Genomic DNA, 72,089 nt, shown 5'->3' on the forward strand with positions numbered 1-72,089 from the left:
AAGAGAGTAACTGCTGTCATGCTTGCTTGATTAGAAAATGTAAATCCTTCAAATTCACTGATGTTTCTGAGATGTGGGAAAAGCTGGGAAAATAATTAAGTAATAAATAAATAAATAAGCAAAAAACATGTCAAATGGCTGTTCTCTCTGGGGTTTGGTTAATTTATGTCATCCCATATTCACCTCACTATAGAGGAATGTCCCTTGGGGAATGCTGCAGCCCTGGTCCCATGGGATGTCAGCTCCTGAGTAGGTGTACCAAGGACCTACAATCTACAAATCCAACAGGGTACAATGAACTGTGGTTCAAGTTTCTTTGTAAACAGTATCTAAAGGATGGGACGTCTCTGTCTATAATTATTAAGTCTAAGAAAAGTTATTCCAGTCTTCCAGAACCAACTGGGATGTAAACCTACTAAAAATTCTGGCTCCAGCAAGCACTGGATGAATTTCAGCTTAGGTACCTATGCTCTTTGATAGACCTGCATGTCAGGGCCAGTGAAAAACACATATTGTGTGGAAAGGAGAAGAGGAGGTAGGTGTAACACAGTCATAAACAGGCCTTCATTGTGGTGGCCATAGTGCTTCCCAAAGAGTGGCTGTGGGCACCATGGGCAGTAAGCAATTGCCCAAAGTAGAGCTGGTCTAAAGTGCTGGAGACAAAAGCCCTGTATGGCAAGTGCTAGGTGGCTGTAGTTATTTCTATTTGAAGGTAGACCTCTAATCAAATGTTCACTAAAGAAACAGCTACATTTACTGCGCTGCTCCCTGCATAACTTGGTCATGGAAAATATTTACAGTTTTAAATCTAATAACAGATTTTCCCGTCAATTATTCCTTTGTAGCTTGTGAAATTAATAATTGTAATTTAATAAAGGCTAAGTCGTCGCTCAAACAAGAAGATCTGTCTGGTTTTATTTAGGTCTAGATGAAGAATACTGTCTAATTGCAACCCAGATGCAGACAGAGCTGGAGTCACAGTCAGAGATGAGTGCAGGTGAATTTGGGATTACAGTTTCCACATGTGTCCCCCAGTTTCTAAGCAGTATGAGATGGAATTTCATTGTAAAATTATACATTCTTGAGACATCCTATGCCAAAATTAAGCCAGCAAGCAGAGTTTACAGCTTTCTGATGATCTTCTTTCATTTGCTTTGCAACCAGAGAGGGACACAAGTGAACGAGTGACATACACAGTGTGATTGTCAGCCAATGACCCAGACTTGTCTCCTCTGAATTTACATCAAACATTACAAGAAATCTTTAAGAAGGCCAGAATTGCACAGAATAGAAAGAGAGATGATATTAACACAATGGGTCTGCACAATGGATTTATAAAAATTACTTGCTTTCACTTGGATGTAAAGTCCAGTCTAGCACAACACTTAAATCACATGCTTGCTTTTAATTCAGTAGAGCTTCACTATATGCAAATTTAAACCCAAAAAATCATTGCCTCACTTGGGTTCTTTTCCCCCATCATTTCTATCTCATATAATTCTCAGTGAAAGAAGGGGGAGTCTGCACCTGCCCACTAGCTCCTGGATCAGTCCCCATCAAAAATGATTGATTAATAATTTCCCACTTTTTTTTTTATCTGAACCAAACATTCAGATTAGAGGTCTGTAATTACATATGTGTACTGGTTCCAGCTGAGATAGATAGAGTTAATTTTCTTTCTTGTAAAGTGCTGTGGTTTGGATGTAGGATGGGAATACTGTTGATAACACCCTGATGTTTCAGTTGTTGCAGTGTCTACACCAAGTCGAGGAGTTTTTAGCTTCTCCCACCCTGCCAGATGCAGAAGAACTGGGAGAGCACGGCCAGGACAGCTGACCCAGGCTGGCCAGAGGGATATTCCATACTGCATAAGTTCATGCTCCAGATAGATCTGGGAAAGCCAGCTGGGAGGTGGGGTCGCTGCTCAGAAACAGACTGGGCATCAGAATGGGTTTTTTTCCTTTTGCATGTGGTGAGCAATCCCATTTATACATCACTTGTACTTTTACTAGATTATTATTGTTCTTCTTGTTGTTGTGATGGTGGTCATGATGATGATGATTATTATACTTTGTTATCCTACTAAACTGCCTTTATCTCAACCCATGAGGTTTTTTCCATTATCCACCCCATCCCCTTGGGTGGTGTGGGTAAGTGAAAGGCTGCTTGGTGCTTAGTTATGGGCTGAGGTTAAGCAATGACAATTGACTGTGCATTGACTGCCATTATGGATAAGCTAAGGGAACTGTTAGGCACCTTATGCCTTTTTCTCTTTTTTTGCAAAGTAAATGTCTACTTTTCTAGCACCATCAAATCTTCCCCATCAAAGAAATTAAGCACTGAGCTTAAAATAGAGCTAGTATTAAATTAAAAGCCTGAAAAGGTCTGAAGAGATAATGCATACTGCCTGAACTGGTTCACTTGTCAGAATTTATCCCTCATGAAGAGTCGTTTTCATAAAGACTGTCAGCAGGTTTTGCCCTGAATTTCAAAGTTAGGCAATGGATATTAGAATATAACAAGTACACTGAAATGTAAGCAGAATTAACATCACATATGAGCCTGGTATGTGTCTAATGGCACTGCTTTTGGTCAGCAGCGTAATTGTCATTTCCAAGGCCCTAAAAGCAATGAATTGCATACCTTCATTCAAAGATTTCAGCCTCTTAACTCCAGAGACACTCACCACTAGCAGTAGACTGAGTTGGTTTAATTCCCATGAATCTTCTGTATATGAAAAAACTCAGCAGGAGAGCACTTAAGTCTCCACAGGTTTTAAGTGTAATTGCAATGGTGAGATATAAGGTTGCAATGTGTGTTCTTACCCAGAGAATATTTTGGATTATCCTTTAGACTGCCTGAAAAGAAAAAGTGCCTATAGAGAATTTCAGTGAATTGCTGGATGGATGCTGACTTCAGAACAGTGTTTGCAAAGTCCTGTCACATTAAAAATATGACTGGGCACTATCTAGTCTGTTGTACAGAGCAGCTCATGGATTTGTTATACTGCAGATACAATTCCACTTATCCTGTTTCATGAAAAGCCACAGATCAAAATCTGAACAGTTTCATCAGTCTTTTTGGTGGGGTTTTTTTTTTTTTCAGTAGCTGTCATCCCAAACAAAGCCTTAAATACAGACATCTTTTATTTTCTTCATCACAAAATCTACCCAGTGCCAGGGCCCAAATCATCCATGATCATCCAGTCGTTTTCCAGTGCTGCCTCGCAGCTCACAAGAGTATCATTCTTTTTCAGTAAATTGTGCATACAGCACAAAGCTGATCTACATATTACAATTTCTATTAGGCAACCATTCTGTTTTCAGAAAAAAATCCTTTCCTTTCCTTTCCTTTCCTTTCCTTTCCTTTCCTTTCCTTTCCTTTCCTTTCCTTTCCTTTCCTTTCCTTTCCTTTCCTTTCCTTTCCTTTCCTTTCCTTTCCTTTCCTTTCCTTTCCTTTCCTTTCCTTTCCTTTCCTTTCCTTTCCTTTCCTTTCCTTTCCTTTCCTTTCCTTTCCTTTCCTTTCCTTTCCTTTCCTTTCCTTTCCTTTCCTTTCCTTTCCTTTCCTTTCCTTTCCTTTCCTTTCCTTCCCTTTCCTTTCCTTTCCTTTCCTTCCCTTCCCTTCCCTTCCCTTCCCTTCCCTTCCCTTCCCTTCCCTTCCCTTCCCTTCCCTTCCCTTCCCTTCCCTTCCCTTCCCTTCCCTTCCCTTCCCTTCCCTTCCCTTCCCTTCCCTTCCCTTCCCTTCCCTTCCCTTCCCTTCCCTTCCCTTCCCTTCCCTTCCCTTCCCTTCCCTTCCCTTCCCTTCCCTTCCCTTCCCTTCCCTTCCCTTCCCTTCCCTTCCCTTCCCTTCCCTTCCCTTCCCTTCCCTTCCCTTCCCTTCCCTTCCCTTCCCTTCCCTTCCCTTCCCCTTCCCTTTCCCCTTCTCTTTCCCCTTCCCTTTCCCCTATCCCTTTCCCCTCCCTTCTCTTTTTTTGCTTGCTCAATTATATTGCAATAACCTCTTCTTCCCTGAAAGAGGTTGGATTGGATTAAAACCAGTACTTGTGTCAGCACAGTAGCATTGGAACTGGAGCTTGAGAAATATTTACGTTTTTATCAGTGCAGTGCCATCTTTGGGGCAAAGAAGTCAATCTGCTCAGAGATTTTTCCTCATCAGTTGCACAAATAATATAGACTAAAACAAACAGGCAAACCACATCTAAGAAGCAGAAGTATGCAAGGTATTTGGAAGTAAACTGAAAAAACTGATATTGGGTTATATTGGGTTTATATTTTGAACTATCTACATTTCTGCCAGATATTCCCCTAACATAGACACCTCAGGCTATAAAATTGGTGGTGCAATTAATTGGTGTGATTGTGTAACCAGCTTTTGAAACTGGTGGTGCAATTAGTAGTGATTTAGAAAGATTTAAGCTCTGGCCTTATGTTTCCATGAAATGACATCAGCCCCTTTGAAACAGCCGACTTTGGGCATGTAATTAAGTTACTGCTGAGAAAACTGGGACATGAATTTACACCCCCTGCTATTCTGTGTGGTGTGATGTGCATCTAACACCAACCCTTTACACTGAAAAATCATCTCTTCCTTTTTCAGTTGCAAGGTGGATAATTTAAAATAGATGGTGCTTAAGGTGAGTCACTAGGGTCAGCTCCACACGAGTAGGATCACTAAAGTCTTTCTGACATCAGTGGGTGTCATCTGGTTAAAAGACCAAACAATTCTTTGGAAATTCCTATGACATCTTTTAATAACTACTTTTTGATGGTTAACAAGGTGAAGTTGTTGTTTTCTAAAACACCAAAACAAAGAAAGAATAGGAAGACTATTCCCAGGGTTGTGGCTGGGAATTGCCAAGGAGCAGCTCCTGATCATTGGCACTCAAATGCTGCAAGTCGGTCTGCAAGCCCAGTTGGCACCCAGGGGGATTAGTCTGGTGGAATCCTTAACAAAGTCAGTGCAGGGTTGTAAAACGTGGAAAGTGCAGAAAGATGAAAGAGTTAAAAGAAAAAACAGACCAAAACCAACCCAACACACCCAGCAAAGCAAACTGCAGTGGCAACTTTGGGCAGACACTTCAGATGCACTTTGTGTTGGAAGAGGTCATTATCCACCCTCTGGCTTGAAGGGAGAGTAGACATGGGCAGGTGCAGAGGACTCGGTCTCTAACAAAGCACTTGGTTGAGGAAGACCACCAAAGAGGTTCTGATGAAGCTATACCAAAGCAAACTGGCCCCACTTGTCTTGCTAAAGGTTTGTGAGTAGAACGGTCCCAGATGGGATGGTCTAGGTAGGTCTCCACACAGTAATTTAGTGCCATGCAGAGATCCTCTACGCATGCTGAACTACCTAACCTAGTATTTCACTGCCCTGAGTGAACTCAACTGTGTGAAGTGCCTAGCAGTGAACTGCCCTGGGCATGTCAGCACCCAGGCTTTCCTCAGTGCATCACCTTCCACTGCACTGCACGCCCTGCAGACATCTCCTGAGACGACTAATTATTAACACAGACTTTGCTCACCTTATTATATCAATAGCAGGGCAAAAAAAACAGATGGCTGACCTTTCACAAGTGAAAAACAGAGTCACACAAGCATCTGGTGCAAAACATGAAATACTTTCATATTCTGCGATGTTTCATATTCTGGGACATGGTCAACCTGTCACTCCCTGCAATCATAATACATCATGAATATTTTATGACCAAAACCTATGACTAAAGAGAAGGGGAGAAAAGCATGCTCTACAGGACTGAAGTGACAGGATTTATTTAATCTAGTTTCAGTTAGAATGAGTGAAAGAAGGAGCAATGTTTTGAAAAAAATGTTTGAGTAAAGGCATGTACCATAGTGTGAAGTTTGGTATTACCAACATAATACATAATTCTGTCTGACCACACTGATTCTCTCACAAACTCTGAGACCAATGTGGCAAATATATCCACAGTAACCAAGCAATTCATGTGTATCCCACAGAATATGAAGTGAATCGATGTGGAAGCAATCTCTACTACTACAGAGCCTCCCCTCACATTCAGGAAAGGAATGTATTAACATTAACATCAACATTAAATTATAACCTCATTTTTATTCACATACAGGGTGGGAGGGACTGTCCAAACTGCTCAGCAGTGGCCTGATTTTGCTGCCTTTTAAATCTATAGGCATCTCATTGTGGACAGCAGTGGGGGACAACTAGAATAATTTCAAGACCTCCTGAAAGGTCCCTCCACAGTGTACTGAATGATGATGGTATGATTTTCTCTCTCACTACAGAAAGAAAATTTAAGATTTGTGTTTTCTTCATTAGGAACAAAAGAGAAATGAGAGAAAAATAAGGCTTTTCTAGAAAAAATAAGATTAGAGCAATATTCTTTCCAGTATTTATATGCATCCCTTTCCGTTTTAAGGTTTCAGCACAAACTGTGTCATTCAGACATGGTAATCTCCACCCTCACACCCTCATCTTCATCTGCCTCCTCATCACATAAGATTCTATCCTTAGACTCATGCCTTTCATTTTCTCCTCTCTTTTGGGTTCTATAGTTAAAATGCCTTATTACTGACAAATCTAACACCGCTCTGCTTTAATCAATACTGGCATGATCTCTTCATTCTGACTTCAAATTATTGTTGAGCCTTTCAGTTCCATATTAACATCTGCTTCCCCTTTATTTCTTCCTGAAGGGATGATTCCTCCAAGCAGATATCAACACTTTCTTTGCAAGCACTTACCCTTGCAAGGGTGGTACCTTTGGTTTAGAACTCCAAGGATAAAGCCCATTCAAGTTCTTTGCCCCACCAGACCACCACCTATGAGTGTGTTACAGATCACAGTGTAATATGCCTTCTTAAATACCTGATTTTGTCAGGATAGTCTCAGTCCTAAGCATGTGAAAACTTTCTCCATTTCCCATCAAACCCGAACTGCACTTCCCCAGCAGTTACTTTCAGCTCATAAGTCTCTTGAGTGCTCATTTAACACCCACTATACTACCAGCTAGGCTGATGGCATGGCTTCCACCATGCCCCTACCATCAGCAAGAAGCAGACAGAAGTCCATGTACATAATGTGTAACATTTAGGATAGACCAAATAACTCTGTCCTAGAATACCAGCAGAATTGCCACATAAAAATGCACATGCCACACCAAGGACTTTAATAAAACTGTAAAAATCTGAATGTGAATGCCTGCCTATAAGAAAGCAAATGTAGGATTGGAGTCACTTGCTCAAGTGTATATATTTGTTACATTCATTAGTACATCATGTGAAAAAGGCAAATGCAGTCCTCTGGCACATCAGATGAGGTATCCAGGAGACAGGTAAAGCCATTAATGTTATTTTATTAAACAAGGGTGTAACCTCATCTGGAATAATCTGTGCAGATCTGCCATCTGTGTTCAAAGATGAGCCGAAAGCAGAACAGACACAAGGCTGGATTGCTGGGGTGAACAGTGAAGGTGGCAGCTGCCATTACAGAGAATACATGAAAGGCTTGCTTAGCATACCAACATCAGCATCAACGGGGATCATATGACTGAGCTCAAAAATACACTAGGAAGTAAATCTTGGGGAGGAGAATGGCTATCATGCTAAACAACAGTATGGGCACAGTAACAAAAGTGCATAAACTACCTATAAATATTATTAGACTTCAAATCTGATGGTTTACCCATTGGAGCAGCAAGGTTCACTCCAACAGAGGCGATGGAGGTCAGAAATTAGGAAGTTTTGAATTGGAACTTGAGAAATTAATCACAATGCCTGCGACACTGACTGTGGAATGATCTCTCCCTGTCCTTGTCTCAACTCCTGCACCTCTCAATAGCTATTTTCTCCCCTGTCCAGCTGAAAAGGGGAGTGATCTAGCAGCTTTGGTGAGTGTCTGGCCTCCAGCCAGGTCTAAACCACCACAGTCCAGTATGAAAAAAACAAAATACTTAATTATTCCTTCTGGCTTTCAAGAATGTGCCTGAACCTAAACTCTTCCTGTAAATAATTGTAAATTCACAAAAAATATGTAGGCCAGCAGAAAATTTTGAATTTCTAATATTTATACAAAATATTTGTCAGCCCAATAATGTTGATGGTGTAACAATAATCTTTCACAAGACATTTCACTTAATACCACACAACACTCTAATAAAAATTTAAAAAAGAATGAATATAACCCACACATGGCAACCATTAAATAGCATATTTCTAAGGGTAATTGTAAACAGACAACCAAAAACAAGTAGATGTGCCTTTGCAGCAATTACAGAAATTAGCTATTGACCCTTACATAACATTTTGTGAAAATACATAAAAACGTTAGTGGTGAACTTGGGAGATGACAGCAAGACTGGAAGAATATTAAACAAGGAGGAAGAACAACCTGGATTGCAAGATAAAAGACAAAAACAAAACATACAGGATATGGTATTTCTGTCATGGGAAGCAATGGTCTTAAAAATTCAAGCATGGATAATCTTTGCATCATGATCTACCAATACTAGAGATTGACAGAGTGCTGATGGGGATTTGGGGTATGGAAACAGGGAATATTGAATGGCAACAGGGATGCTAAGTGCTATTGTATGTAGCACTGGGGCAAATGCTACCACAATATTGCATTGTTTCCAGTATCAGCAGGTAAATAAGGAGGTTAATAGTGTAGAGAAGATTGGCCTAACTGTGAAGAGCCTGAACACCGACTGAAAATTATGATTAAGAGAAAGGCTTGACAAAATTAATCTCATTAGCCTACTCATCTCCACAGAGAACAGACATTTACCATGGCAATTTTCCACGGAGCAGGTGTGGCTCCAATGAGCATCCATGAGTTGGACGTGGAAGCTAAACAGTTAAAAGCAGAAAATGATCAAAACCATTTTCTGCCACTGGTGATTTGCAAATGAAGAAATGGAGGCTGTTGTTAAAGACTTGCTCTATTTCAGGACAGTTAATTGTGGGAAGTCCTAGCGATCCTGTCAAAGGTCCTTTGAGGTGATACCAGCAGGCTCTGGCTGCACACATCCTGGTTTCAGCTGAGATCATTTTCTTCATAGCAACTACTATGGGGCAGAGAGAAACAGAGAGTGAGGGGAAAAGGAGGATACATTGCTCCATGAAGATGTTCTCTGTATTTTCCAGTCCCTTTTGACACTTACTTAGCACAAGACATGCTGTGACTCAGTTACATATTGTTCAGAAACCACCCTGCAACACTCCTGCCATGTTCGTGGGTGCCACAACGATCCCCATACAGCAGGAGGCCAGCTCATCTCTTGTCCCTCCCAAGATCGGTCCTCTTGTTCTGGGATATGTTCACAGTCTTCAAAGGCAACTTCAGATCTTCTTGACAGCAAGCCAGCATGTGGTGGCACCTTCAGCACATCCTTGCAGGAAGATCTGCTGTCTGCTATCCCCAAGGTTTTCACTGGCACTGGTCTGCTACAAATCTGACACATCTACTGTAAGACAGAATATATTAGACCTGAGGAGAAAAACTTGTCACAGTTGTATTTTAAAAGATATTTAGTTTTGAGCATTGTGTAGTCTACTCACCCTGCACAGCATCCTAACTTTGCAGCTCACTTGATATCTTCCTTTTATCCAGTCAGCTCACTGTCTCTTCCACCACCTGGTGGCACATTTCCTAAATATAGAGTCCAGTGCAGGGCCACCAAGATGATTCAGTGGAACATCTTCCTTATGAGGACAGGCTGAGGGAGCTGGGTGTCTTTAGCCTGGAGGAGATTGAGGGGTGACCTCATCAGTGTTTAGAAATATGTAAAGAGTGAGTATCAGGAGGATGAAGCCAGGCTCTTCTCAGTGATGTCCAATGATAGGACAAGGGGCAACGGTTTCAAGCTGGAGCACAGGAGGTTCCATGTGAACATAAGGAAAACTTTTTCACTAGGAGGGTGACAGAGCCCTGAGACAGGCTTCCCAGAGAGGTTATGGAGTCTCCTTCTCTGGAAATATGCTATCTCCTCCTCTGGAGATACTTGAAACCCACCTAGGTGCATTCCTGTGTAACCTAGTCTAGGTGATACTGCTCTGGCAGGGGGATTGGACTAGATAATCTTTCAAAGTCCCTTCCAACCTCTAACATTCTGTGATTCTGTGATTCTCAAGAACGTAAATGAGGCCCTTGTTGCACTGCTGGAGGTTCTCCACTCTCTCAGACATATGGATGACAATTTCCACTGCAGAGAGCCAAACCTTCTTCCCTAGGCAACCACTGACCTCCTTCTGAACATCCCCTGAGATTTCAGTGTTCTGGTGTGGTGTCCTGGTTTCATCTGGGATAGGGTTAAATTTTATTCCTAACAGTTGTTAGTGCTGTGTTTTGGATAAGAATAACGTTGATAACACACTGGTGTTTTAGTTGTTGTTAAGCAGTCAAGGGCTTTTCAGCTTCTCATGCTGCCCTGCCAACAAGAAGGTGGGGAGCATCCAAGAAGCTGAGATGGGACACAGCCAGGACAGCTGGACCAAACTGACTAAAGGGATATTCCGTAGCATATGATCCAGAGGGACCATATGCAGGCTGGATAAGTGGGCCCAGATGAACCTCATGAGGCTCAACAAAGACAAGTGCAGGGTCCTGCATCTGGTTCAGGACAACCCCTGTTATCCATACAAATTAGGAGAGGATGTGCTTGAAAGCAGCCCTGAGGAAAAGGACTTGGGGGGTGCTCATGGATGAGAAGCTGGGCGTGAGCCACCAGTGTGCACTCACAGCCCAGAAGGCCAACCCCATCCTGGGCTGCATCACAAGAAGTGTGGCCAGCAGATTGAGAGAGGGGATTCTGTCCCTCCGCTCTGGGGAGACCTCACCTGCAGTACTGCGTCCAGCTTTGAAGCCCTCAGCCCTCAGCACAAGAAGGATGTGGACCTGTTGGAATATGTCCAGAGAAGAGTCACAAAAATGATCAAAGGGCTGGAGCACATCTGCTATGAAGACAGGCTGAGAGAGTTGGGGCTGTCCAGCCTGGATGAGAGAAGGCTCTGGAGGACCTTGTAGCAGCCTGAAAGGTGCCTATAGGAAAGCTGGGGAAGAATTGTTCCCAAGGGCATGTAGCAATAGGATGAAGGGTGATGTTTTTAAAATAGAAAAGGGGAGATTTTGGTTGGATATTACAAAAAAATTCTTCACTCTGAGGGTGGTGAGACACTGGCACAGGTTGCCCAGAGAGGTGGTGGAGGCCCCATCCCTGGAGACATTCATGGTCAGGCTTGATGGGGCTCTGAGCTACCTGGTCTAGTGAAGATGTCCCTGCTCACTGCACGGGGGTTGGACTAGATGGACTTTAAAGGTCCCTTCCAACCTAACACATTCTATGATTCTGTGATGTCATGTTTAGTAGACAACTGTGTTTTTGGCCAGGAGTCAGACAGCTCAGAAACAGCTGAGCATTGTTACTGTGCGGTGGGCAATTGTGCTGTGCGTTATTACTGCTGTTGTTATTGTTGTTATATTCCTTTTCCATCCCATTAATCTGTCTTAATTAATCTTAATTAATCTGAAACCGTGACTTTGATCTTTTTTTCTCTCTGATTGTCTCCCTTATCCCACTGTGGGGTGGGCAGAGACAGCGAGTCAACGTCTGTGGAATTGTTTTAGCTGCCTGCTGGGTTAAACAACATCATGTGGGCAAAGAAGACATTATACACATTTTGCTGTCTTCTACCAAGCTAGCAGTCTGTTTCTGAAGGCAGTTGTTCATTTGCCTATTTCCAGGACAGGCTCTAATGTCAAAATTGTTTCCATGAAAGTCCTTGGAAAAAAAATGTGATTTATAGTCATGGTAAGGAATCCATAGAAGCAAGCTTTGTTTAATGAGTTTTGTTATTTATTCCTTTGCAAACGTAGCAGACAATGTTATCAATGGACTGTTCCCTCCTTGCACCCTCATCCTGTTTCTTCCTTTGAGTAAATGTCCCTGGTGTGACTTTCTGACTCCCCACAGGACCCACGGGCATACAGCAGTAAGGTGCTGTCACAATGAGAGACCAGCCTTTACCTTCAGAAAGCCAAAATTATTTTTCCCCACTGACTGCACCTTTTGATAGATCAGAACATACAAGGTAATATCAGATCCCTTCTTTTCACAGAATCACTAGGTTGGAAAAGACCTTTAAGAACATCAAGTCCAACAATTCCTGTCCTATGCTAAACCATATCCCTAAGTACCTCATCTATCCATCTTTTAAGCACATCCAGGGTTAGTGACTCAACCACCTCCCTGGGCAGTCTGTTCCAGGCCCTCACAACTCTTTCAGTGAAGAACTTTTTCCTAACATCGAACCAGAACCTGCCCTGGTGCAGCTTTGTGCCATTTCCTCTCGTCCTATCACCTGTCACCTGGCTGAAGAGACCATCACCCACCTCTCTACAACCTCCCTTCAGGTAACTGTAGGTGGTGGTAAGGTCTTCCTTCAGTATCCTCTTCTCCAGGCTGAACACCCCCTGCCACTCCTCATATGATTTGCCCTCCAGCCCCTTCCCCAGCCTGGTTGCCCTTCTCTGCACTCGCTCAAGGACCTCAATGTCCTTCTTATGGTGAGGAGTCTAGAACTGCACACAGTACTCAAGATGTGGCCTCACCAATGCCGAGTACAGGGGCACAATCACCTGCCTGGACCTACTGGCCACACTGTTTTTGGTACAAGCCAGGATGCCATTGGCCTTCTTGGCCACCTGGACACTGCTGGGTCATGCAGTCACCCATCACTCCCAGGTCCTTCTCTGCCTGACAGCTCTCCAGCCAGTCTTCCCCAAGCCCACATCACTTCCACTAACAGCTACTCTCACCTTCCAGAGTACCTTGCAATGAAGACAATGTCCTTGTGTAAGAGGGCAACAATAGCACCAGGCGACAAACCATCTTTCTCTGGATTTCCAACAGATGATTCAAAGCCCAATACTAATCAACTGGACATAGTACAGGGATTGCTGACCTGGCTTTTCAGCACAGACTGTGTGAAAAATCTGGATTCTGCAAAGGAAGCCTGCTTTGAAAAGAGGAAAGCAATGTGAATATCCATCTGAGAGGCTCCCATTGCTTTCTTTTTTTGCAGAAACAGGAGTTATAAGTGGAGAACAACATTCCTGATGCTTGATTCAAACACATCACATATCCTACTGGCACTCTAGCAATATCTGCATTTGCATAAGTGGCACTGAAGAACAATATTACAATTGTAGGGGTTCAACCATGCAACAGCTGGAATATATTTGAAACAAGCTCCTTGGCTTCCTGAAGTCGCAAGTCCTATAGTTTCCAATTAAAAATCCCCTGACTGCAGGTACTACACCTCCCTGCAGTGACACTTGGTCAGACTGCACTGCATGGGATTCAAGGGGAGTTTTGTCATGCAGAAAAGAGTATCTGCTTTCCACCTACCGATGTCCTATGGAAAGGAGCTTGCAGCCCTCGTTATTTCTAACTGATATAATGCCTTTGGTATGTAGTCTCACAAAGAAAAAAAAAATGCATTATCTGAGTATTTTTAGCTTAAGATAACCCAACTGTGCCCCTATTGGGATTTTTCCCTACTTGATGAGATTTTGCGTTGCTAAAACAAGCCTGACTGGAAGAAAAAATCTGTAAATGCAGCAGGACAGTACTGAGTGATGTGTTGGAAATAGATGAACCAGTTCCAGAAGACTGGGAGAAAAAAATCACTTTGTAGTATCACAGACTCATAGAACAATTTAGGTTGGAAGGGACCTCTGTAGGTCATCTAAGTCTGACCTCTGGCTCAAAACACGACCTATTTAGAAGCAGGATCAACTTCCTCAGGGCTATATCTATCTGAGTTTCAAATATCTCCAGGGATGAAGAGTCCAAAGACTTTGGGGGCAACCTCTTCCAATGCTTAACAAGGAGATAAACACAGGTTTCTACACAGAACTTTGAAGTCCAGAGTGAGAACTTTTTCTTGGTTACCTGTGAAATCAATATTAAAGTTGACACATCTGAATATGTTAATGATCAAACAGCAGTACAAAATGTATATGACTATAGTACTCAACTGTCCACCCAAATCATGTTCAATGTCACCCCTGAGATGGGACAGCTAAGGTTGGGGTGTAAGGGGTACTGAGGTGGGTCTGAAGACCTAGAAGAGGCAGTCAATGTGCTGTGTTCCTTCTCCTCCATCCAAAACTGGGATGCTAAGCACTGCCCCTTCACCTTTTGCTAAAGAATACCTAGGATAGCATCTTTTTTTTCTGGCATTTTAATCCTTTATTAGTGCTACTGCTCTGAGTGAACAGCAATTCCAAATTTGTTATATCTGTCGCCTTAGTAAATTAGGTTTTTTTCAACTTTGCCAAACTGTCTCTGTGAAACTCCTTTGGGAGCTCTGACAGGGAAACCTCGACTCTGCCATGTTGTTCTATACACACAATCCTTTAGGCACAAACTGTTGACCAAGTCTGGGACTAAGACCGGACCTAGCCACACCTAGGCTCATCTCTGAGGAGTTTAGAAAGCAAGGGGGTCCTTCCTGGACCTCAGGACTCAGAGGGAGGGCCTCCCTCAGTCACACATGTGACTTGCACCCTTTATGTGACAAATGCCAGCAAAGCCATCCTGAAAGAAGAGGCATTCTTTGGTGCAAGCTTTACCTTTACTGTGTCCAGCTCTGGGGTCCCTGGTACAGGAAAGACACGGAGCTGTTGGAGCAAGTCCAGAGAAGGCCATGAAGATGATCAAGGGACTGGAGCACCTCTCTTGTGAAGACAGGCCATGAGAGTTGGTCTTGTTTAGCCTGAAGAAGAGAAGGCTTCAGGGTGACCAATACTTAGAGGGGTCCTGCAGCAAAGTGGGAGAGGGAATGTTCACCAGGATTGAAGTGACAGGACAAGGGTCAATGGCTTCAAGCTGAGAGAGGGCATGGTTAGGTTAGACATTAGGAAGAAATTCTCTACTCTGAGGGTAGCAAAGCCCTGGCAAAGGTTGTCCAGGATGTGGTAGAAGCCCCATCCCTGGACATGCTTAAGGCCAGGTTGGGTGGGGCTTTGGACAACTTTGTCTAGTGAGGGTGTCCCTGCCCATGGCAGGAGGGTTGGAACTATATGATCTTTGAGATCCCTTCCAAGCCAAAGTATTCTGTGATCCTATGATTCTTTGGTGCAAACTTTACAGCTGTCTTTTTGGAGTAAGTCAGACTATGCCAAAAAACAAGGGTTACAGATTTCAGTGAAATACTCAGAGGACTGGAGCAGACAGATGTCTTGCACTGCTGGGGCCACTCAGGCAGAGCAGGATTTTGCTGGAAGGCCCATGCTAACCTCATGGTGATGCGCTCTGTTTCTTCTCCACAGAGTCCACAAAAGAATGTGTGATGGAGCTAGGAAGAGGCAGGTGGCTTGGGAAGGTCATTCTAATGGGAAAACAGTAACCACTCTCAAATTGAAAGAAACAAGTCAAAAGGCATGCTGTGATTAATGCTCACTAAGGCTACATTGGCTATGTAAATTCCCTGAGGGAGGTACCTGCTAAGTTCAGGGATCAGCTTCACTCTGCAAAGCTGGAAGGAAGCAGCAGGGGTAGGCAGTCATTCAGGGACACCTTAAGCAACCCTGGCCTCCTCCACCTTCCACAGAGTCCTGGCAAAAGTCACAGGGCACTGTACTAAGGACACAGGTGAGGGAGATTTTTGCAGGGTATGGCAGGTCATCCTAATGATCTTAATTTTCACTTCTGTGGGACAGCAAAGGAAGGCTGGAACATAGCTGTAGAAGAAAATTATACTGCTTAGGCCAGGGGTAACCCATCTCCTGATAAATATACTGCACATCTCTCACTGACAGGAGTGAAATCAGACCCAAAATTTGCAGACATATCCAGAAAATGTTATGTACTGCAGAACAGGCTCAACGGACAGTGTTAGATGCAAACATGAAGGAGGAGAGCTGTCTTCAAACTGCTCTAAATGGAAAATGCAGCAACATCTCCGGGGATCTTTCTAATCAGTTTTTAGAAATACTGTTCACATTCACTCTGCTCAGGCTCTGGCCTCACCTGCTTTCCATAACCATGTAAGACAGACCATCCCTGCCTTCCACCATGCAGCACTGTGTAACTGACACAATATAATCCAGCCCAGGTCCCTATTTCAGAACTGAGGATTTCTGAACTCTTCAGCAGCTCTGGGACTCGAAGATGGGTGTAATAAACCATAACTCGTTTTCAGGGTTTAACAGACACTTCCTTTGATATTCTGTAAAACTGCTGGTAATTGAATCCCATCAGGGATTGCTTTCAGAGCAGTCTGCAATTCGAACTCAGCTAACAAATAATGAGTTTCTCATGTTTCCCCCCTCATGGGAATGCGATTCTGCAGCTCCTAAGGATCCTCGGCTCTTGCGGAAGCTGCAGTTGTCAGGGGATGTGGCCCTTCAGGAGGGCTGAGCATAGGTACCATGTGTTTCCAAGTGGATGCACAGCACACAACGGAAGGAAAAAGGTGCAGGACCGCAGGTTTGCAAGCATAACTTGCCAGTCCATAAGACAACTGCCCAAGAAATGACCAAGGCATTTCTTTTTCCTGCTAAGCCTTGCAGACCTGTGCAGAAAGCAGCAGTTGGTCCTATGCAATAACCTGTACTCCCTCTGCCTCCTCACCAGCAAACTCTGAGATGTCTCCCTGGTTGCTGCTCACCTTTACAGCCTGGCCTGGTCAGTCTCTGCAGTTAGCCCAAACCTCACACCCCACTGTGCTCTGAAAGGGTGGAAGCAGGGAGGGCACCTCGATGTGGAAACAGGACTCTGTGCTTCTTCCAGTGGTGCTGGAAACCCTCCTTGCACTGATCACTCAGGCTCCAGCCAGGGACCATGCCAAACTTTCCTGGCTCTGGTCTTTACTTCCTGGATCCCTCTCTGAAAGCTTCCCCAGGCGGCTGCATCCCTCCATGAAAAGATGGTGCTTGTGTTCAGCAGCACAGACACAGGACACATCCAGGGACTCAGTACATCAATGTCAGGCTTGATGGGGCTCTGAGCAACCTGACCTAGTGAAGATGTCCCTGCTTACTGCAGGGGGTTGGACTAGATGACCTCCCTGCCAACCTAATACATTCTATGATTCTATGATTTGATGGCTTGTACATGGAGAGTCATGGCCTTTCCTTGGAAATGTCATCATTTCACAATCTGGCCCTGAAGTCAGAGACAATTCAGAGAAGGGGAACCACTCTCTATCATCTGGTTTGTGCCAGGGGAGACACAAACCCATGGTAACACCACCCACACAGCTTCAGGGGATTCTCTGCCACTGAATTCTGACCTTGATTTGAGCACTCCTGGGTTTCCAGGCTGCTAGTAGAAACCAGTGTGACCAGAGCTACCTGAAGGAATCTGTTAGAACACAAAGAAAGCAACTGGAGCTTTGTAACTGTGCTTTGTTTGGATAGCCCAATCCTTAATCTGATGTTTTGGACAGTTTTGACCCAAGCTTCAAAATCTCTGTGGCTAGTTACTTCCCACCTATCTGCCTGCATGGATCATAATTTGTGTAGCTGCCATCTGCCAGAAAGAGCTTCCACCACAGATATCCTCATTTTTCAGGCAATGGGAAGCCTCTTGGATTCTGACATGGGACCTAGTTTAGATTTTCAAGCTGTAGAAAAATAACTGGTGAGCAGAACAGGGGCCACAGTGGCAGATGGAAGAAAATCAAATCTGATGTTACTCACCCTGCCTGTCTTCCACAACACTTTCCTACATGGAGACTTTTGATGGCCTCACATGCATGAGTGACAAAGTGATGTGCACAGCTTTCACTGCAAGGCACATGCTCATTACAGTGGAGAAAGCCACCAAAACACGTATGGAGAATTAACCTCTTGCAATTATAGTCATGCTGTAACATTAACAATGAAGGAAGAGATCTCCATCAGCTACTAACCTGGGAAAGACCTCTGATTCTTACGTTTAAGCAAGCTCCCTGTCTGAAAATCATATTAACCATGTCCTTTCAAACAACAGTGTCTCCCACAGAGCAATACCTGACTCTGTGCGAGCTTGGAAAAACAAGCAGCTTCTTTCAGCCATTACGTTTCTTGGTTTGACATTGCTCCTTTTAAACTCAACAGCAACTTAGAGTTCAAGGGAGTTCCCACACCTCCCCATGCAAAGGAAATCACAAAACACTGTGCTGCAGCTAAAAGAGATACAAGAGATGAGAGATTCATCCCTACACACACAGGCATACACACACATATATGTAATACTGTGGATTATCAACAGAGAGGTCTGCTGCCCTTTCTCCTCCAGCCTCCTGAAGGCAGGTGATATACTCCAGCTTCTCAAAGACCTGCTCCCCCAGCATCAAGAGGAGACATGACAGAGAAGGAGATGCAGGGATAAGCAGGGGAGCAACAAGGCTCTTTCATTTCCACCTGCAGAGAAGCAGAGCCCCCTTCCCTGCTCAATCATCCCATGGGCTGGACATAGCCAGCTCACATCTGGGGGAAAGGATGAGAGGGCTGCAGCCTTGTGCTGCACATGTGCTCAGCACGGATCCATCTGTGAGGATGTGCAAAGCCAGAGCCAGCTATGTGAATCTTACTTCCTGCACGCAAGGCCTGGCAGAGTAGTCATATTCATTTGCAGCTCTGGGTTTCCTTGCCTCACTGCAAATCACACATATGCAGGACACAAGTAAATTAAATTGACTTGTTTGAAAGATGTTGCCCTTATATGCTGCAGAGTGACCCCTCGTCCTTACATCAAGGGGTTTATTTGAGAAAATATCCCCTTTTGGCTGTCTTGATATCCTCCAATAAAATATGTCACACTACCCTATTTCCTCCTCATGTTTGCCTTTCCATACTAAATAGTTCTGGTCTTTTTAAAGCTCTCCTCATGTGGTTTGCCCTCCCCAGGCCCTGGGTAATTTTCATTGCCGTACTCTGCACCTCTTCTCTCATACAATAGCCTCCTTTAATCTCTTCTCCAGTGAGATGCATTCATCTGCCACAAGGTTTGCAGGATATGAGGAGGAAAAAGATTTTCCACATCCTTAACTGCATCAAGTTGGGATTGTAAAAGAGCTGCATTCTCCCCAAGCATCTGCATCCCCTTATTAAACAGGTTGCCTTCATCAGACTGGCAATGCTCATCACAGTCAGGCTTGACCTGACCCTCTTCTGAAAGAGGCAGAATGCCTGAGGCTTGTGATCGCTCTTCTGCTTTGCATCATCTCTGTAAGGGGCCATGGGAAATCACATCTGACAACCACAAGGAATGAAGAGGGGAAGTGTAGACCCCAAGGAATGAATCTGCAGCAGGGCAGACAGGAGCAGAGCTCAGACTTGTTAAGTATAAAACCTCTCAGAGTTCAAAAAAGGTTGGGAGGAAAAGGAGGGGAAAGAGAGCAGGAGGCAGACAGGAGAAAATTCCTTGCTGCTCTCTAAGGTGGTCCAGCAAAGGGTGGGCTTTGGGATACTCAAGTGCCACTGGTGAGCAGCTGTGGAAAAGGTCAGGTAGGAACCATATAACCAGGGCACAAGAAAAAAACCATCAGAAGGAAGGCTTTCACCAGCCATCTGCATGGCAGGAGACAGAAAATGGAAAAAGACCACAAGCAGGATGCTCCTGGGGCTAATTAAGGGAGCTGTTCTGTGCAAGGCAGATGCCAATCTTCTTGACTGACAGCGAGGAGGGAAGATTATATTGCAAGAAACCAGGCTGAACAAGTACAGAGAGAGAGTGAGACAAGCAGAGAGGAAAATGAAGCTTCTCAGGAAACATGGAGCAAGAGGCTCCTCTTCCTGCCGGAGGGCACAGGCTGTGCCTCCATGGGAGGTCGAGCAGGACTCCCCTTGGATGTACTGCATGGCACAGGCTGCTGGGGTCACCCCAGCTTTCATCTAGTCCCAGACTCCGTTGTCATTCACCACAGATGGAGTGGGAAAGTAGAACACTGGTCTGACCCACCCGTGCCAACAACAAAGTCCACTAAGTGCCTGGAGAAATCCCCACTGTTTTTTTTCCAGTATTTCAGTTAAATTCCAATAGTTTAAATGAGTATGTGGCCAGAAGAGTTGTGAATTAAGAAGGGGAAGCAGCACATTCATCCACCAAAACTGATGATATAGCCTTTGAGATTGTGACCCAACAGACCAAAGTGTTACACAGAGTCAGGAAAAGACTTCTGTGAGGCAGTATAGGCTTTGTTTGGTTTCTCCTAAAAGTGGGTCCAGCCAGGGCAATCAGGCAGCTGCTGTGACAGAGGGAAAGTCAAGGACTGATGAAGCAAGTGAGGAACGGGGGCCGCAGCAGGTTTTACCTGGGCAGGGAATGAAGGGGCCTTCAAGCTCACAATCACTTTTGCTTCTCTCCCAAGTTCATTTCTCCCTTGTCTCCTGTCTGGTGACTCAAGAGACCTAGGAAATGCTGGTAGGTTGCTAGGTCGAGTATAATCCCATTTGTACAGAGTAGGAATGTGACACCTTTCCATGTGCATCCCCAGCTCAGAGTGGTGCTTTCTTGCCCCAGTGCACATGGTCCAGCTGGCCACCCAGTAGAAGGGAAGGTGTGTAAACCCAGGTTCCTATGCAGGTTTTTCCACATAAAACTGAGATTCCAATCCTGAATGCCTTTGGGTGGGCTAAAAGTGACTTTGGCATTTGACAAGCATGGACACCTCAGTTGTGGTTTTACATGGGGGGGTTCTGGTGGAGATGGGGGGCTGCAGGGGAGGCTTCTGCAAGAAGCAACCAGCAGATCACTGCAGGCCCCAGAGCAAACAGCAGCCAGCTCAAGGCCAGAGTCATTGCTGACCAAGGCTGAGCCCATCAGTGATGGTCACAGCACCTCTGGGAATCACATTTGGGAGAAAAAAACCCAACCAGCTGCTGTTTGCCCCCAGAGAAGGGAGTGAGAAGATGTAATGAGCTGTGCAGACACCAAGGGCAGGGAAGAGGGGGAGGAGGTGCCCCAGGTGCCAGAGAGAAAGATGCCCCTGCAGCCCATGGGGAAACCCATGGTGGAGCGGGTGTCACTCTGCAGCCCATGGAAAAGCCCCAGACCCCACCTGCAGCCTGAGGAGAGGCCCCACTCTGGAGCAGGGGAAGGGGGTGAGAAATTACACCCCACCCCCCGCCAAGAAGGGTGTCTCCAGATGGACATAGACAGGACATGAAAACAATTTAAAATGAAGCCTTGTTGGCTATAAAAAACACAACGAAGGGTTATGAACACTGCAGCTACAGGGGAGGCCCAAAACACCTTACTGCTCAGTCTTTTTCATTAATTGTTTTTTCAGTATGCTGGACTGAGAAGCTTAGGCTAGAAGTAACTCCTTCCCCTGTCAAAATACTTTAAAATTGCCTACTTTTTTACAGAGATTGTGTTTCAGCACACAAGCAGAGGCTGACAAGGGATATCCTCATGTGTTTTGATTACAACATGCAGACAAAACTCCTTTGTGTTGACAGAGGGATGTATTTCAACATCCCTGGGCTACAGGAGGTGTTCATCCCTTACTTAGTGGCTCTACCAGGGGAGTACAGCTCTCACATGAGCTTCTGAAGGTTAACCATGAGACATTTTCAAGCTCTCCATTTCTCCACTGCATTATCCACATCTCCTCCCTAGTCTGTCCCACCAGCCATACCAGATGGTTCCCATCCTGCCTCAGAGGACACCAGGTGGGAGGCAACTTTAGCACTCAGAGTAGGTTTCACTCTCTGGAACCTGGGGCAAAGCAAACAGTGGGTAAATCTTGCCTGAGGACAGTCATTTGGAGACAGAAAGGGACAAATTAATCAATATAACCACTTCAGGATAGGGACAAAAGACTCGCAGTCTGCAGCCTAGCACATGTTTCCCTTTGTTTTACAGGAATCTGCAAGTTTTCAACCCAGTCTCAGCACCTGCTTATAGAGCTGTTTTCTCCAAGGAGAAGGCTGTTGCCTCACCACAAAATCTGGGCAGCAGAAAAACCTGCATTCTGAGATATCCTGATGGCTTGTGCTGAAAAATTAGTCTTGCATGCATTTTTGTGCTGTGGAAAAACAATCCTGAGTCCTAGCATAGACAATGTACAGACAGTTGCTAACCAAAATAAACACAGAAAGGTTTACTGTGATTTATCTTTTTATTAGTCTGAAAGAACAGAATAGCATTTGCAGGGAAAATACCTGTTTTTAAAGAAATCATTATAAGCATGTTCCTAGAGTTTGGCTCTAGGATCGCTTAAGGAGCAGTTCATAATGAGAACAATGGCTTACTGCTTCCGGCTGAGCACAACTTCCTTTCAGACCTGATCAGTCCTGTTACCCTGGGATGAAAGGACAACAGCCAGGCAGGTTTTTACAAGATGGAAAACTAAATCTAAAACAACCTGACAAGGAATTCCAGTCTCCCCATAACTGCTGAAATGATTAAAGGAGATAAAAATTTATAAAACTTGAGGACAAGCGTAGGAGATACTCATCCAGGTCTAGCTCTTTCCTTGTAATCACCATAAGTATCTGAATGTGTGGGTAAAGGCTACTGATGTGATCTTCTTCCTTGATGGCTTTGCCTTCCCAGTATCAAATTGCAGGTAAGAGTGGCTTCAGGGAGAGGCTATGGAACAAGTATTGAACTCAGGCACCTTTTGGAGGACAGAAGTGCCTCCTGTCAGCCCCAGCAATAACAGGTCCACCAATGAAACAGGTATATGAAGTCTCACAATTTCAGTTTTGATGCAGGCAGGAGATGATAAATTTACATAAAACCACCTGTGAGGAGTTATCAGAGGTACTTCTGCTCTCCACAGTAAGATGGCTGTCTACCAACTAACACCACCTTCACCCAAGTGATGTGATGAAGTCTCCAGCATTGCCAAGACATACCCATTAGTATGAGGCAAACCACCTGAAGGAAAGAAAACCCCACAAAACAACCCACATGGTTTTAGAAAGTTTAGGATCCTTTCCACACTGTACAATATTTCATCCAGTTCAGGTATATACAATGTGTAAATAATGGTCTGTCTCCATAAAAAGGAAGTAGAATTATACCTGTTAATTGTAATTATCTTTTGCCACAGTTTTGATGTGATTATACACCACCTCTGTCAAAGGTAGGTCAACGTACCTTTCTGCTAAGGCCCGTTTATTAAGAGATATTAAATAGAAATTCTATCAGAATACATGAGTGGGAGACAAAACTGGCACCTAATAGAGCTTTTGTCCTGTGAAACATACAGAAATCTTATAGAGATCTACCCTTTGAGGAAGCAGGATTTAAAGTAGAAAACAAGTCCAGAAAGTCACTGTGGTTGCAGTGGTAACTGTGCTGCTATTATTATTCTTCACAGTGCACTGTATAAACACTACACTAGCAAGAACTTGTCTCTTTGTCCCTTGCACAAAGCACCCATTGCTTCAATGGTTTTGAAGGCACCAGAGTATGCCATGGACTACCTAGAGTAGGGTGTTGCTCATTTGTGAAGGTTGTAGCCCTGAGTATGCTAAAACTTTTGGAATTATTCTGTGAATTTGTGATCTGAGATGCTTTATAAGTCTTAATCCTAGGAAGTTTATGTAAACTCCGCTGGCAATACATGCTGTGTGGCAAGTTGGTTCAAGAAGAACAAATAATGCCCCTGGCTAAGAACAGAAAAATAAATCTAGATGAAGTTTAGATAAACTTATGTCAGAGAAGCAGCCCGTGAATTAACAATCTTGAAGTTGGGATTGATTTTTCAGCTGAATTTTTCCTCCCCCACAGTGAAGTCTTTCTGTTAACGTATGTATGCAAACTAATTGACCTAAGGAAGATGTTTTGTTTGTAGGACTTTAACACATGAGGAGGCCACTTTTCCAGGCCTCTGGATGTTGAGGGTCAATAGCAACAAATTTTATTGTGTTTCACAAACCAGAGTTGATTTCAGATTGTTCTATAATTGCTCTTACAAAGCAGTTCCTACTGTCTTGTCTAGCAATTCAGTGATGTCTCATGAGTTTTTATTTCATTTCTTGGAGATTCGAGGATGTTTGATAATCAAATTCATGACCTAAAGAAAACTTATAAATCCCTAATATTTAACTGAAACAGCAAAGGTCCCCTGCATCATGAGAATGTTAGGGAGATCACAAAGGGATAATCAGACTCAGATTGTGATTAGCCCCAATCTTTCTGTGCATCTAGTAAGGACAGGGAACTGAAGATGTTTCTCCCTCCAAGGAAGAGAGTAGGAAGAAACTGAATTCTCCAGAAATCAACATGAGATCAAGAGACCTGACAGAACACTCATGGAAACAGATGGGCTTTCATGTCCCTGCCCAACCATCCATACCCCTGCCCATTTTTCAGGGCCCTATTTCAGCCCATGCCAGGCCCTGAGTCCCTCCTCAACATGCTCAGGGGTTGTGGGACTTCACCGTGAGGCTTAGGAAGTAGTCCTCACTGCACCCTGGCAATGGCACTTTGCTTCTTCTGGCTCTAATCACACTAAAAAACTCAGTTGGGTCTCCACACAGGGCCCCTACCATTTGTCTCCCCATTAGTGGAGGTGGCATCTGGGCTCTTGCTGGTACTGCTGGGGATAGGGAAGGCACACAGCATTAGGCAATGAGATTTTGGCACCATTACTTCAAAACATTCATTAATAATTGGGATAATTAACTCACTTTTTGAGTTTTGTAGAAGAAAGTTGATCCCAGCACCCAGCCTGGATCCTACACAGCCTTGCATGTAAAGTGAGAGCTCCTGCTGAAATCAGGTACCCCTGAAGGTGACAACGTAGCAGTGGGATCTGGCTTGATGTCGTCTGTTTGCATAAGCAGTTTGCTGTGCCCCAGTCATGTAACCTGCTGATTGTCAGCGGGGCTTGTGGAGATGATGGACTCCCTCAGAACAGCTCAGAACTGCTTGCAAGACCCATGCTGCCATCAGCAGCTCACTCCTGTACCTGCCTTTCCATCTCTCTAACACACATGTTCAGATGCAGCCCATACATCCAGATGGGTGCCAGCAGTAGTGGGAAAACACAGTCCCTTAAGTGACAGGTCATCTGTTTTTCTATAATACTCTAACACATAAAATGACCAGTACCTGCTGCTGTGGTTGCTGTGGTCATGCAGCATGGCCTGATTATGCAGGAGGAAAATGATGGGGGAATGGTCCCATTTCACTACAGGAAAGACATCGAGGTTCTGGAGCGTGTCCAAAGAAGGGCAACCAGGCTGCTGAAGGGGCTGGAGGGCAAATCGTTTGAGGAATGGCTCAGGGAACTGTGGGTGTTTACCCTGGAGAAGAGGAGGCTGAGGGGAGACCTTATCACCACCTACAACTACCTGAAAGGAGGGTGTAAACAGGTGGGTGTTGGTCTCTTCGCCCAAGCAACAGGTAATAGGATGAGGGGAAATGGCCTCAAGCTGCATGAGGGCAGGTTCAGATTGGAATTTAGGCTGAGAGAGTTGGGGGTGTTCAGCCTGGAGAAAAGGAGGCTCCGGGAGGACTTTACAGCGGCCTTCCAGTACCTGAAATGTGCTTGTAGGAAAGCTGGGGAAGAACTGTTCCCAAGGACATGGAGGGACAGGAAGAGGGGTAATGGTTTCAAACTAGACAAGGGGATGTTGGAGCATGTCCAGGCTGGAGGGCATTCAGCACACCATGGTCTTGAATTCGCATTCTACACCAAATCCACTTGTTCTTTTCCACCTGACCCTCCCTTGGCCCTTGAATGTCTTCTTACCCATCACGGCTGCCCAGGTCCAAAATGCAGACGTACTGTTTGGGAGGAGATACCTGTGTCAGGTGAAGCACAAGGACAACATGTTATTCCCCTATTTCACAAAGAAATATGGGGGTTGGACCTGATGATCTCCTGAGGTCCCTTCCAACCCCTACGACTGATACTGTGATACCATTTTTCCAGCAGGGGTGTGGGCACTGGACCCCGTGAAGAGCCTTTTTCAATATTTTGTGACAGACAACTACAGCCAGGAGTGAAAAAACAGCTCATTGTTGGTCAGAAAAACACATCAACTTCAGGGATAAGAGCTTGGTGAGTTTCAGACTGTGGAAGGCTGCTCTTCAAGGCCAGTAGACAGCCTGCCCTGCCCTGCAAATCTGATGGGCAAGAAATGGCTAATGCCTTCATCAATCTTCCCTGCAGACGCTCTTCCTACTCCAGGTCACCACCCCAGTGTCCTCTCGTGTCCCATCACACCACACTTCTGGGAACCAGGATCACCTCCAAACCACATTACAGACACCCAGAGCATCCCATCAGAGCCTGATGTAAACCCCAGCCTCTTGCAAGTAAGACAGAGAAAGCTGCCTCTGCCTCATCTTAGGCAGAGGGGTTGGACATGATGATCTCTTGAGGTCCCTTCCAGCCTCTACGATTCTGTGATTCTGTGATCTATTGAGGAGTAAACATCTCCAAACAGTCATGCTCCTGAAGATGCTTTTTAAATAAAAGCATTTGTTGTGGTGTTACCCCTGCTAAGGTAGAGCTGGGCACTTGTCCTTGTGGGCCCTTTCCTGGGGCCTTTCTCTGGGAAGACCAGCTTTAGCTGGAAGAAAACAATGAGAAATCATGTCCAGAGCCAAAAATCTTGCTCATTCTTATTGTCAGAGAAGACAGATAAAAAAGTGCTTTCCACAGCAGACTTGTAGGAATGGCAGAAAACCTGTTTTTCTCCAGAAGGTGCTTGTGCATGTTAGGGTACTGGCATGGATGTGGAAGAGAGGACAGCATCCAGCTGACACTCTTCTGAATGCCTCTGGAGACCTGCAGCTAAACCTGATGCTTGTCTGGGCGGCTCACTTGGCTCCTGGAAGTCTGAGAGGTGGCTCAGCAGCCTAAGAGGCAGCATGGGGCCAAACAAAACGTGATGCTGCTCTTTCTGTGCCTCTGGTTAATCCACTTAACCTCCAAGCTGAAGGCAGGAGACTGCTCTTCCTAAAGAGAGGAGGGCGAAAGGCTGCAGCGACCAAGTAGCTGATGTTAGGAAAACCTACTTTTACAAAAGAACATCTGAGTTAGTGATGTGCAGGAGTTTGGCCCAGAGCAGAGGTCAGTTGCTGGAGGTGGTTTCATCACCCATCAGCTCACTTGTCAGAGACGGAGTGCAGAGCTGGAGGAAGCAGAGCCTGGGGCAGTGTGATGCGGGACATGCCTTGGGCCTTGCTCACAGCTGGTTGTTTCTTTTTCTCCTAGCCCAGAGGAATGGTGGGGTGCATAGCTCCAAGGGTACAATCTGGGAAATGCTGTCTCTGCTTCCCACAGCAGGATCTTATGAAATAAGTTGAATAATACACTCACAGAATCACTAGGTTGGAAAAGACCTTTAAGATCATTGAGTCCAACAATTCCTGTCCTATGCTAAACCATATCCCTAAGTACCTCATCCACCCATCTTTTAGGCACATCCAGTGTTGGTGACTCAACCACATCCCTGGGCAGCCTGTTCCAGGCCCTCACAACTCTTTCAGTGAAGAATTTTTTCCTAACATCTAATCTGAACTTGCCCTGGCACAGCTTTGTGCCATTTCCCCTTGTTCTATCTCCTCTCATCTGGCTGAAGAGACCTTTGCCCACCTCTCTACAACCTCCCTTCAGGTAGTTGTAGCTGGTAATAAGGTCTCCCCTCAGCCTTCTCTTCTCCAAGCTAAACAGCTCCATCAGCTGCTCCTCATATGATTTGCCCTCCAGCCCCTTCACCAGCCTGGTTGCCCTTCTCTGGACATCTTCAAGGACCTCAATGTCCTTCTTATGGTGAGGAGCCCAGAACTGGACACAGCACTCGAGGTGTGGCCTCACCAATGCCAAGTACAGGGGCACAGTCACCTCCCTGGACCTACTGGGCACATTATTTTTGATACAAGCCAGGATGCCATTGGCCTTCTTGGCCACCTGGGCACTCTGCTGGGTCATGTTCAGTCTGCAGTCAACCAACACCCCCAGGTCCTTCTCTGCCTGACAGGTCTCCAGCCAGTCTCCCCCAAGCCTGTAGTGCTGCATGGGGTTGTTATGTCCCATGTGCAGCACTCTACACTCGGCCTTGCTAATTTCATCCCATTGTTCTCAGCCCATGGGTCCAGTCTGTTCAGATACCTCTGAAGAGCCTCCCTACCCTCAGGCAGCTCAACACTTCCTCCCAGCTTAATGTTATCTGCAAACTTCCTGAGGGAGCATTCAATCCCTTCATCCAGGTAACTGATAAAGATGTTGAGCAAGACTGGACCCAGGACTGAGTCCTGGTGGATGCCACTCATAACCGGCCTCCAGGAGGATTTGGCTCCATTCACCACCACCCTTTGGACTTGGCACTCATTACAAGAAAGACATGGAGACCCTGGAGCATGTCGAGAGAAGGGCAACAAAGCTGTTGAAGGGTCTGGAACACAAATCTTAGAAGGAGCAGCTAAGGGAACTGGGACTGTTTAGCCTGGAGAAGAGGAGGCTCAGGGGAGACTTTATCACTCTCTACAACTACCTGAAAGGAGGTTGTGGTGAGGTGGGGTTCAGCATTTTCTCACAGATAACTAGCGACAGGACAAAGGGAATGGCTGCAAGTTGTGCCAGCAGAGGTTCAGGTTAGAAATGAGGAGAAATTTCTTCTCAGAAAGAGTGGTTGGGCGTTAGAACAGGGTCCTCAGGGAGGTGGTGGAGTCACCATCCCTCGGGGTGTTCAAGGAAGGGGTGGAAGAGGTACTTGGTTAAATCAGTAATAGAGGACATGGTCAAATCAGTAATAGAGGTGGTAGGGGGACAGTTGGACTGGATGATCCTGAAGATCTTTTCCAACCTTAATGATTCTGTGATTCTGTGATTGTCAACACTGATAAATTAGTCCAGAAAATGGTATTAAGATGAAGACAACTCTGTCATACGTAAGCAGAGAGGGTTACACAGCAGGTAGACGAGGGGAGAAAAGATCTGCATGCAGTTTCCATCCTAAATCAGTATCCCTTTATGTTCCCTGGCAGCAGTGCTCCCCTGCAAACAGGCTCCTTGCAATAACAAATTGCAATCTTTAGGCAGCTAGCACAGGGCATGCCAAGGTACTGAAACTGCCAAACTTAACTAAAGAAGCATTCAGAATCAGGCAGATGAAAAATTGTCAGGAACTGAATCTCTTTGTGAGGCATCAGAAATAACACAAGTCACTGGCACGTTCACAGCACAGACTTGGAAGAAACAAATTACATTTCCTGATAAATTATAAGCTATAAACTTGAAGGACTAGAAGTGCAAAAATGTATACACAGGGTTTAGCAATTTTTTCAGGGTTCCTGTCTCATGAACGGCTTGACATTAGCAGTGTGTTCCTCTGAGGCTAAGCCTGTATCTAAAACTCTACCACAGGAATATGGTTTCTTAGCTTTTATGTTCCCATGGAGGCCAAGAACCAGTTGTGATGAAAAACAGAGTTTTCAGCAGAGCCTGAACCTGTGCTGACAGACGTCTTTCCAGGGAAGCTGATTACTGGCATAGGTGGTCTCCTGCCTCTCCACTGCTGCTTTCCAGGTCAGAAGCAAACACATCAGTATTACCCATGGAAATGATACACACAGAGAAAATTACATTTATTGGATTTATTGCAGCATATATTGTTACTGTAAAGTTCAAGATCCCCATTGGCAGGTTACATTGCTCTCCTTTAGGTGATGTAAATTCTTCCTTAATGTTAAATTTTAGAACTACTCCAGCAAGAGGCTTTACCTGCACAGACAGACAGACATGGAGCAGCACCAGTCCAGGGCAAGAACGGAGTTCTTTCAGATGATGAGACTGCTGACTTGATGATGAATCCAGAAAGGGCTGTTCAGTGTGTGTTCACTTCTCTTGGCTATTCCTGCAAACAAAGGGAGCTTGGAAGACCACAGAGCATGACACCCAAACCACTGTGGCTACACAGCAAGTCACAGCTCTTGACATGCTCCTTCAGGTAGGGCAAAGTTCGAATTTTGATGAAAAGTTTCTTACACTGAATGTGTTTCACGTTAAATGACTGGCTGTTAACAGGGTTTGTGCAGCTCTGAAGGCAGTTTTGGATCTCTGCCTTGTAACAGTGGCCAGTAATTTTACAGCAAACAAACTATGGGTTGAGCTAGGAACTGCTGAATTGGATTTAAGATCTCAACGAAGTGCCCTGTCACAAAGTTTGCTGGAAATAGAGAAATCCATAAGAAGTATTCTAGTAATGGTGAGGAACGGACCTGTCTTGAAATGGTTTTCACAGACTTTACCATCTGTGGAAATACAAAGCACGGGCAGGGAAGTACTTCTTCGTTACTCCTGTTTGGATATCCTTCTCAGGATTGAAGTGGCAGTTTTCCCCATTATACTAGGCTACCGTTTCCCCTAACAGGTCTTTTTTCTGTGCTTCTCAGGATAGTTTCTGAAGCTAAAGGTTGCATCCATCTTTCCGAAAGCACCCAGTCTAAAATCAAATCAAATCAAGTAAAAACCTGCTAGAAATACCAGTGCTGCTACAGCAAGAATCCATGTTCAAATGGGGAAGGAAAAGCTACCATTTTTAAAACCTGAAGGAACAAAATAAATCTGCTTCTTCTGGCTTGATGGAATTCAGTGCTACTTACCAGCTAGTGGACTCATGTTTTTTTCTCCCCGTCCTCACAGTCTCTTGGCTTTGATTATTCCTTGCAACTAATACTGTACCACTTCAGTTCAGACACAGTATTCAATATGCTGCCTGTAATCCCAGTTTTCTGCAGCTGTGCAGTTGCCTAATATTAGGGTGAGGGGCGATGGTATCGAATTTTAACTACAATATCTGAAACGTGTGAGAAGCAAATGTATTTATTTCTGCAGTTCAGTGTTACCCTCCTCAGTGAGTGCTGGGTGGTCTGTGAAATTTACCCTGTGTCAGTTAAAGGCAATGGGAGTTTTCCCACTGGCTTGCAGCAGGAGTGAATGATGCCCTGAATTTGAAGCAGGGGAATTGGTTTTGAGAAGATGCTGTAAGGATTTTCTTTGGAGGAACACACACATGTTGAAAAGGCTGCTCTCTTCTCATGCACCAACAGGGTTATGCAGAATGTGGACAATGTGAAAAAAGCTTGTAGTTTATTAATTATTCTGTTAGTGTTGATGTAGCAGGCTTTTGTGTGTGTTTCTTCTTTCAGGACCAGAGCAATGGAACACCTCTGTTGTTCCAAAATGTGTGTTTGATAAGGATTGTTTGGCTCACAGAAAGCACTGCCTTCCAGGAATGCAAAAATGCACATTCTGTCTTTTCCAGCCATGGGTGCCTGCTTTTATACATGGCATAGGGAGACAGAAACTATGATGATGATTTTTTTGTTTTCCTTTGGGTGCTTTTTTCACTAAAACATCAATAAATCTTTAAAATATGTGGCTCATAGTTCCCAGTCCTGAGACTGAATGTTCTATTTCCCACCTAACCCAATCAGTGTATTTCTCCTTTCTAACTCTTGCTGGCATCTGAGTAGAAATGTGATGATGCTGGGCAGAATCATCTGCCACTGCCAGGCAGGACTGCAACATAAGAAGTCCCAGCACAGAGAAGATAACTACTAACTTACTCTTCCAAGAAATTCTGGGTGTTACACCAGTTGCACGTTGGTTTAGAAAAAGCTGAGAAAAGGAGAAGCATCTTCTTTTTCTTGATTTTTTTTTTTAATCTGTATTCTCTTTTTCTTGTGAAGTTTGCCTTGTAAATAGTGGGTGTAAATTAATCTCTCTTGTTCAAGTACATTCCTGCTGAAAGGCCCCACACCCATCCTGTACTTCTGCACCAAAAACCCTGCACCGGCACGTGCTGGAGATTTGCAGTGCTGAGTCCCTCCAGCATAAAGGCAGCAGCTGTCACCCCACCCTCAGAACCAAGGGAAGGCAAAGGGAACATGGGTTGGTTGGGAAACAGACAGGAAAGAAGGGACATGAGGAGTAAGGGATGTGATTAGAGGGGAGCTCCATTATTCCCCATTATTACAGTCTTGTAAGCAATGGTGCTAACATTGCCTACTTAAGACATGCAAGAGAATGAGAGGTAAGAGTTGTACTGACAGCACTATCAGACACTAACCAGGTGGTTAGATGAGCTCTGTGGAGGAACTAGTACACCTGTGCCTCAGAGAACATGAGGTGTGGAGAGCGCTGCCATGCCCCAAGCCACCACACACGGATCTGCAGAGAAGGTACTTCACATCAGCAAGTGACAGTAATTTGGACAGTCAGAATACCACTAATTAGTGTCAGGTTTTTACTGTCTGACAGGGGAAGCAAACCCCAGGCTCAACAGCACTGCTCCCCAGCCTCTGAGGAACATCAGCTACTCGGTGCTGGCATCTGGAGCTCCTTCTAACATTGTCATCAGCCTACATCTGTCATCGCTGTGTGTAAGCGAAGGGGACGCAGCCAGCAACTGTTTTACCTCTCCACATAGAATCCTGTGGGCTTTACTTGTGCATCTCATTGTAACCACATTCAGGTTTCCAGACAGTCATGGTTTTGCTTGCTTCCTCTATGAAACAGATAAAGTTTGGCAGCAGCTGGCCTCAGGCAGCCTTGCCAAGGCCCCAAAACCTTGTCTATTATGTCTGCTTATGCTTCAAAAGATGGTTGCTTTTTTCCTCTCTGAAGTGCCTTTCCTAAATCAGCTAACAGCTTTGAAGCCCATGTCTAGTCTGTGTCGTCTGTGCTAATAAACAGGAGATCTCTGAACACCTCTCAAAGTGCTTAAAGAGCACTGCAGTGCAGTTTACAAAGACAGCTAATTAGATCTATTACCTAAAATACAAAAAAAAAGAAAAAAAAAAAACCAACCCATTTGTTTACTAAATCTGGCTTTGCAGAATATTTTCTAATGTGCCAGGTTTTGCATTACTTGTGACATAAAAGAACTACAGCATGTTACTGCAGTCTTCCTTGCTAGAAATCAGGGCCAAATTACAAGCTAATCTGGAGTTCCCATATTCAAACAGAAGAATGGATGAGTGAGAAACAGGAATTAAAATTGTATTACAGTATGCTTTTCACTGCCCAGGAGCTTCTAGCGTGTTGTTTATATGTATTTCCAATTACAGCAGTGGCTATCTCCATTCAGGTAAAATTCCCTAGGGAGACTGATGGGATTTGATAGCAAAGAAATTAACCCAGAATTACAGGGTATAATGCTGATAATCCATCTTTTGGCATGCAGTTGAGCCGGGAAGTTAAGGGTAAGCCTTTGACCAGATGTCTACTCTTCTTCCACTAGATCCTTATGGTAAGCCTCCAGCTTAGACAGAGAAGAGCAAGATGCTGCTGTACTGAAGCCATCACTGTTTCCCTGTTGTAGTGGATAATGCATAGCTTTTACAGCTCTGAAAACTCCCAGGGAGGAAAAGGAGTTTATGAGGACAAAGAGGAGAGGATGTAATTCAGAAAATAAAAGGAAAACGTATACTGAGAAAAGAATGGATGCTATTTTGTCAGGACACAGAGCAGGGCAGATGATGCAAATACAAAACCAGGATAAAAATTGCCTTCTGAAAGAATAAGCAAGAAGGGTGGGTTTTTTTACTATTGTTTTGCAATTTTTTTGTATCTTTATTTAATTTCAATGGCTCCACTACCGATTTGTTCTTCAGGACTTAGTGAGTTGCTTGAAAAGATAAGGATTTTGGATTTGTACTAGAGGAATAAACTCCCATCACATGAAATCTCTTACAACAGATTTTTTTTTCTCTCATCTTGTTTCCCAAGGCATCTTTGAGATGGTTATCAATAAATAACACAGAGTAACCAGCTAAACTAACCATTAGCAACTTTTCCTTTCATCAGTTGGTGAAAGATCTGCACAAACTATCTACAACAGTGCCAGCAGAAGAAAATACCACTTGTTTCACTGAGACAGAGGCATACTGCTAAATATAGATTTTACAGAACTGTTGGTTCCTAAGTTCATAGGACTCACTCCCACTGCTTCTCAGCGGCTCTTTCTCATCCCCCATGTCACTGTCTTTCATCTGTGCAAAATAAGCAGGAGAAGCTTTGCATTCATAGTGCCTGTCAAGAGATTTCAGGTGGATCAACATATGAAGAGCATAGGCAAGAACCAGCAGCAGAATCAGAGACATAACCATTCCCATAAGTATTGCTGGAGAGAAGAACGATGCGCAGTCTTTTGCATAGGCAAAATGTCCTTCTTGAATGTTAAAACCTTGAATCTACAGAAAGAACAAAAGGGGTCATATTAGATAAAGTATTTGCTGTTTCAGTTACAAACAACTTCCTGACTTTGCTCCTGAAGCCTGGGAGAATTTTTAATTTACTATCTTCTTACTGCAAAATTGTATCTGTCAGTGCTAGCTGGAGTTAATGCTCAGAGTTTATCCAGGTCAGTCTTCTAGAAAATGCCAGTTAACTCTTAATCCCCTTCACTCTGCTGCCCAAAGGATTTGCAGTTGTGTTTTAAACAAAATCTTCTGTTATCGCTGTTGATAGCCTGTAACACTTAATTGTGAGCATGGTATCTGCCAAGCTAACAGCACAAATCCAACATCATTTGTTGAGAATTCCCAGAGTATGTCTCAAACTGCATAAACTTGACAGTATTTCCTTGTTTGTCGTGAAAAAACATGACAAAAAAGGAGTTTTTAATTTTTTTTTCTTTGCTTAGCCTAATACTAGATTTTTCTCACCAGATTTAAATGTTTGTTATATGGCAGCAAAAACTACATACCTCAGGTTGCATTCATCTGTGGGCAGTACCAGGAAGTCTTACCTGTGGCCTCAGTTTACTACGTTAGTATTCAGGGAATTAACTGTCTGCTCCACTAAATCAGTCCATGGGCACTGATCACATGATGAGAAAAAGGGGGATCAGCTTTCTCCCTCGATCCCATTTTTCAGCTATTTATGCCCTATGGCTTAGGTATCTCAAAGCAAGACACCCTAGTCTAGTTATCTAAGGCTCCCTTACTGCCAAACACAGGAAAATAGGCACTTTCAGAAGATGATTAATCTCATCCTAAAATAAGGACTTAAGATCAATCAGCGGCATTATCCACTGGCTTTAGAGGCAGGCTGGGGTGACTATAATCAGGGCACAAGGTTAAAATTACTAGGCATCAAAAGTTAAGTGAGATGAATCCCATACTCAGTGACTGATGCTGTGATTGATGCAAGGTTTTAAAGCCCAGCTCAGAGAGGGGTATCACTGAAAGTTCAATTTACTCCCCACACTAAAGCAAGAGATGATAGAAAATCTGTAAGGCCCTTCATTTCCTTTGACAGGAAGATAAGTTTAACAATTTAAGTCTTCATTTCTACTTCAGGTCCCATGGATATCCTGTAAATGCACATGGAATGTCATCAGACCTTCTTGGCAGTGAAGTGCAATATTGCCTATCAGTCTACCTATAGGATCCACCTGGCCTAATTCCATGGCATTACCTGGAAATCAACAAAAGTGACTTCCCAAAGCTTTGAAAGATCATTTGCAGAGCTGGGTATGAGGAGTGCATCGTATCTCTGCAAGCTGCTCACGTGTTCACAGTGGTAGGAGTAACTTGCTGGTGCGTATATTCTGGTTGCATTAAACGTCGCTTGTATGGAGTGGTTGTAAAGAAGTTGCAGCCTGTGTAAACTGAACCAGTTCTGAACAGACAGCTGGTAGTAGCTGGTTGTTAATAAGAACCTGAAAGTGTTATATGAGGAAAAAGATGATTCAGAAAGCAAACGCAAAGAAAAGCTGGAAATATTAAATTCACATGTTGAACAATCTCAGAATCCACACTGGCATTGCAAGAGTTTCATCCATTTATGTCAATGTGAGCTCTAGCTCCTTCTACTGAGTCTGGAAAATTATCTGAGTTTCTTCATGGTTGCAGCTGAAGAGGTATGCTGCTCTCCCACAAGTGAGATATTGTCCTAAATGACTGAGAAAAATCTATGTGCAACGTTGGTACTGTACTTACAAGATATAAAATGTTTATCAAGGAATGCTTGAATTCAGTCACTAAGAAGCAAACATGAAGTAGGCCACAGTCTGATGCCTGAGCAGCCACACTATCAGTTTTTGCAGCAAAATTCCCAGACAACAATGTAGCTATTAGCAAGGTTTAGCAAAATTTTTTACACATGGGAAGATTCTACCTAACTTTTCTCATTAATAGAAAAGTCAACATAGAAGAAGAAATAAAATACAGCAGGGAAATGAGACCTATTAAATGTGAGCATCTTCAATATCAACAGTTCTAGCACTTTTTTTTTTGCTTACACAGATTCATCTAAACCAAAAAACTGTAGAAGTAATTGCACAACAAAGGGTATTAACATTATTATCTAATATTTTCTCTAACATATAAACTTACCTAATTACAAGTCCGTTTAGATTGCCAATGTCACCAAACTTCAGAGAAAGCCTAGGTCAAAAAGCAAGTAATGTCAGGCTACATAAAAACTTAAGAAAATGAAAAGCAGCACAAAAGATTAAGCAGAGCTGGACCTGGAGCCTTATGCTCTGTAGACCTTTGAAATCAGTGGGGGAAAAGCCCTGAAAGGATTAAACCTTCCTCCTGTGAAATCCAGTAGTTCAGATATTAACTTGGAGGAGGCTTAGGCTGTGTAGAAAGAACAGAACTGCATGCTCAACTTCCAAGACAATTTAATTCCACTGCATCCAACACCAGCTGACAATTAGTTTGTCATTTGATCTCTTGTTCTGCTTCTCCAGCCACGATATCTCAGTCATGAATCACCTCTGTATGTCATTGGAAAGTGTAAATAGCCACATTATTATCACCCTCTTAGGTACTATGGCATCACAAATGCAGATGACATTTGAGTTCAAACTCCACACGTGCATCATTAAATAAGTCTAACTACACTGACTGTAAGGTAGCTCTACATAGCTTACCACAGGTAAGCTATATGAAGTTTACTAAAGTGAAAGGCCCTGTAAACTAATGCATACACCACTACCCCCCTGTCAGCTCTGGAATTAATGCAGTGTGAATGATTAAGAGGCATACACCTTCCAGGATTGACAGTAGTATTTTGCCTCACTGTTAATACAGCATTTTCAAACTAAGCTAGAGACAAAATATAGTGTAGTGAAACTGTGCAACATCTGAAAGACTTCTGAACCTAAAACTGAAGAAAATAGGGGAAAACACCCCACAAAACCAGCTAGCCCTGTGATTTCATACAAGATCTGGTTCCTCGTGTGCCTTGTTTATCACCGGTCCCATAAGCCAGGGCACTGAATCTAGACTCTCCCTCACATTATTACAGAGGGAAATCATAGACAATTGAGGATCAGACACAGGCAAATACAGCTTTAAACTCAGTGGCCTGATCCACACTTTGGTGCATAAAACAACCCACAGTTTGGATTATTATATTTGTACAGCACATGTGCATATGTTCAGTGCAGAATATTTCTTCCTGGCTCTGGCTACTTTGTTGATCAGACAGCACAAAGCGGCTTGAAAACTGAGCCAATGCCACAAGAGAGTATTGTCTGAACAGAGAATGTGAGAGAAGGAAGAAGTTTAAGGGACTTTTATGGGGTGAGAACAGCTGGGCAATGCATCACTCAAGCACTTGGCCATTGTTGCAATTCAGGTCAGTCCTTAAACCTAAGACAGAGCAACATTCAAGCCAGGTTTCCCCTTTCTTCTCTGCTGCAGTCAAATGCAGGTTGATTTAAAATCTAACCTAAGCCTTGTATTTGGCAACTCCCTTGAATCTAATTCTGACTCATGAGCCCAGATGATCCATTCTCCTATCTGTAGAGCGTGGTTTCTATACACAGGGACCCACATCAGTGCTTAGATGCTGCCAGTAGCAGAAGATGTCAGTAGCTGCTTGAAACATTAGAGTTTCTATTGACTTGATGGGTGGAATCTAGCAGAGATACCACAGATCTGTTCCTGTGAGCTGTCAAATGTCCTGACAAATCCCACCTAGAGAGATCTAGTGACTAGTATTTCTCAGTGTATCCCAAATAAACAAAGCCTAGAACATTCAAGAAATCAATACCATTGGTAAGGGGTAACATTTCCCCCTCTCTTTCCACAGAAAAGGGGAGAGGAGGCTCAGTAGTCACAGTATGTCTCAACCCCAAGAAAAAAATGCCAGACTCAGCTTCAAACTAAGCATCAAGGTCCTCCTTGCCTTTTGCAGCTGTGTTTCTACTCTGAGGCTACTCAAAAATCTATAGGAGAAACTGAGATAGCAGACACAGTAGATCAGATAGCTCTGGCCTCACAGATTTTGAGATCAAACCCCCAATCCAGTGAATCACTGATAAAAGGCATGTCAAGAGTATGCTGTAGTGTAGTTCTGCTTCACAACTCTTCCTGCAGCTTTTTAAAAGGATAATGTTGTCTATAAATCCACAAGTATCTTCCAACAAAATGCATCAGTTGGAATATAGAGCCCCATGGCAGCCTGTACCCAGCTAGCACCAAAGATTCACACACATTACCCCCAGCCAACAGGAGGACAGAGAATAGGAAGAGCAAAACAGAGAATTCATGGGTCCACATTGAGTTTAATAAATGAGGAGGGGAAAAACCCAACCAAAGCTTTCCAAGGGCAATTACTGATCCTCTCTCATGAGCAGACCAATGCCCAGCAAATCTCCAAGCAATGGCCACCCTGGAAGTCACAACCCCTGCCCATTTCTTCCTCTACCCCAGTTTTTACTGCTGAGCACAGCGTTTTATGGCAGGGAATAGAACTTTGTCCAGCTTGGGTCAGCTCTCCAGGCATTGTCCACCCCCAGCCTCTTGCCAACTTCAGCCTGCTCGCTGGGGAACACAGTGACAGAGAAAGCCTAGACACAGGCAAGCACTGCTCAGCAAAAGCCAAAACACCAGTGTGTCATCCAGACCATTTTAGCTCCAAAACACCAGAGAATTATCTCCCTCGCAGCCAAAGCCAGGAAAAGTCCTAATTTCTCAGAGCTTTGTATTTACAGAATGAAACATCCCCTACTGCAACCAAACTGCAGAGGTAGTTGTGGCAGTAGATAGGTACACTAGTCTGCTCAAATCTTAACAGTCTCCAAACAGGAACTGTAGCAGGAGTTTGCAGTCCACCACTGCACTGTTTTGTTCTGATTTTTCAAGCCTTTTGAACCACTACAAAACTATACTTTGTTACAAGACTCTTACTTTTGCACGAGCATATGTTCTGTTAGGTTACAATCATAACTAGCCAGACTACCTCTGAATTACAGACTGCAAGAGAAGGAGGAATGTTTGTTATATTTTTTTTTTATTTTTAGAGTAACATTATGCCATTCTCTACTTCTGCCTTTCAGAACACAGTGCTGGATTAGTGCACATGCTGATGATGCACTCACACTGCTTTGCTGAATACTATGATAGCGTGGGCAGAAAACCTGGCTCCTCTTTCTTTTTTAGTTTTCTTGCAACCTCATGGAAATTTCTGTGCACACTGGGTTGTCCTTTACAGATGTATAATCAGAAAGAGTTAATATTTTCTGTGGAAATGCCTTTAGATGTACAGGCAGAATGACGAATAAGAGGTAAATGAAACTGCTGGTTTGGGTTCTTTATTCTTGTTTGTCATTACAAAATTAAACTCTGTTTATGGGGTAGACTCAATGTTCATGTTCAGCACATACATGCCCAGTGAGGTATCTACCTCCTAACTTTTAGACTGTTGCCTACCAGAGTGGAATGAATTAGACAGGAAGCCAGCCAGTGGACTGGAAGGAGAGAAGTGGTCAGGTACACCACAGAGGAAATCAGGAAGCCTATATGCCTTTCTAGTACGGCCATGGGATTGGAGGATTTTGGATCCACTTAGGATATTATGTAGCTCTGACTCATGTTTAGCAGAAGCAAAGTGTTCATGCTGAAGAAATTAATCACAGAATGAGGTGCAGAGTTCAGGTTGCTAGAGATTCTTCAGCTCACGTGCAAACCTGTCATGAATTCACCCTTTGGCTTCAGCCACTCACAGACCACAGCCTGGGTTTGTGGTTACCTAGTTCCATTTCTAAACACACATCTGCATCTTGGACCGATGGTTTACATTACTGTTGGCACAAGTCATGTGAAGGAAAAAGTAGTCAAATACATGCACAGTGTGTTTACACTATTAATCTCCCACACAGTTATACAAAACAGCTGGAGACTAAAGAGATCAACAGCTTTGGCCTCACAGACACTACGAGCCAAACTGGCCACAGGGACTGACCACACCACTGCAGGAGATGAAGACAGCTTTGTACATCTATCCCATGAAAGACTGGTCTGAAAGTATTTAACCCATGCTTCCCTTCTGCCTGTAGTATCAGGGCCTTATAGGAAGGAGCTTGCCTCCAGAGCTCCACATCACAGACTACAAGGTCAGTTTCCTTCAGTACATACTGACTAATCTGGTGCTAGTTCCACTGGCAGAGTAGAATGTCACCTTACATCGCATTGTCTTCACTGCAGTTTGAATCTCCAACATCCACTGTTGCATGGACACCAAATGTCTTCTCTGTCAAATCCAGCTGAGTGTGGTTTTCAAACTTTATCATGATCCTCTTGGCCCAGAAGAGAATGCAGGGGATGCCATTAACTGTGACGTTGAGAGGGTTGTAGTGGCTGTGGGTGAATGGCCTCCAGGATGCTCTTTCCCACTGCCCTTTCCTGCTCAAGTTGTAGCTGACAACCTGGTTGACCACATAAAAGATCACTGTCAGAAGATGAGTATTTCAGAAGTTACTCTCCACCCTACCAGAACAAATAAGTCCAGCACCTGGAGGTATCTGTGGAGCCAGCTCTCAGCTGCAGCAGTACTGAGCTGGGGAAGCAGATAGAGATCTCTGTCTAACCCCTTCCCATCATGGGAATGGCACCATACTGACCTCTAGCCCCTGCACAACTGTCCAGAGAGACAATGTAAGTTCTGTTTATTCTACTAGGGTGCTATCCCTGGGGCAAACCACGTTCCTAGCATGCTCCCATCTCACCCCAGCACACTGCAGAACTGCCCAATACAAAGAGCTGAAGCAAATCTAGAATCACAATGTGCTCACACCAGCAGAAGAGTCTCTAGGACACCTGTAAGAATTACTTCAGCACACTAAAAAGACTCAACTTGGGCCAAGGACAGTCTATCATGCTGAAAGCACACCAGGCGGCTGTTCAGGTCAGAGTAATGTCTGAGTAATGTCTGAGTCTACATTTACCTGAAGACAGATTGACTGCTTCCTGATGGCTTTAAAATCAGGAAGGTGCCTGCTGCAGAACAGGATGGCTCATGTATGGAACACTGCCTTTAGAAAAAGCAAGAGTAACACCTGGGGAATGCAGCCTCCGTGTCATCTATCGATGTCAGAGAAATGCTGCCCCTTCTAAGACACATTTCATAGAAAAAGGAGGACAATTTGGCTCTCAAGCAACGGAATTTGAGACAGCAAGTTAGGGCTCAGAAAGGACTTCCAAATTTAACTGTTGTTTCTGTATTTCCAACTAATATTTACAGACAGGGGGGTTGTGAAGTCTCCTTCTCTGGAGATATTCAAGACCCATCTGGAAGCTGACCTGTGCAACCTGTCCTAGGGACCCTGCTTTGGCAAGGGGGTTGCACCTGATGATCTCTGGAGTCCCCTTCCAACCCCTACGATTCTGTGACACCACCTCTAGCCCATCTACACGTATGTCCTATCTGAATATGATAACATACACCATGCCTGCATGGCTGTTTTGCGTGTCCTGTTGTTAAGCAGTTCCAAATCTCGTACAAACAAGAGGGGTATTTTGAGTCCCAGTCATAAGCAGCATCTTACCCTGCTCCAGAAGGTACATGGTTAAGCCCCAAAGCTTTGTCTTGGCTTAAAGAGAGATTTTTTTTTTTCTTTGCTGTTCAGATTAGCAAATCACATCTCTGAGCTCAGACCCTGAAAGACCCCTTTTGATACTTGACCTTACATATGGCACAAGACTGCTTTAGGATTAAAATTAGTAAATACTCAGAGCAACAAGCTGAAAGCAAGGTAAGATCATGGCCAGAAAACGTGATGCAACAGCCGGTGAGAAATGTTGACTGTGACTGTCATTGGTATAAATGACAAGGCTGCCTTCTCAGAAGTACAGATGAGAGAGATTTAATCAGCAGATTATTTACCTTAGATGGCACCACTTGCAGGGGTTTTCATAAGGAAGCCCTTGATGCTCTGTTTTTTACAAGACCTACAGGCTAGACTCAGGAAAAACTCCACTACATTTAAACAACCTGCTGTTTTGCTTCAGCTGTTTGTTTACTACCAAGTGATACAAGCAAAATATTGGCCACAGTGCTCAAATGGCATTGTATAGAATATGGGTGACAGGATTTGGTTCTTTCATGAAAACCTGGTGCCCAAACCCACTGCCAGTTAGCACCAGCGATGGCAACAGCAGTCTCACCTCACTTGAAAGCAGAAGAAATCTTGTACAGCAGGTGGTGAATCAGTACAAAAACAAAAATGATTTACACAGGTTTTATGGTTATTTCTTCTAAAAAAATGTATTATTTAATTCAATAATTGAAATTTTTTTAAAATCTCAATGTGCTGTGAATAAACTTTACAGATCCAGTCCTTCAAGCATTACCTGTGTAATTGCTACTTGATTTACATTAAATTTTGGCTTCACACCACCATCATAACGCTGACCTGCAGAAGAAAGTGCATTATTAGCCTACAAAGAAAATATCCAATCCTTCACAAAAAACCTAACCTTGCACATTCTTATGCAAAAAATAATTATCCCTAAAATGTTTATTTCAGAATACCTGTTTTTGTTGTGGAAAATACATTGCTTGGTGCAAATACTGCCTTCAGTACATCCATTTTCTATTGTACCTTACTTATACAACAAATTCCTCTTCTTTTCACTGAACATCTTACCACCTTTACTGGGAAGAACTCTAGTGCCCAAAAATGTAAGGTTTCATGTATCTATTGATCCCTAAAACACTTAAGAAAAGCTGCTTCCTTCTTCATACAGCAAAGTCTGTTGTCAAAGGGGTTGTGTTGAATTGCACGGCAAAAGCATGTTACATATGGGTAGGGATTTCTTTCCCTGCACTGGCCAGAGATGGATAGCTGGGATAAATAACCTGATGGCCCTACTGCTTGTCAGGAGAGCAAAGTTTCACAGATGACAAATGATTTAATGGACACTCTCACAGCTCCACCCTTCAAACATTTCACTCTGTTTTCATTTGGGTTTAAAAAAGAAATAAAAAAGAGAGTGACCACTTCTTTCTTCCACATTCTCACCGTATCTCAGAGAGAGACAGTAAATGATTATTTTAACCAGGGAAATCCTTAAATGGGTATTTGTCAGAGAGGAATATGCTTTAACAAAACAATTGACAGAAGAGACACTAATGCCAACAGGAGCAACATCTGGGAATGAAGATCTTTCACAGATGAGCTAATTGAGCCAGTACCCAAGCATTCAACCCAATGGGAAAAAAAAATAATCCTTACCATTTCTTTGCAGAGAATCTTGATCTGAAAACACACGTGAACTAGAAGAGAGAATAAAAATATTTACTATGCAGCATGTGGATTTACTCTGCTGCACGTTTATGGGAAGAGCTCCTGTTCCTGCTTCCTCCAATAAAACATTCAAAACGGGACTCAGACCCTTGGCTGGTTAATGTCACAGGAACATAGCAAATCAACCTCAAAGCCAAGGAACCCAGCATAAAAATCCCTCAGGTGGATCAGCCCTGTCAGGCATTCCCAGATCCTCATCACATTGACTACAGGCTTCATTACCCCTCCTGTCCCTTTCCAGAGCACATCAGTTTTGTGTTAACACTGAACCACTTCCAGCCCACAACCAGGGGAACACAAGGATAGCACTGATCCATCCTCAGCCCCAGGTTAGAGTCAGAAGCAACACAATTCCTCCAGGATAAAGCAAAGGCACTGGGCTAACATGCCCTAAGCCCAGATTTACAGCTACCTAAAGACAGCTCCTGAACAGTTCCAATCAATCCCAAATTCCATGAAAGTCAGCTGCAAGTGACAACTCAAGTGACCACTACCAGGCTTATGAAATTTGCAGCCTTTGATTTTCTTCTTTGGTATAATTTAGGGATATAATTCAGGTCATAAAAGTACGATCTGCTTTCCCGAACCAGAGTATCAATTCAAGTAGGTTCATGTACATCACCAAAAGACCTACAGGATCAAAGTCAAAGAAACCTTAGGACCAAACCCCGCTCCTTGAGCCACATGAACACCTTCCTGTCCCCTCTCCACACCATGGCAGCTTCCTGACCTGCAGGCAGGATTGATCGACTGATCTGATGACGTGTCCACTTCTGAAGTCTGTCATCAGCACTCCCTAGCAGGTGCAGACACCAACCCTCCCAAACTCTCAGGCAGGTATTGTCCCACAGAGGCTCTGTATGCCCTGCCTGCACAGTGCCTTCCAGGCCATAAGCAGTGGTGGGGCTGGAGCTGCCTCGCAGCTGCTTCACGTGGAAATACACATTCATCTTTCCTCGCCATCTTTATAACCCACCATGAAGGTGAGGACTAGGAATAAAAGCAGTTTTCAGTATTTACGTGCAAGTTGCAGCATAAGGTGTTTGAACTGCAGAGACAAGCTCTGGCCTCACTGGGGAGCCCTTGGACAGCTGGGTGAACCCACTCCCCAGCGGAACCCCTGAGTAGGGGTCTGTGTTACACACTACCCTGTACTGCAGGAGTGATCCCAACCTAATTTCCATCGTGGCATCCTTAATGGCAGACAAATACAAGTCCAAACAATGCAGTGCCCACAAAGGAGAACTGTGGGATGGCTTAGAGCCTGCCCTGCTTGCTGCCAAGCCCTTGCAGCCAGGTAGTTTGATCACACTGAACCTGGCTTGCCTGAAACCCACGGCGATGGGGTCCCAGCTTCAGCAGAGCCGAGGCTGCACACACAATGTCTCATTTACACTCAGAGTTCAGGAGGGCAGCAGGGTCTTTCTTCTGATCAGTATCTCTCCAGACAGAATGCCCTTTCTCAGGCATACTCTCTGCTGCCACGAATAGATCTCATGTCCCCTTGCAAACTCCACAAGCCCAGAAGGCAAAACTGCCAAAACTGAACCAGAGCCTGTACCCCAGCTTGTTGTTTTGCTGCCAAACACCAGGTCTGTTGAGCAGCTTTGCTCCAGACCATCAGGAAGGCTGCTCAGTCCCATCAGCAACCAGGGTAACAAAGCAGAAGACAGCCTCCAGAGAAAACAACAAAGCACAGAAAGCCAGCTAGGCTCCGCAGCACCTCGGCAGCGACTGTGATCTGAGCTGAAAGAATCTTAAAAAGACCTTCCAGCCAAAAAAAAAGTGCAATGTACATTAAAATCAGTCTGGCAGGGTTGTTTGGAGGGTTTTTTTTTTTTTGCAGACAGCGTGACCAACTTTCTCCTCAGCTGTAGCTGTTAAATCCCAGTGACTTCAAGAAGGCTTGTGCACTTTCACAGTGTGTCCCACTTGCTCCCATTGCCTTTTGGGTGCCAGGGTCAGTGCTGGGCTAAGGTCTCCAGACCACTCAGAGTTCTCAGGCCAACAGCCTGAGGTGGGTGAAAGATAATGCTCAGAGATGGGTGGAAATAATCATTTTGGCAGACAGATAACAGAAGACATGGCTAAAATGCACCAAATCTTGTTTTCCTGCTCAGGCAAAACTCTCACTTAGGTTGTTTAACAATTTTGAACATGGGTTTTGTGATCTGATGCAGCCTTATTTTCCTTTTCTAGTCTTCTTGCATGACAGATTGTGCCTTCAGGCTGGAAAAGACAATCTTGGAGCACTCTTTCATTATAGTAGCTACAAAAATGAGGCATATGAAAAGGAAATGAATGTGAATTACTTAGTATAACTTAATTTAGTTCTAGTTAAACTTCATTATACTTTAGTTATACTTCAGTTATATTTACTGACATCAATGCATATATTTAGTTATGCTTAGTTACACTTTTAGCTCTTCCCTACATACATAATTAAAAACTCACAGCCCATTAATCCAGTTTGGAAATCGCCATGCTGTAGCATGGGATGACAGGAGACTGGTGTAAAATCGTGTAAGTCATTTCATTCCCTCAACGGACTTGAAAGGTTCTGAGAAAATGGTTATCTGTTTTCATGATTGTCAATTAAAATAAGTCATTACTTAGCTGGGATAAGGCTAATACCATGGTCATGCCAATTAAATCACCTTGAGGAAGGCTAATTGATAGGGACCACGAAGCCTATCAAGAGCTTACAATGAATACAGGAAGCATAGCCATTGTGAACACCCCTGTGGGTTACCTCCTGAGCAGAACAGAACAGCCCCCATACAGCCTGTGGGAGTGGGCTGGGATTGCGTGACAGCCCAGTGAAACTCCTCTACACCCCATGTAAAACCACAGCAATGTACAGCCACACTAAGAAACTTCAAGCTTCTGCTCCCAGCATGAAGATACTCAAATATAGATGAGCGTGCACAGCTAATGAAATATGCATGCTTTCATGACTGACCCAGGAACCACCATGAAGTACCACAGCACGACAAATACGATCTGCCACATGGCAGGCACAGCTGGGAGGCTGGCAGAGGCATGCAAGGGTACTCCAGCTCCTCACTCTGCTCATCAGCAGCTCTGGCTGCCTCCTTTCCTGCACAGTGCAAGCACCCCTGTTAGAGAACAGCGAAGGAAACCCATCGGGGCAAGGCTTGCAATCTTTGTTTTGCCTCACTGTGGCCAGATGGCTATGACACAGGCAGTCTATCAGTGGCACAAGGGGAAGGATTGCCTCCTGGTTCCTGAGCAAGCACGAGCGGATGTTGATGTTATCAGGTCTGTCAGCTGCCTTGGACACTCACAACCCTGAGGTGTCACAGAAGTGTGTGATCTGTGACAGGAATGGGTGGCCTTTCAAAAGCCATCCTGCTGTCAGATCAGCAGCCCTTCCAATCAAACAGCAAAGCTGGAGAGTTCACGGGCTATCTCTGGCAGAGAGGCCCTTTGGCCCTCAGCAGGAGCATGCTTCACATAACAAAAACAGTAAAAGAAAAAAAAAAGTAAAGTAACAACACATTAAAAGTATGAATTCCCGTTTGCATATAAAAGTGTTAATTCTATGCATGAGAGACAGGGAACTAGCTAGCACTGGAGCCGCCTTCTCCACTGCCTGCAAGACTATTTGCAAACCATGGCTAGACATGCAAATCAGTGACAGCAAATAATTTTTAGCATGCTAAATTAGGGACTAGACATATATGTAACATTTTTTCCAGCCCCTCCACCCTAAAACTTCAAATTCAGTTGCACACATGGAATACATTTTGATATTTTTCTTTACCAAATCGTAAATAACTAGCCCAGATATACCAGACATGTATGTTTTGTGCTGAATTTACCATACCAAGGATGTCAGGAACCCACATGAAATTGGATTAGCCCTAATACAAAGCACCGGGATGACTAATCACTATGTAAAACCCAATTAAATAAGATTACAAGTATAAAGAAGTGTAAATTCCCTCTTATCAGATGACATTATCCATCTACATAAGATAGGGGCGTCTGGCTTGCTGGTCTGAAACAAAGTTCACGAGGCCCTTGAAGCTTTTCACGTCAGCAGTCTCCTGTCCCCTCAGATGAGCCATGCAGATAGACCTGGCACTCAAGTGCAGAGGCCACAGGCAGCTGTCACCCCAGCAGGTTAAAGGAAGCCATATTCATGCTGTCTTTTTGTGTTGCTGCTCTGACAAACTCCATCAGACAGCAAAACACACTCTGCTGCAACTGCTTCGATTACTCCAGAACCACTCTAGCACTAATACTGTCCAGCTGCAGGCTGCCTCACTGGATGCTGAACTAGTTTCCACCAATTTATGAAGCATTTAATTGGAAGGTAACAGGTGAACCTTCAAATGCTCTAAAAACAAAGTTATGGTGAAAGGTGGTTAATGCTTGCTGAGCATCTGGTAACAATGAACTGGTTGTAGTCCCAGGGACACCGGTCATAAGGCACTTCAGTTGAGTTATTAAAATTATACATGTGCATGCCTGAGAGCCCAGACTGAGGGTAAAAGCTAGCCCCTCATAAGAAACATCTCTTCTTAAATGTCATTAAATTGGGGATATGTCCATTTAAGTTCCCAAATACCTACAAAGCCTATGGCTATGACAGTTTTGAAGTATTCTGTGTCATATTTTGGTAGCTTCATGTGTGATTTGACAGAAAGATAGATACACAGTTGCTTTACAATGTATTGATTACTGGGGGTTGATCTGCATTTTAATGACCAGAACAAGATAGTAAGGATTTTACTCTTAATAGAAAAGAAAAAATTGAGCTTGTGGAACTTCTAGCAGCTTGACTCTGCATGCATGATCCCACTTCCACTGAATGCAAAAGCAAAATCCCCACTGAACTCACTGGCATTAAGATAGCAACTTTATTTCTTAATATTTATTAGAATAAAGTTCATGCAGTGCTCCACTGCTTGCTTTCTCTCTGATTTTGATCTGATTGCCAAAAAGCACAATTATACTAAGAAGGCACTAACAAATCTGAAAACTGGCAGAGGAGAACAGCAAGTAAGCTATTTAAATGAAAACATATTGTGGTATTTATTGGTAACTGACTACCAGACTCTAAATACAAGCTTAAGCAAATCACCACATGTCCTTCTTGCCTTAAATGCACAGATTTTACTGCCAGCTGTGATCTTCATCAGCATGTTTGATCTGTGTGTTATTAGTGACTTCGGTGCATGATTCAACTAATACAGTTTAGGCTGTTTGCACTTTCCTTAATGCTTGACTCCAGAAAGTCCCCACTGCTATGATTTGGGCTTTCTGATCTGTATTTCATTACAGATCAAAACAGCACTATAAGAAAAGGTAAATCCAAATATCTAGTAATTACCTAAGTTTAATACTTCTTTGCAATTCTGAATTCATGCCCCAAATATTCATTCTACACAATCTGAATATTTTAGCACCTATGTTTCTTGGAGTGGTTTTCACACCGTTGTGTTAATTCTATTTATAACTTAGTTTTTACACAGACCAGGGAGAGTCAGTGTGAGGGGCATTAAGATGTAATGAAATGTAAGTCAGATGCCCAGAAAATGCTTGTTTAAAAACATTTTTAGCCTCGTTTATAAAATGGTTTTAAAGTTACATTTTTAAATGCAGGGTAAGGTTTCAAAATAATTCATTTCTGTATTAGCCCCAGGTGTATTTGCACCTGAAAAGAATATTAAAATCATATCCTGACATCCTAATCTGCTTCCAACACAGAGCAAATTACAACAGCCCGGCCGTGCACTCAACTCCCCCAGCAGAGCTCGTGGATACACAATGACTGACCTGCCGTCCTCTGCCACAATCATTCGATCCAGAGAGAGCAGGAGCCCCACATCGGTAAAAAGCAGCAGGAACCGAAGGAGAGCGTTTCTTTCCATTGAGGAGAAAGCCAGTCGCCCCACACCCGGCACATCTGTTCCTCTGGTCCAGCGGGCAGCCAGGCAGCCGCGCTCTGCCTGGCAGAGTGACGGGCAGCAGACCCAGCCAATCGGCGGGGCAGGATTCACCGCTCCATCACCGCACCCTGACCCACGTCAGGAGCTCTTCGTGTGCTCAGATCTGTTCTGATGGCAGACACCGAGCGCGGGCGCCTTCCAGCTTCCTTGCCAATTACAGGTTACATGCTCTGGGGGCGATCGTGCCAGGACGTGAGCTGTTTGCTGAGGAGAAAAGAAATAAAATCAGACAGTTTCTCCAAGGCTCTGAAACCACACACTGGAAGAACACCTCTCATCTGTACCCAACCCTAACCTTACAGAAAGGTGAAGGTGCTGTTTCCCAACAGCTCTGACATTTATCCATCTGTATGATAACCAGAGAAAGAACTATGTGTATTTTGAAGTCTTAGAATACCTTCAGAGTAGTATTACCCCCATTTTACAGATGTGAAAATAGACACAGCGTGCTTAGTGGTAGAATGTTTAGAAGCAGCTTCCTTTCTTCAGCAGTAATTCCACTGATGGTTATTGTTTTTAATCTCACAGATAACTCTAAGCCAGATGAGGGCTGTTAGATGCCCACAGAATTACAGTGCCTGCTTCTGGACCATCAGACCAAGCACCAAGGTGCATACACATCACTGTGAATACAGGGAATCATAGAATGGTGTGGGTTGGAAGGGACCCCAAGGATCATAGAGCTCCAACCCCCCTGCCATAGGCAGGGACACCAACGTCCAAGCCTGGATCTACACAAGGTTGCCCAGGGCCCCATCCAACCCGGCCTTGAACACCTCCAGGGACGGGGCATCTACCACCTCTCTGGGCAGCCTGTTCCAGCACCTCACCACTCTCTCTGTAAAAGACTGCCCCCTAATATCTAATTTAAACCTTCCCTCCTTTAGCTTCAATCCATTCCCCTTGTCCTGCCATTGTCTGCCCTTTTAAAAAGTTGATTCCCCTCCTGTTTCTCTGCTCCCTTCAGGTACTGGAAGGTTGCAATGAGGTCCCCCCACAGCCTTCTCTTCTCCAGGCTGAACAAGCCCAGCTCCCCCAGCCTCTCTTCATAGGGGAGGTGCTCCAGCCCTCTGATCATCTTGGGACCCTGAGTGCAGGTTGGTTCTCGGATGGACCATTCTCAAAAGATACATGGGTCACAACCACCAGTACCTCTTCTCAGACCCACTGTTCTCATCAGCCTTCTCAAAACATACATCTGCTGTGCTTGTGAAGGCCACGAAAAGCAAGAAGTGTGACCTGACCCCTCAAGCCCTGTCACCCACATGCATTCTCCACAGATTGCCAACTGCAGCCTGTGTTCAAAGGAATGCCCAAGCAGGACCAGAAGAGCTGAAATCAGGATACTTTCTGGTGGACTAGGTGAAACAACAGCACAGTGCAGCGTGCTCAGCACGCAGTTTGGTGGTGTGGTTTTGCCCCAGCTGAGAGCTGGGCACCACACAGCCACTTGTTCTTTAAGGGAAAGGTGGGGAGAGGGGGCCGGGGGGGGGGAGGGGGGGGGAGTTCAAGGAGGGGGAAAGGGAGGGAGAAGAAAACCCAAGAAACTAAAACCTCATGGATTGGGATAAGGATAGTTTACTGGAATAGCAGAAAGATAGATATACTAACAGGACTTTATAGCAAAATACATTAAACTGGTGATACACAAGGCAGTGTCCCACTGAACTGCACAGCTCAGGCCGTACAGCTCAGAGCTGTCCCAAAAAACAGACCATCCCCAAACCGCACATCCTGGAGCTGCCTCCTCCTCCTCCCACCTGCCCCCCTCTTATGCTGAGCATGACATCATTGGTATGGAATACCCCCTTTGGGCAGCTCGGGTCACCTGTCCTGGCTGTGTCCCCTCCCTTCCCGCTAGCAGTGACCTATCAACAACTGAAAAGTCCTTGACTGCTTGGCAACAACTAGAACATCAGTGTGTGACCAGCACTGCTCTCAGCCTAACTCACTCCCAAACACAGCATTGCACCCACTGCTAGAAAGAAAGTAGCTCTATCCCAGTTGAAACCAGGACACCTGTCCACCTTCATGAACACAGCCATCATTTGTGACCAGCTGGAGGGCACGCTGAGGCCCAGCCAGAAATAGGCTCCTGGTACCAGTTTTCAGCATGGGCAGCTGACTCTCGAAAAGAAGCTCAGACCAGTGCTCAGCTGATAGTTCATCACACTGTGACCTTCTCCACTCAGACATCAGACAGGACACAGTCACAGCCTGCTCCCACTAACAGCTACCTGGATTCATCTATGTATATACCTATCTGTATATACCCACACACACACACTGCTTTCTTGCTCAGCAGCTAAAGTCAGCTACGTACCAATGTGGTCAAACACACTAAGCCCTGCTTCCCTGATGAAGAGCTCCTGTCTGTTGCATTCCAGATATAAGATAAAGACAGGGGCTTTAGCAACGTAACTGTTAAAAAGGATTTACCATCTGAATTAATTTCTCCTTCAGTGATACAGAGAATTCGCTAATCTTAAGCGTCTCTCAACAGCTTGTCCTCAGTAGTACTGCTTTTATCCAATTTAAGGAGGAATCCAGATACTTATGTGAGAATCACAGTCTGAAAAATGAGATAAGGGAGCACAGTGACAAGAAAGGACCAGTTGAAAAATCACCTCTGAATTTTTTTGTGAAGCACCAGAAATGGATGATGCTAAGCCTAGAACATTTATACCAGTACAGATACAGGGCTCAGCTGAAAAGAACAAGCCTGGGAGGAAGCAGAAGCACTCTTCCAAAAAATGTGAAGCCACTCACATCACTGGCCTGTTAAGCACTTCAGAAGCCCTGACCCATAGTCCCTCCCGAGTCAGATGGGGAAGGCACGGAGTGGCTTCCTGACAGTGCCATGAGATTTCATTCATGTGCTGCTATTTTCTAAGCCATCTTCATCAGCATGTGAGCAAAAGCCAAGAAATAAAAATGCAGAAATACAAACCCGTGTGGCACAAGCAAAGAAGTAACATGTCCTTGGAGGACAGAGAAAATGAAAGAAGCAGCACGACCACCACATGGCAGGCTAGAAATTAAGAGAACACAGGCTGAATCCAAGGTAATGTCCTGTAGTTCATTCTGCGAGAACAGAGTGTATCTCCAGTTGTACTTCCAGCCTGTGCATCTCCAAGGTGTCATCACTTTCTAGAGGGAACCTGCCCTCTTGTTCCACTGTTGTAGTTTTGCGTGGCTGGGTTCTGGTGGAGAAGGGGGACTGCAGGAGTGGCTTATACAATCACTAGCCAGAAGCTGTCTGTCAGCCCCACAGAGCAAACACCAGCTGGCTCAAGGCTGAAGTCATTGCTGACCAAGGCTAAGCCCACCAGTGATGGCCACAGTGCCTCTGGGAATCAAATTTGGCAGAAAAAACCCCAAGCAGCTGCTGTTTGCCCACAGAGAAGGAGTGAGAAGATGTAAGAAACTGTGCAGGCACCAAGGCCAGGGAGGAGTCGCCTCAGGTGCCAGAGAGAAGATGCCCCTGCAGCCCATGGAGAAAGCCGTGGTGGAGCTGGTGTCCCCCCACAGCCCATGGAAAAGGCTGAGACCCCACCCGCGGCCTGTGGAGAGGCCCCACGCTGGAGCAGGTGGAGACATACAGGAGATGCTGTGACCTGTGTTGCAGCAAGCCCCTGCCAGCACTTGCAGCCCATGGAGAGAGACAGAGACACAGAGATGGGCGAGAGTGAGAGAGATCCAAGACAGAGCAGGTTTGCTGCGGGGGGAGAAGGCCTGTGACTCCGTGGAGAGCCAGGCTGGAGCAGTCTGGGCCTGAGAGACTGACAACACTCTGTGATTTATGACTGCACCCCACAGAAGTGACTCACACTGGGGCAGCTGGGGAAGAGCTGAAGCCCTGTGGGAGAGGACTTCTGTCTCTCTCCCATAAGTGGGACCCCACAGTGCAGCAGGGGAAGGGTGTGACGAGCCATTCCCTGCTAAGATTGCTGATGGCTTCTTCTCATCTGTCCAGCCTCAGCTAGGTCATCCCTGGACTATTTGAGCTTCTGATCAAGCATGTCACTAGGCTCCAAGTTCTAGGAATATGGAATTGATAGGTGTCAGTGCCAGCCAGAGCGCTACCTGTGCAAGATCGCCAGGAGCAGGAGGCCCACCGTGACGTCAGCAAGCAGTGGGCTGTGACGTCACGTCGCTCGGTGCTTGTCTTGGGGCACCGGCACAGTCTGGCCCAGTCTGGCTCGTGCCTGGACTCCCACTGAGCGTGCCTGCAAGGTGTGGAGGCTCGAGCCAGGCTTCTCTGGGTGCTGGGTGGTGCTTTGGTGTCTGTCATCAGCAGCTTTTGGTGCCCGTTCCGGAGCCGTGCCCTGGGTTTCCCTGGCCCTGCCTGGCTGAGGCAGCTGGACACTTTGTGGTGTGCTTTCAGCAGCGGAGGTGAGCTGTGTGAGGAATCGTGGCTATGGGGTGGCCATGGGGTGGGCCGTAGGGCTTGGGGAGCTGGGAGGGTGTCCTTCTCGAGCCAGGAGTCTGGGCACTGCTTTCTCCCCTCCCCTCGCTAGGACAGCCAGTGACCATGGCCTCTCTCCCCTCTGCAGTGCAGGTCTCCCCACCGTGCTGCAACAATCCAACATGGCCACGCAGGAGGAACAGTGGAGCTGCCCCATCTGCCAGGATGCTCCAGATGACGTGGCTTACGTGACACCCTGTGGCCACAAGTTCTGCCTGGGCTGCATCCTGCGCTGGGCAAAAGAGAAATTGTCGTGCGCCCTGTGCCGCCAGCCTGTCAACAGCGTCCGCTTCTCCCTGCGCTCCGAGGATGATTATTTGGAGATGGATCTTCTACCACCATCATCAGATCCACTGGAGGATGGTTATGACGTGGAAGAGCAGGGGGATGAGGAACCAGCAGCAGGCAGAGACGTGGCTGGCATCCCACCTGAGGCCTGGGCAGCCTTTTTCCGGCATTCTCAGGAGGCGCTGGAGCCCCTGCTGCCCTGGCTGAACCAGGGGCTGCTGTCTGCATCCGAGTGGTGGGAGGCACGCGTTATGCAGAGCATCATCATCTCCGCTCTGTGTGACCACGGGCTGGATGAGTTGGCGCTGGTCCATTCGCTCCAGCACTTCCTGCACAACCAGACAGGGACCTTTGTGCGCCAGCTCGTTGAGGCTGCTGCTGAGCGGTGCAGGGAGCAACTGCTGCAGTACATGGACCAACTGGACTCCGAGGCTGCTGAGGAGCAGGAGGACAGCCCTGCCACCAGCCCTGGGCCTGCCCTCTCCCCTGAGGGGCCTCCTACCTCCTCCCCAGAGGAAACACCTGCCTCTTCGCCGGAGGGGACTCCTACTCCTACCCCCTCCCAACAGCCGACTCCTGCTCCCTCGCCGGGGATCACTCCTGTCCTCAACCACAGCTTGGAGGAGGAGCCCTTGCAGGAGCTGGGGCAAGAAGAGGAAGCTCCCTCCACTGCTGCCCAGGGCAGGGACCTCTCACCCAGGAGGAGTCCCACCTCCTCTCCCCGGCGGCCCCCAAAGAGGAGGGCCAGTGACTCACAGGACGACTCTGCAGAGCGCAAGAGGCCAAACCACCGGCGAGACTAGGGAGCCCCCAAAGCCTTCAAACCCAGCCTGGGCCAGCAGCTGGGCCGCACACCAGCCCCCAAAGGACACTCAGTGCCACAAGCTCTTTTGTTCAGTCTTTTCCTTTAAGAAATAGTTTATACTAGGATAGTTACATAGTTAGAATTAGCTTTAAGAAATAGTTTATAGTAGGATAGTTATTGTTGGAATTACAGAAACCTTTTAAGAAATAGTTTATAGTAGGATAGTTACATTGTTGGAATTACAGAGACCTTGTAATAAAGCCACATTTCTTTATCAATTCCCACTTCATCTGCCTGATACGTTGAATATCTCTTTGGTGTTTTATTGCTTTGGTTTACATTCTTTGTCCACCTGTGAAGGAATAAAGCATTTACCACATTTACCTGACTCTGAAAAGGACAATGTGTTCTCATTGACTGTCGTGTTTCTGCCACAGCTGAGAGCTGAGCACTACACAGACGCTTGTTCTTTAAGAGGGGAGGGGCAAGGGGGGTGTAATTGAGGGAGGGGGAAAGGCAGGGAGAAGAAAAACCCAAGAAACCAAAACCTTGTGGGTTGGGAGAAGGATAGTTTACTGGCATAACAGAAAGATAAACATAACAATAATAACAGGACTTCAGAGCAAAACACATAAAACTGGTGGTGCACAAGGCACTGTCTCAGCAAACTGCACAACTCAGGCCACACAGCTCAGAGCTGCACTGAAACTGGATCGTCCCCAAAAATGTGTGTCCTGGAGCTGCCTGCTCCTCCCCCCACCTGCCCCCCTTTTATGCTGAGCATGACAACATTGGTATGGAATACCCCCTTTGGGCAGCTCGGGTCACCTGTCCTGGCTGTGTCCCCTCCCTTCCCGCTAGCAGTGACCTATCAACAACTGAAAAGTCCTTGACTGCTTGGCAACAACTAGAACATCAGTGTGTGATCAGCACTGCTCTCAGCCTAACTCACTCCGAAACACGGCACTGCACCCACTGCTAGAAAGAAAGTAGCTCTATTCTAGCTGAAACCAGGACATTATCCACCCCTTATTCCATACCATTTACATCATGACCAGATCCAACAATTCCCTCAGGTACAACCAGTTTCCTGTTTCACACACACACAGACATATATGTACATATATACACAGACACACACACACTCACACATGCCCACAGAACTTATTCCCTTACTCTATGAACCGCCCCTCTAAGCGAAGGACTGTCTCCCGTGGATGGGACCCCACACTGCAGCAGGTGAAGGGTGTGTGGAATGAATGCCCCCCTGGCCAAGAAGGAAACCAACTTATGAGGAGCTGACCAAAACCCCCATTTCCCCAGTTCCTGCCCCTCCCCATGCCATAATGGGGGGGAAGAAGGGAGCAAAATCATGACTGAAGTGAAGTCTGCTAAGAAGTGTGGGGTGGGGGGAAGGTGCTTTACGAGCTGGTCTCACTTCTCATTACCCGACTCTGGTGTCACTGGGTGTGCAGGGCAGTGTCAGAAATTAGAGGGTTTTCTCTCCTTTATTCTGTGTTGAGTCCGTTTGGCCCATGACACTGATTGCAGAATGATTTCTCCCTGTCCTTATCTCGACTCCTGAGTCTCTCAATAGCTATTTTCTCCCCGGTCCACCTGAAAAAGGGAATGATAGAGTGGCATTGGGAGGCGTCTGACCTCTAGCCAGGGACAAACAACCTCAGGGTTAAAATTTGTAGCTGCTCTAACAAAACCCCCCCAAATGGCTACAGCCACATTTTACTGAAACCCAAAACATGTAAATACTTTCTAGCCTCAAAACATGCAAAATCTCCTTATATTAAAGTTGTATCAATTGATTGTCTCTTGAGCTACATCACTGAATCAGTGTTCTGGGCACATCTGAAAACTAAGAACTTCAACAACTATTTAGAGAAAGTCACACCATGGCTTTCACTGGTGATAGGACAGGTAGTTCTGCATGCAGCAGCTTTGAAAGCCAGTAAATCTCTCCAGTGCTCCTGTACATAGTACCCCATCATCTTTCTTCCCTGTTGTCTTAAATGGGGGTGGGTGTGGGGGGTATCTGCTCTTATTCTTCAGGTTTCACCTTGTTGCTTTTGAGAGATTCTATTCCAGAGAGCTGCCTTCCTCTCCAGGCACCTCACCCAGCCGCAACTTTCTGCTCGGATTTGTCCTCTTGCTTTTCACATTACTCAGTAGAGCAGCCATGGAATGAGCAGAACTGATGTCCATGTTGGTATCCATGTGCTTCACTTCAAACCACATGAACTCCTCACAAGCACAGAAAACCTGTGTGTAGCCCCAAAGATAACACAGGTGTTATCTCAGTTTTCAAACTAACATGTTTTATCCTACAACTACTTCGTGCAGGTCATTGCAGATGGTCTTTATTGCTGCTGTCAGTAAAACATTGCCAAGTCATCTATGATTATGTTGACCAGCAGAGATTGGCCAGAAATGGTGGTATCTCCATGATACAGTCAAGCTGCAAAGTCAGAGAGTGGAACAGCTTTTTATTATCCCATGATCTTTACGTCACTTTATGAAAGCAACAGTAAAAACCTTCTCCGGAGTGTCTTTGTTCAGCTAGGATACAGTTGATTTTCTTCCTGGCAACTGGCATAGTGCTGTGCTTGGGATTTAAAATGAGAGCATAGAATCATAGAATTGTAGGGGTGGGAAGGGACCTCGAGAGATCATTGGGTCCAACCCCCCTGCCAAAGCAGGGACATATCACTCAGATAGGCGTCCAGACGGGTCTTGAATATCTCCAGAGAAGGAGACTCCACCACCTCCCTGGACAGCCTATGCCAGGGCTCCCTCACCCTCACTGGGAAAAAGTTTTTCCCCATGTTGTTGTGGAACTTCCTGTGCAGCCATTGCCCCTTGTCCTGTCTCCACAGACCACTGAAAAGGGGATGGCTGATTCCCCCGGCATCCCCTGCTTCAGATAATTATAGACTTTAATTAGGTCCCCCCTTAGTCTTCTCTTCTCAAGACTGAACAGTCCCAGCTCACTCAGCCTTTCCTCATAGGGGAGATGTTCCAGTCCCTTAATCACATTCGTGGCCCTTCTCTGGACTCTCTCCAGGAGATCCCTGTCTGTTTTATACCAAGGAGCCCAGAACTGGACACAATACTCCAGGTGGGGCCTGACCAGGGCAGACTAGACGGGGAGGATCACCTCCTTTGACCTGCTGGCTACACTCCTCCGGATGCACCCCAGGATCCCATTGTCCCTCTTAGCCACCAGGGCACACTGCTGGCTCATGGCCAACCTGTCATCAACCAGGACCCCCAGGTCCTTCTCCACAGAGCTCTTCTCCAGCAGGTCATCCCCCAGCCTGGACTGATACAAATGGTTGTTCCTTCCCAGGTGCAAGACTTTACACTTGCTTTTGTTGAATCTCATCTGGTCTCACCCTGCCCAGCTCTCCAGCCTGTCCAGGTCTCACTGAATGGCATCGCAGTGTTCCTGCATGTCAGCCACTCCTCCCAGCTTTGTATCATCAGCGTACTTGCTGAGGGTGGATGCTATTCCCTCATCAAGGTCATCAATGAAGATATTAAACAGGACTGGACCCAGCACCGAGCCCTGGGGAACACCGCTAGTCACAGGCTTCCAGTCAGATTCTGCTCCACTGATCACAACCCTCTGGGCTCGGTCCGACAGCCAGTTCTCAGCCCACCTCACTGTCCACTCATCTATCCCGTGCTCTCTCAGCTTTGCTATCAGGATGTCATGGGAGACAGTTTCAAAGGCCCTGCTGAAGTCAAGGTAGATGACATCCACTGCTCTCCCTCCATCCACCCAGCCGGTGATGAGATCGTAGAAGGCTATGAGATTGGTCGAGCACGACTTCCCCTTGGTGAATCCATGCTGACTACTCCTCATGACCTTCTTCTCTTCCAATTCCTTGCAGATGGCGTCCAGAGCAAGCTGTTCCATCACCTTTCCAGGGACAGAGGTGAGGCTGACTGGCCTGTAGTTACTAGGTTCCTCCTTCTTGCCCTTTTTAAAGACTGGAGTGACATTGGCTATCCTCCAGTCTTCAGGCACTTCTCCTGTCCTCCAAGACCTGTTGAAGATGATACAGAGCGGCTCAGCAATCACCTGTGCCGGCTCCCTCAGCACACGTGGATGTAACCCATCTGGGCCCATGGATTTGTGTGCATTAATCCCTTTGAGCCACTCCTGGACCTCCCCTACCTCAACCAGACGGAAATTCTCCATTTCCCAAACACTCCTACTTTCATCCAGTGTCTGTGGGTCCCGAGGGTCCTTGGAAGTGAAGACCGAAGCAAAGGCAGCATTCAGAATCTCCACTTTCTCAGCATCCCCCGTTACCAGGACACCCTCCTCATTCAGCAAGGGACCTACATTATCCCTGGTCATCCTCTTACTATTCACGTATCTAAAAAAACCTTTTTATTATCCGTTATGTCCCTTGCCAGCTTCATTTCCAAGAGGGCTTTAGCCCTCCTACTTGCATCCCTACAGGCCCTGACCACATTCCTGTATTCTCCCCAGGTGCTCAGACCCTTTTTCCACAATTCATAGATCTTCTGCTTCTCTTTGAGTTTACTCAATAGCTCCGTGTTCATCCATGCAGGTCTTCTGCCTCTCTTTCCCCATTTCCTGCTCAAAGGGATGCATCGTTCCTGTGCTTAGAAGAAGTGCTGTTTGAATAATAGCCAGCTCTCACAGGTTCCCATTCCTTCAAGCAGTGTAGCCCACGGGATAGCCCCTATTAAGCAGCGGAGGAGATCAAAGTTAGCTCTTCCAAAATTCAGGGTAGCTATCCTACTTTTTGGCTTGCTTCTTCCACCGAGGGTCTTGAACTCAACCAATTTACGGTCACTTTGTCCTAAGCTGCCCCCGACCTTCGCTTCCCTAACGAGCCCGTCCTTGTTAGTGAAAACAAGCTCCAGCTCCAACCCTCCCCTTGTAGGCTCCTGCACCATCTGTAGCAGGAAATTGTCTTCAACACACCGCAGAAATTGTCTGGACTGCATACGACTGGCCGTGTTGCTTGCCCAGCAAATATCTGGATAGTTGAAGTCCCCCATAAGGATCAGTGCCCTGGATCTTGAGGCTGTTTCTAACTGCTTATAGAATGCATTATCAACCTGCTCCTCTTGATCAGGGGGCCTATAGCACACTCCCACAACAATGTCACCCATACCAGTTTGACCCTTGATTTTAACCCACAAGAACTCAACAGATGGTTCATCCTTCCCCAGATGGAGCTCAATACATTCTAGGTGCTCTCTCACATAAAAAGCAACTCCCCCACGTCGCCTCCCTAGCCTGTCTTTCCTGAAAAGCACGTAGCCATCCATGACAGCATGCCAGTCGTCCAGGTTGTCCCACCACGTCTCTGTGATTGCAATGAGATCGTGGACCTGCAACCGCACAAAGATCTCTAAATCTTCTTGTTTGTGATGTTTCAGTTGCTGCTAAGCAGTGCAGGACTTTTCAACCTCTCATGCTGCCCTGCTAATGAGAAGGCAGGGGGTACCCAGGAAGCTGGGAAGGCACACAGCCAGGATAGGTGGCCCAAACTAACCAAAGAGGGTATTCCATACCAATTGTGTCATGCTCAGCATAAAGAGAAGGTGGGGGGGGAGGCACGCCATTGTAGTTTTGCGTGGCTGGGTTCTGGTGGAGAAGGACGGGCTGCAGGGGTGGCTTCTGCAAGAAGCAGCCTGAAGCTCTCTGCAGGCCCCACAGAGCAAACAGCAGCCAGCTCAAGGCCGCAGTAAGGCCGAGCCCATCAGCGATGGTCACAGCGCCTCTGGGAACCACATTTGGGCCGGAAAAAACCCACACGCAGCTGCTTTTTGCCCCCAGAGAAGGGAGTGAGATGTAAGAAACTGTGCAGGCACCAAGGCCAGAGAAGGCGGTTGAGGAGGTGCCCCTGCAGCCTGTGGAGAAACCCATGGTGGAGCGGGTGTCCCCCCGCAGCCCATGGAAAAGGCCCAGACCCCACCTGCAGCCTGAGGAGAGGCCCCACGCTGGAGCAGGTGGAGACATACAGGAGATGCTGTGACCCACTTTGGATGAAGCACCTGGCAGCAGATCTACAGTTCACGGAGAGAGGCAGAACGAGACAGAGTAAGAGAGAGAGATCCAAGACAGAGCAGGTTTGCTGCGGGGGGAGAAAGCCTGAGACTGCGTGGAGAGCCAGGCTGGAGCAGTCTGGGCCTGAGAGACTGACAACACTCTGTGATTTATGACTGCACCCCACAGAAGTGACTCACACTGGGGCAGCTGGGGAAGAGCTGAAGCCCTGTGGGAGAGGACTTCTGTCTCTCTCCCATAAGTGGGACCCCACAGTGCAGCAGGGGAAGGGTGTGACGAGCCATTCCCTGCTAAGATTGCTGATGGCTTCTTCTCATCTGTCCAGCCTCAGCTAGGTCATCCCTGGACTATTTGAGCTTCTGATCAAGCATGTCACTAGGCTCCAAGTTCTAGGAATATGGAATTGATAGGTGTCAGTGCCAGCCAGAGTGCTACCTGTGCAAGATCGCCAAGAGCAGGAGGCCCACCGTGACGTCAGCAAGCAGTGGGCTGTGACGTCACGTCGCTCGGTGCTTGTCTTGGGGCACCGGCACAGTCTGGCCCAGTCTGGCTCGTGCCTGGACTCCCACTGAGCGTGCCTGCGAGGTGTGGAGGCTTGAGCCAGGCTTCTCTGGGTGCTGGGTGGTGCTTTGGTGTCTGTCATCAGCAGCTTTTGGTGCCCGTTCCGGAGCCGTGCCCTGGGTTTCCCTGGCCCTGCCTGGCTGAGGCAGCTGGACACTGTGTGGTGTGCTTTCAGCAGCGGAGGTGAGCCGTGTGAGGAATCGTGGCTATGGGGTGGCCATGGGGTGGGCCGTAGGGCTTGGGGAGCTGGGAGGGTGTCCTTCTTGAGCCAGGAGCCCGAGCACTGCTTCCTCCCCTCCCCTCACTGGGACAGCCAGTGACCGTGGCCTCTCTCCCCTCTGCAGTGCAGTTCTCCCCACCGTGCTGCAACAATCCAACATGGCCACGCAGGAAGAACAGTGGAGCTGCCCCATCTGCCAGGATGCTCCAGATGACGTGGCTTACGTGACACCCTGTGGCCACAAGTTCTGCCTGGGCTGCATCCTGCGCTGGGCAAAAGAGAAATCGTCGTGCGCCCTGTGCCGCCAGCCTGTCAACAGCGTCCGCTTCTCCCTGCGCTCCGAGGATGATTATTTGGAGATGGATCTTCTACCACCATCAGATCCACTGGAGGATGGTTATGACGTGGAAGAGCAGGGGGATGAGGAACCAGCAGCAGGCAGAGACGTGGCTGGCATCCCACCTGAGGCCTGGGCAGCCTTTTTCCGGCATTCTCAGGAGGCGCTGGAGCCCCTGCTGCCCTGGCTGAACCAGGGGCTGCTGTCTGCATCCGAGTGGTGGGAGGCACGCGTTATGCAGAGCATCATCATCTCCGCTCTGTGTGACCACGGGCTGGATGAGTTGGCGCTGGTCCGTTCGCTCCAGCATGTCCTGCACAACCAGACAGGGACCTTTGTGCACCAGCTCGTTGAGGCTGCTGCTGAGCGGTGCGGGGAGCAACTGCTGCAGTACCTGGACCAACCGGACTCCGAGGCTGCTGAGGAGCAGGAGGACAGCCCTGCCACCAGCCCTGGGCCTGCCCTCTCCCCTGGGGGGACTTCCACCTCCTCCCCAGAGAAAACACCTGCCTCTTCGCCGGAGGGGACTCCTACCCCCTCCCAACAGCCAACTCCTGCTTCCTCGCCGGGGATCACTCCTGTCCTCAACCACAGCTTGGAGGAGGAGCCCTTGCAGGAGCTGGGGCAAGAAGAGGAAGCTCCCTCCACTGCTGCCCAGGGCAGGGACCTCTCACCCAGGAGGAGTCCCACCTCCTCTCCCCGGCGGCCCCCAAAGAGGAGGGTCAGTGACTCACAGGACGACTCTGCAGAGCGCAAGAGGCCAAACCACCGGCGAGACTAGGGAGCCCCCAAAGCCTTCAAACCCAGCCTGGGACAGCAGCTGGGCCGCACACCAGCCCCCAAAGGGCACTCAGTGCCACAAGCTCTTTTGTTCAGTCTTTTCCTTTAAGAAATAGTTTATACTAGGTTAGTTACATAGTTAGAATTAGCTTTAAGAAATAGTTTATAGTAGGATAGTTATTGTTGGAATTACAGAAACCTTTTAAGAAATAGTTTATAGTAGGATAGTTACATTGTTGGAATTACAGAGACCTTGTAATAAAGCCACATTTCTTTATCAATTCCCACTTCATCTGCCTGATACGTTGAATATCTCTTTGGTGTTTTATTGCTTTGGTTTACATGCTTTGTCCACCTCTGAAGGAATAAAGCATTTACCACATTTACCTGACTCTGAAAAGGACAATGTGTACTCATTGAGTGTCATGTTTTTCCCACAGCTGAGAGCTGAGCATTACACAGACGCTTGTTCTTTAAGAGGGGAGGGGCGAGGGGGGTGTAATTGAGGGAGGGGGAAAAGGCAGGGAGAAGAAAAACCCAAGAAACCAAAACCTTGTGGGTTGGGAGAAGGATAGTTTACTGGCATAACAGAAAGATAAACATAACAATAATAACAGGACTTCAGAGCAAAACACGTGAAACTGGTGGTGCACAAGGCACTGTCTCAGCAAACTGCACAACTCAGGCCACACAGCTCAGAGCTGCACTGAAACTGGATCGTCCCCAAAAATGTGTGTCCTGGAGCTGCCTGCTCCTCCCCCCACCTGCCCCCCTTTTATGCTGAGCATGACATCATTGGTATGGAATACCCCCTTTGGGCAGCTCGGGTCACCTGTCCTGGCTGTGTCCCCTCCCTTCCCGCTAGCAGTGACCTATCAACAACTGAAAAGTCCTTGACTGCTTGGCAACAACTAGAACATCAGTGTGTGATCAGCACTGCTCTCAGCCTAACTCACTCCCAAACACGGCACTGCACCCACTGCTAGAAAGAAAGTAGCTCTATTCTAGCTGAAACCAGGACATTATCCACCCCTTATTCCATACCATTTACATCATGACCAGATCCAACAATTCCCTCAGGTACAACCAGTTTCCTGTTTCACACACACACATATATATATGTACATATATACACAGACACACACACACACTCACACATGCCCACAGAACTTATTCCCTTACTCTATGAACCGCCCCTCTAAGCGAAGGACTGTCTCCCGTGGATGGGACCCCACACTGCAGCAGGTGAAGGGTGTGTGGAATGAATGCCCCCCTGGCCAAGAAGGAAACCAACTTATGAGGAGCTGACCAAAACCCCCATTTCCCCAGTTCCTGCCCCTCCCCATGCCATAATGGGGGGGAAGAAGGGAGCAAAATCATGACTGAAGTGAAGTCTGCTAAGAAGGGTGGGGTGGGGGGAAGGTGCTTTACGAGCTGGTCTCACTTCTCATTACCCGACTCTTGTGGCACTGGGTGTGCAGGGCAGTGTCAGAAATTAGAGGGTTTTCTTTCCTTTATTCTGTGTTGAGTCCGTTTGGCCCGTGACACTGATTGCAGAATGATTTCTCCCTGTCCTTATCTCGACTCCTGAACCTCTCAATAGCTATTTTCTCCCCGGTCCACCTGAAAAAGGGAATGATAGAGTGGCATTGGGAGGCGTCAGACCTCTAGCCAGGGACAAACAACCTCAGGGTTAAAATGTGTAGCTGCTCTAACAAACCCCCCCAAATGGCTACAGCCACATTTTACTGAAACCCAAAACATGTAAATACTTTCTAGCCTCAAAACATGCAAAATCTCCTTATATTAAAGTTGTATCAATTGATTGTCTCTTGAGCTACATCACTGAATCAGTGTTCTGGGCACATCTGAAAACTAAGAACTTCAACAACTATTTAGAGAAAGTCACACCATGGCTTTCACTGGTGATAGGACAGGTAGTTCTGCATGCAGCAGCTTTGAAAGCCAGTAAATCTCTCCAGTGCTCCTGTACCCCATCATCTTTCTTCCCTGTTGTCTTAAATGGGGGTGGGGGTGGGGGGTATCTGCTCTTATTCTTCAGGTTTCACCTTGTTGCTTTTGAGAGATTCTATTCCAGAGAGCTGCCTTCCTCTCCAGGCACCTCACCCAGCCGCAACTTTCTGCTCGGATTTGTCCTCTTGCTTTTCACATTACTCAGTAGAGCAGCCATGGAATGAGCAGAACTGATGTCCATGTTGGTATCCATGTGCTTCACTTCAAACCACATGAACTCCTCACAAGCACAGAAAACCTGTGTGTAGCCCCAAAGATAACACAGGTGTTATCTCAGTTTTCAATCTAACATGTTTTATCCTACAACTACTTCGTGCAGGTCATTGCAGATGGTCTTTATTGCTGCTGTCAGTAAAACATTGCCACGTCATCTATGATTATGTTGACCAGCAGAGATTGGCCAGAAATGTTGGTATCTCCATGATACAGTCAAGCTGCAAAGTCAGAGAGTGGAACAGCTTTTTATTATCCCATGATCTTTACGTCACTTTATGAAAGCAACAGTAAAAACCTTCTCCGGAGTGTCTTTGGTTCAGCTAGGATACAGTTGATTTTCTTCCTGGCAACTGGCATAGTGCTGTGCTTGGGATTTAAAATGAGAGCATAGAATCATAGAATTGTAGGGGCGGGAAGGGACCTCAAGAGATCATTGGGTCCAACCCCCCTGCCAAAGCAGGGACATATCACTCAGATAGGCGTCCAGACGGGTCTTGAATATCTCCAGAGAAGGAGACTCCACCACCTCCCTGGACAGCCTATGCCAGGGCTCCCTCACCCTCACTGGGAAAAAGTTTTTCCCCATGTTGTTGTGGAACTTCCTGTGCAGCCATTGCCCCTTGTCCTGTCTCCACAGACCACTGAAAAGGGGATGGCTGATTCCCCCGGCATCCCCTGCTTCAGATAATTATAGACTTTAATTAGGTCCCCCCTTAGTCTTCTCTTCTCAAGACTGAACAGTCCCAGCTCACTCAGCCTTTCCTCATAGGGGAGATGTTCCAGTCCCTTAATCACATTCGTGGCCCTTCTCTGGACTCTCTCCAGGAGATCCCTGTCTGTTTTATACCAAGGAGCCCAGAACTGGACACAATACTCCAGGTGGGGCCTGACCAGGGCAGACTAGACGGGGAGGATCACCTCCTTTGACCTGCTGGCTACACTCCTCCGGATGCACCCCAGGATCCCATTGTCCCTCTTAGCCACCAGGGCACACTGCTGGCTCATGGCCAACCTGTCATCAACCAGGACCCCCAGGTCCTTCTCCACAGAGCTCTTCTCCAGCAGGTCATCCCCCAGCCTGGACTGATACAAATGGTTGTTCCTTCCCAGGTGCAAGACTTTACACTTGCTTTTGTTGAATCTCATCTGGTCTCACCCTGCCCAGCTCTCCAGCCTGTCCAGGTCTCACTGAATGGCATCGCAGTGTTCCTGCATGTCAGCCACTCCTCCCAGCTTTGTATCATCAGCGTACTTTCTGAGGATTGAAGCTATTCCATCATCAAGGTCATCAATGAAGATATTAAACAGGACTGGACCCAACACCGAGCCCTGGGGAACACCATTAGTAACAGGCCTCCAGTCAGATTCTACTCCACTGATCACAACCCTCTGAGCCCGGTTCGACAGCCAGTTCTCAGCCCACCTCACTGTTCATTCATCTATCCCGTGCTCTCTCAGCTTTGCTATCAGGATGTCATGGGAGACAGTATCAAATGCCTTGCTGAAGTCAAGGTAGATGACATCCACTGCTCTCCCTCCATCCACCCAGCCGGTGATGAGATCGTAGAAGGCTATGAGATTGGTCGAGCACGACTTCCCCTTGGTGAATCCATGCTGACTACTCCTCATGACCTTCTTCTCTTCCAATTCCTTGCAGATGGCGTCCAGAGCAAGCTGTTCCATCACCTTTCCAGGGACAGAGGTGATGCTGACTGGCCTGTAGTTACTAGGTTCCTCCTTCTTCCCCTTTTTAAAGACTGGAGTGATATTGGCTATCCTCCAGTCTTCAGGCACTTCTCCTGTCCTCCAAGACCTGTTGAAGATGATAGAGAGTGGCTCAGCAATCACCTGTGCCAGCTCCCTCAGCACACGTGGATGTGTGTGACCCATCTGGGCCCATGGATTTGTGTGCATTAATCCCTTTGAGCCACTCCTGGACCTCCCCTACCTCAACCAGAGGGAAATTCTCCATTTCCCAAACACTCCTACTTTCATCCAGTGTCTGTGGGTCCCGAGGGGCCTTGGAAGTGAAGACCGAAGCAAAGGCAGCATTCAGAATCTCCAGTTTCTCAGCATCCCCTGTTACCAGGACACCCTCCTCATTCAGCAAGGGTCCTACATTATCCCTGGCCATCCTCTTACTATTCACGTATCTAAAAAAACCTTTTTATTATCCGTTATGTCCCTTGCCAGCTTCATTTCCAAGAGGGCTTTAGCCCTCCTACTTGCATCCCTACAGGCCCTGACCACATTCCTGTATTCTCCCCAGGTGCTCAGACCCTTTTTCCACAATTCATAGATCTTCTGCTTCTCTTTGAGTTTACGCAATAGCTCCGTGTTCATCCATGCAGGTCTTCTGCCTCTCTTTCCCCATTTCCTGCTCAAAGGGATGCATCGTTCCTGTGCTTAGAAGAAGTGCTGTTTGAATAATAGCCAGCTCTCACAGGTTCCCATTCCTTCAAGCAGTGTAGCCCACGGGATAGCCCCTATTAAGCAGCGGAGGAGATCAAAGTTAGCTCTTCCAAAATTCAGGGTAGCTATCCTACTTTTTGGCTTGCTTCTTCCACCGAGGGTCTTGAACTCAACCAATTTACGGTCACTTTGTCCTAAGCTGCCCCCGACCTTCGCTTCCCTAACGAGCCCGTCCTTGTTAGTGAAAACAAGCTCCAGCTCCAACCCTCCCCTTGTAGGCTCCTGCACCATCTGTAGCAGGAAATTGTCTTCAACACACCGCAGAAATTGTCTGGACTGCATACGACTGGCCGTGTTGCTTGCCCAGCAAATATCTGGATAGTTGAAGTCCCCCATAAGGATCAGTGCCCTGGATCTTGAGGCTGTTTCTAACTGCTTATAGAATGCATTATCAACCTGCTCCTCTTGATCAGGGGGCCTATAGCACGCTCCCACAACAATGTCACCCATACCAGTTTGACCCTTGATTTTAACCCACAAGAACTCAACAGATGGTTCATCCTTCCCCAGATGGAGCTCAATACATTCTAGGTGCTCTCTCACATAAAAAGCAACTCCCCCACGTCGCCTCCCTAGCCTGTCTCTCCTGAAAAGCACGTAGCCATCCATGACAGCATGCCAGTTGTCCAGGTTGTCCCACCACGTCTCTGTGATTGCAATGAGATCGTGGACCTGCAACCGCACAAAGATCTCTAAATCTTCTTGTTTGTGATGTTTCAGTTGCTGCTAAGCAGTGCAGGACTTTTCAACCTCTCATGCTGCCCTGCTAATGAGAAGGCAGGGGGTACCCAGGAAGCTGGGAAGGCACACAGCCAGGATAGGTGGCCCAAACTAACCAAAGAGGGTATTCCATACCAATTGTGTCATGCTCAGCATAAAGAGAAGGTGGGGGGGGAGGCACGCCATTGTAGTTTTGCATGGCTGGGTTCTGGTGGAGAAGGGGGGCTGCAGGGGTGGCTTCTGCAAGAAGCAGCCTGAAGCTCTCTGCAGGCCCCACAGAGCAAACAGCAGCCAGCTCAAGGCCACAGTAAGGCCGAGCCCATCAGCGATGGTCACAGCGCCTCTGGGAACCACATTTAGGAGGGAAAAAACCCACACGCAGCTGCTTTTTGCCCCCAGAGAAGGGAGTGAGATGTAAGAAACTGTGCAGGCACCAAGGCCAGAGAAGGCGGTTGAGGAGGTGCCCCTGCAGCCTGTGGAGAAACCCATGGTGGAGCGGGTGTCCCCCCGCAGCCCATGGAAAAGGCCCAGACCCCACCTGCAGCCTGAGGAGAGGCCCCACGCTGGAGCAGGTGGAGACATACAGGAGATGCTGTGACCCACTTTGGATGAAGCACCTGGCAGCAGATCTACAGTTCACGGAGAGAGGCAGAACGAGACAGAGTAAGAGAGAGAGATCCAAGACAGAGCAGGTTTGCTGCGGGGGTAGAAGGCCTGAGACTGCGTGGAGAGCCAGGCTGGAGCAGTCTGGGCCTGAGAGACTGACAACACTCTGTGATTTATGACTGCACCCCACAGAAGTGACTCACACTGGGGCAGCTGGGGAAGAGCTGAAGCCCTGTGGGAGAGGACTTCTGTCTCTCTCCCGTGGGTGGGACCCCACAGTGCAGCAGGGGAAGGGTGTGACGAGCCATTCCCTGCTAAGATTGCTGATGGCTTCTTCTCATCTGTCCAGCCTCAGCTAGGTCATCCCTGGACTATTTGAGCTTCTGATCAAGCATGTCACTAGGCTCCAAGTTCTAGGAATATGGAATTGATAGGTGTCAGTGCCAGCCAGAGCGCTACCTATGCAAGATCGCCAAGAGCAGGAGGCCCACCGTGACGTCAGCAAGCAGTGGGCTGTGACGTCACGTCGCTCGGTGCTTGTCTTGGGGCACCGGCACAGTCTGGCCCAGTCTGGCTCGTGACTGGACTCCCACTGAGCGTGCCTGCGAGGTGTGGAGGCTTGAGCCAGGCTTCTCTGGGTGCTGGGTGGTGCTTTGGTGTCTGTCATCAGCAGCTTTTGGTGCCCGTTCCGGAGCCGTGCCCTGGGTTTCCCTGGCCCTGCCTGGCTGAGGCAGCTGGACACTGTGTGGTGTGCTTTCAGCAGCGGAGGTGAGCCGTGTGAGGAATCGTGGCTATGGGGTGGCCATGGGGTGGGCCGTAGGGCTTGGGGAGCTGGGAGGGTGTCCTTCTTGAACCAGGAGCCCGAGCACTGCTTCCTCCCCTCCCCTCGCTGGGACAGCCAGTGACCGTGGCCTCTCTCCTCTCTGCAGTGCAGTTCTCCCCACCGTGCTGCAACAATCCAACATGGCCACGCAGGAAGAACAGTGGAGCTGCCCCATCTGCCAGGATGCTCCAGATGACGTGGCTTACGTGACACCCTGTGGCCACAAGTTCTGCCTGGGCTGCATCCTGCGGTGGGCAAAAGAGAAATCGTCGTGCGCCCTGTGCCGCCAGCCTGTCAACAGCGTCCGCTTCTCCCTGCGCTCCGAGGATGATTATTTGGAGATGGATCTTCTACCACCATCAGATCCACTGGAGGATGGTTATGACGTGGAAGAGCAGGGGGATGAGGAACCAGCAGCAGGCAGAGACGTGGCTGGCATCCCACCTGAGGCCTGGGCAGCCTTTTTCCGGCATTCTCAGGAGGCGCTGGAGCCCCTGCTGCCCTGGCTGAACCAGGGGCTGCTGTCTGCATCCGAGTGGTGGGAGGCACGCGTTATGCAGAGCATCATCATCTCCGCTCTGTGTGACCACGGGCTGGATGAGTTGGCGCTGGTCCGTTCGCTCCAGCATGTCCTGCACAACCAGACAGGGACCTTTGTGCGCCAGCTCGTTGAGGCTGCTGCTGAGCGGTGCAGGGAGCAACTGCTCCAGTACATGGACCAACTGGACTCCGAGGCTGCTGAGGAGCAGGAGGACAGCCCTGCCACCAGCCCTGGGCCTGCCCTCTCCCCTGGGGGGACTTCCACCTCCTCCCCAGAGAAAACACCTGCCTCTTCGCCGGAGGGGACTCCTACCCCCTCCCAACAGCCGACTCCTGCTCCCTCGCCGGGGATCACTCCTGTCCTCAACCACAGCTTGGAGGAGGAGCCCTTGCAGGAGCTGGGGCAAGAAGAGGAAGCTCCCTCCACTGCTGCCCAGGGCAGGGACCTGTCACCCAGGAGGAGTCCCACCTCCTCTCCCCGGCGGCCCCCAAAGAGGAGGGCCAGTGACTCGCAGGACGACTCTGCAGAGCGCAAGAGGCCAAACCACCGGCGAGACTAGGGAGCCCCCAAAGCCTTCAAACCCAGCCTGGGACAGCAGCTGGGCCGCACACCAGCCCCCAAAGGGCACTCAGTGCCACAAGTTCTTTTGTTCAGTCTTTTCCTTTAAGAAATAGTTTATACTAGGATAGTTACATAGTTAGAATTAGCTTTAAGAAATAGTTTATAGTAGGATAGTTATTGTTGGAATTACAGAAACCTTTTAAGAAATAGTTTATAGTAGGATAGTTACATTGTTGGAATTACAGAGACCTTGTAATAAAGCCACATTTCTTTATCAATTCCCACTTCATCTGCCTGATACGTTGAATATCTCTTTGGTGTTTTATTGCTTTGGTTTACATGCTTTGTCCACCTCAGAAGGAATAAAGCATTTATCACATTTACCTGACTCTGAAAAGGACAATGTGTACTCATTGAGTGTCATGTTTTTCCCACAGCTGAGAGCTGAGCACTACACAGACGCTTGTTCTTTAAGAGGGGAGGGGCGAGGGGGGTGTAATTGAGGGAGGGGGAATAGTCAGGGAGAAGAAAAACCCAAGAAACCAAAACCTTGTGGGTTGGGAGAAGGATAGTTTACTGGCATAACAGAAAGATAAACATAACAATAATAACAGGACTTCAGAGCAAAACACATGAAACTGGTGGTGCACAAGGCACTGTCTCAGCAAAATGCACAACTCAGACCACACAGCTCAGAGCTGCACTGAAACTGGATCGTCCCCAAAAATGTGTGTCCTGGAGCTGCCTGCTCCTCCCCACACCTGCCCCCCTTTCATGCTGAGCATGACACCATTGGTATGGAATACCCCCTTTGGGCAGCTCGGGTCACCTGTCCTGGCTGTGTCCCCTTCCTTCCCACTAGCAGTGACCTATCAACAACTGAAAAGTCCTTGACTGCTTGGCAACAACTAGAACATCAGTGTGTGACCAGCACTGCTCTCAGCCTAACTCACTCCCAAACACGGCACTGCACCCTCTGCTAGAAAGAAAGTAGCTCTATTCTAGCTGAAACCAGGACATTATCCACCCCTTATTCCATACCATTTACATCATGACCAGATCCAACAATTCCCTCAGGTACAACCAGTTTCCTG

General features: G+C 46.6%; 1 protein-coding gene across 1 annotated transcript; it reads right to left on the reverse strand.

The window, feature by feature from the left end:
• Window positions 1–33,853: 33,853 nt before the first annotated feature.
• LOC311203276 (V-type proton ATPase subunit S1-like protein) lies at window positions 33,854–49,415 on the reverse strand (the record flags this gene model as incomplete). Its single annotated transcript, XM_084277929.1, has 7 exons — window positions 33,854–34,156; window positions 35,385–35,628; window positions 36,305–36,355; window positions 40,391–40,632; window positions 42,557–42,618; window positions 43,441–43,481; window positions 49,321–49,415. The coding sequence occupies 7 exons, from the start codon at window positions 49,413–49,415 to the stop codon at window positions 33,854–33,856; spliced, it is 1,038 nt and encodes a 345-aa protein (XP_084134055.1).
• Window positions 49,416–72,089: the final 22,674 nt, after the last annotated feature.

This window comes from Gallinula chloropus (assembly GCF_964237585.1).
Source record: "Gallinula chloropus genome assembly, chromosome: Z".
Taxonomy (NCBI): Eukaryota; Metazoa; Chordata; class Aves; order Gruiformes; family Rallidae; genus Gallinula; species Gallinula chloropus.